Here is a 72,089-nt window from a genome sequence, read left to right on the forward strand (position 1 = left end):
ACTCCACTGTCTATATTTCTTTTCCTGCTCCTCGCTGATCACATTGCCCTCCCCATTTTTCCACTCCCCCTTATGGATTGTCTTCTCCATTAGAGTGTAAGTTCCTTGAGAACAAGGACTATTTTCTTGGCTTGTATTTGTATTTCCATCACTTAGCACAGTACCTGAAACACAGTGAGTACTTCAGAAGTGCTCCATCCATCCATCTATCCATCTATCCATTTCTCTCCCTATCAGTAAAGAGGCAGTTATAGTATTGGTTGCTAAATCGAATCATGTGTAAATAATCACTACTTTTCCCCTCCACCAATGTCTCTCTCTTAAGCTTTCTACTTCTCTGTTCTTAACTATCTTACAAAAGTGTCATAAATATTTCAGTGTTACTGTATGATATCCTGGTCATAATCTCATTCAATGGCACAAAACAAAGATTTTTAGCCATTGACAATGAATGATTCTTGCCCAAGCTGGATATGTGACTGACATAGTCCCATTGCCTACTGCAAAGAGTGCTAAGGAGAGAGAGAGAGTGGTGGAGGGGAATGGTAGAAGAGTAGCTTGCTTCACCTGATGAGTTCAAAGCATTTGACCTGATCAAAGAATTCTAAAAAATAATTGGCATATTCCATTGCCAAGCCACTGCTAGTGATCTTTGAAATATCATAGATAACAGGTAATAGATGTAGTAAGAATGTAAAAGGGCAAATCTTGTCTTGATATTGATAACAGCCAAGAATGGATTCTTCAAATTATAGCCCTATAAGTTTGACTTCAATTTCTGCCAAGACTCTTTTATGATGCTTTAGCATCATTAAAAGTTTGGTTACTATGCATTCAGAAGAGGAAGCAGAGAGCACAACAAGGCAACATAGCTCCCACATGAACAGGCCATGTTAGACCGACCTCATTTCCTTTCTTGAGTACATAGGGTGGGATGCTGTAGAAATAACTTATCCAGATTTTAACAAATTGACAAAGCCTCTCATTCTATTTCTTTTGACAAGATGGAGAAATGCATGCTAGACAATAAGAAGAGGAGTCATTCACGATTCAAAGTTGACTCCAAGAGAGGGCCCAAGTGGCATGACCCAGGTAGAACGTCTGTTCTTGTGTCTGGCTATTTTTAATAATGATTTGAATAAAAGCATAAATGGCTCTGATTATCAGATTTACAAAGGAAAAAATCCTAGGAGATGATAGCTAACATATTGTGTGACAGATTTGAGATTCAGTTGGCCTGTAATTTCTCTTCTAACACTTCAAAAAAGGGCTTGGGCATCTATAGATGGGTAGTTAGTGTTTGATTACTGTGATGTAGAAGCTTAATTTTGAGGTTGGTTGTTGTTCAGTCATTTCAGTCATGTCTGACACTTCATGACCCCATTTGGTGGAGTGGTTTCCTTTTCCAGATCGTTTTATAGACGAGGAAACAACTTTATTTGATCTATACGTATGGATAGGTAAAAACCAGTTTGATTTTTGTTTCTAAGTTAATATATATTAATTACACTTGTTTTCTTCAAAATACTGTGCCTTATATTCAATGTTATTGATAAGGCAGAAATACTATACATTGCATATATCAGATACCTATATTTTCATTTTAAATTAGTTTACAATAATTTACATTTATTTGTATGACTCGACTTTATTGACTGTTATTTGGTGTGTCAACTTCTGTTACTACAAGTGTCGGTGGTACTTTTCCAATATTCATATCATGTAGTCAGGATTTTAAGGTTTGGATCTGTTGATCCAAATTTCTGACTAGGTAAAATCGATGCAAAAAGAAAATGAAAAAAACTACAAATTTTGTTGAGTACCTGAGTACTCTATTATAAATCAATTTTATTAATACTTTATAAGATCATAGAGTCAAAAAATGTCAGCATCGGAAGGGATCCCAATGGATATCTAATGAACCCATACCTGAAAAGGAATCCCAACTACAATATACTCTACAAGTAGTCATCCAGTTTCTACTTGGAGACTTGCAATAATGGGGAGCCTATTATATTCCAAGTAAGTACATTCAATTTATAGCTCTAATGATTAATAAGTGCCTCCTTCTCCAGAATCAAGTATGAATTTGCCTCTTTGCAACTTCCGACAATTGTCCCCTGGTTCTTCTCTTTGGGGCCAAGAAGTCAAATCCCTTTGCCACATAACAGTCCTTCAAATACTTGAATATAATCATCATGTTCTCTTTGCCCTCTCTTTTCCATGTTAAGCACCTCAAGTTCTTTTAACCCTCAACCAAGTGAAATAGTCATTTCAGGTGCTTAGAGTGGATGTAAATAGTTACTATTTCTCTTTTGTCCAGCAACCCTAAGGGTCTTTGACTTTTTTTTTTTATTAAAGGGGCCATCCCTTGACTTGCTTCTTAAAGACGCCTATTCATTGAATGGGTGTTACCTTACTCAAAGTGAGAACCTGAAAAGACCTTAGGTTAAAGGGCCAGAGTCTCCCATTGCATCCTGGACCGTCTCCAGTCATCCTGATGAATATCTGGCCACTGGACCCAGATTGCTCTGGAGGAGAAAGTGAGGCTGGTGACCTGGAACAGCCCTCCCTCGCTCAAATCAAAGTCAATTGAAAGTCATGTCATCATCTCCCTGATGTCATGGTCCTTTTTGAGAACAAAGGATGAACACAACAACCAACAAGTGAAATGGTCTCAAAACACTTTGTCATCCTGGTCGACCTGCTTTGGATGTCATCCACCTCACCAGTGTTCTTAAATTCTTGTTCTCAGAATTGAACACTACTCCAGTTGTGGTCTGACCAGTATAAACTACAGCGAAGCTATAACCTCCTTCTTCCTGGAGGTTACATATCTTAATGCAGTCTGAATTCATTGCATGTTTTTGTTTTTGTTTTTGTTTTTGTTGGGGGGCAGGATGCTATAGTACACAGTTAATTTACATCAGATTTGAAGTCCACTAAAATCCCAAGGTTTTTTTTCCCATATAAATTGCTATTGTACACACATCTCCTTCATATTTTATTGGTGAAATCAAATTCTTGAACCCAAGTGTAAGACTTAACCTTTATCCCAATTAACTGTTATCTTATTAGATTCAACCCAAAGTTATAACTTGTGAGTATTTTTTGGATATTGACTCTCTCTTCTGATGTGATAGCTATGCCATTCAGATTTTTGTTATCTGAAAAATTGATAAGCTTGTCTATGTAGGTCATTTTCTAACTGACAAAAAAAAAAGGTAAAAAGCAAAGATCCAAGCATATATCTCTGGGACATTCCACTGGAAACTTCTTTCCAATCTGATATTGAAGCATTAATAATTATTCTTTGAGTACAGCTATTCAACCAGTTTCAAATTCAATCAATTTTTATCCTTTCATCAACACTTCTTCATCTTTTCCACCAGAATAGAAGGGAACTTCGTGAAATGTTTTGTTAAAATCTAGGTAACCTATATCTATGATATTAATCTAAAATACTTGTTTAGCAACCTTGTCCAAAGTAAAGTTAGACCATTATTAATAACATTTATATATCACCTACTATGTGCCAGGCACTGTGCTAAGTGCTTTACAAATATTATCTCATTTGATCCTCACAACAGTCCTGGGAAGTGAGTGCTATTATTATCCACATTTTACAGTTGAGGAAACTGAGGCAAATAGAGGTTAATTGACTTGCCCATGGTCACACAGCTAGTATGTGTCTGAGAATGGATTTGAACTTGGGTCTTCCTGATTCCCAGCCTAGAACTGTGCTACCTAGTTACCTCACACTTATTTCTGATAATTACTGATTCTTCAGCAATTAATTCCAGAAATTTTCCAGCAAGTCATAAAATTCTGTAATCCAGAGTTTGCAGAGTCTTTTCCCTTTAAAAATAGTACACTTTCCATTTGGGATATCTTGGGATATCTTTTATTTTCTACATTATCTTTCAAATATCCCTGACAAACCTAGTTATCACATCTGCCAGTTCTTTCAGTGGCTGGGAATGTAATTCATCTGCTCCACATAGTTTGAATTCACCAAAGGCAATTGAATGTTCTCTTGATATCTCTTTACTTACTTGGCTATCAGCTCCCAATTAGCCACTTTAATTCTGCCTTTTTTCATTCAAAGATTCATCCACGTGGCAGAAAAAGAAGTAAAAATTAACTGGTTCTGATTTCCATTGTCTGTCATTATTATCCCAATCACCCCAAATAATAGTTCCATTCCTTCTTTGATCTCCCTTTTTCTCTTTTATAGCTTTAAAAATAAAAAAGTAAACAAAAACTTGTTATACTTGACTTTTCTCACTTGCCCAGGACAGGTTTTAAACTTTCACACTCCTGACCCTATAGTTACAGACTGTGCCACATGATTTATTTTCCTTTGACCTTCTTTGTTTCTATCTTCTGTAATTGTTTTTAAATATCTAAGTTGGTTAGTGAGTTCTCTGTGAATCTACATCAGTCCCTTTAGGCAACTGCCGTTGTTTTTATTCTCAAAAGAAAGTATTCATTTGTGCCTTAAGAGTTTTTATTCTTGAAAGTTTACCTTTCCTCCTAGTCTAAAATTTTGGTCTGTGTAAGGGTCTGGTTTCCAGATCACTTAAGAAGTTGATTCAAATGTGTAAGAATGAAATCTATTACTAAATTTATAAATGATCAAAGGATGCCAACAGGGTAAATTTTTAAGGAAGAAATTCAAGCTATTCACAGCCATATGAAACAAATGGTTCAAATCCCTGATAATCAGGTAAATACAAATTAAGTATACTCTAAGGTTCTACTATCTTCTTCATATTCATCAGATTGGAAAAGTTGATTGAAAAGGAAAATAACAAATGATGGTGAGACTGTGGGAAATAGACACATTAATCCAACTTCCGTGGAGTTGTGAATTGGTCCAGCCATTCAGAAAAGAAATTTGAAACTATGTCCCAAAAGGTGCTGAGGACACACTGATACAGTGATATCACTACTAGACCTATAGCCAAAAGAAGAAAAAAAAGGGAACATTTGTACAAACATGTGTGTGTGTGTGTGTGTGTGTGTGTGTGCGCGTGTGTGTGTCAGCTTTTTTTTGTTTGGTGACAAAGAACTGGAAACAAAAGAGGGTGCCCATCAACCAGGGATTGGCTGGACAAAGTACGATATATGAATGAAATGGAATACTACTGAGCTATAAGAAATGATGAAATGGATAGTATCAGAGTAACCTGGGAATATATACGAACTGAAGCAGAGGGAAGTGAGCAGAACCAAAAGAATGATTTACATAATAACAACATTGTGTGATTTGCATTTCCATAAGACTCTCCTCATTAATGGAGATTGATTAGTCACTGTTCTCTGCCTTTATGAGAGGCAGAGGTGTCAAGGGCTTGGAATAAGAGAAATCCTACTCCTCTTGCTTCCAGGCTCAAGAGAGGAGAAATTGGGTTCCAGATTTTTCAGGGAGCTATAGTTGCAAGAAGAAAAAAACTCAGGGAGCATGCTGACATGTGAAAGAAACAGCAATTTGATCATGTTCCTATTCTCTTCTTACTACACTGGAGAGTCTCCTCTTGGATGAGGTCTGGGACTCTCTCTTGGTTGCACTGAGGCATCTCAGGTGAGCTTGTAAATTCTGTGTATTGTCCAGTTCTGTATAACTTCCCTGATTTCTATTTGTTATCAACATTGATATATAAATTTATTTGCTATTTACTATGTATGATCTTTGGGACAGCTATGTGGCACAGTGGATAGAGTGCTGAGCCTTGAGTCAGGCAAATCTGAGTTCAAATCTAGCCTCACACACTTACTAGCTGTGTGAACCTTGGTAAGTCATTTAACCCTGTTTGCTTCAGTTTCTTCATCTGGAAAATGAGCTGGAGAAGGAAATGACAATATCTTTGTCAAGAAAACCCCAAATGAGGTCACAAAGGGTCAGAAATGACTGAAATGATTGAACAATTAAGAAAAAAAGTTATCTTTGTGTAACTAGAGATTAATCTTGGATATATACCTCAAGGCACTTCTTACCCATTAAGGGATATAGATCAGGAGCTCTGCTTTTACCTAAAAATATTTTCTTGAGATTAACAATATTTGTGGAAATGGGTATGTATAATTCTAGCAGAGTAATCTCTAAACAGAACAGAATGGCCAGCCTGGTGTCACAGTACCTTGTATCCTTCCCGCCAGGAACCAAAATTTATCTTGGAATAAGGTGGTCACAGAAATTACTCATGCCTTCCTGTGAGCCATGTCTAGATTGATTCATGTAGACACACATAGACTACATAGACAACACATATACATCCTAAAACTGTAATTAAAAACTAAATCTTTAAAGACTTAAGAATTCTGATCCATGAAATGACTGACCACAGGACCATTGAATGGTGAAGCATAATGCCCATCTCCTGATAGAGGTGACGGATCCAAGTGCTTATACACATATCTATGTGTGTGTGTATACATACATATATATATATATATATATATAATATATATACACATGTATACACACATACATATATATACATATATGTGTGTGTATATATGTATATTTATATATACACATATACGAACAATGTAGGAATTTATTTTTCTTCACTATGCATATTTGTTACAAGGATTTTGTTTTCCTTTTTTGGGGGGGATAGTTTGGAAGGAGAGAAAGATTTTTGTTCATTGAAATTTTTTTTAAAATAATTTAAAATATCAGTCTATGGAGCCTGTCTCTCCCTTCTCTGAACCATTTGAGATCTCTCTCAAAATCTAGGGTATATGGTCCAGGAATGGGGAACCTGAGGCCTTGAGGCCATGTTGTAGCCCTCTAGGTCCTCAAGTGCAGCTCTTTGACTGAGTCCAAACTTCACAGAACAAATTCCCTTAATAAAAGGATTTGTTCTGTTAAACTTGGACTAATCAAAAGACTGCACCCGAGGACCTAGAGGGCCACAGTGGCCTCGAGGCCACGTTCCCCAACCCCGTAAGGTTTCCTCTCCTTCTCTATCTCAAACTCTAAAAGGAGTGTTCTTCCTCCTTACCAGAAGCACCAGTAACCGTTTCTTCCTCTTTAGTTAGAATCAGATCCAGAATATAATTTCTTCTATTGATTCTTCCTTCAAAAGTCTTATTGTGACAAAATACATTGTCTTGGAGTTAGCATAGGATTGAACATAGAATTAAGCATTTAAAATTAACTTAGAACGTGGTGGTAACAATAATAATAAATAACTAGATGATATAGGAAATGAATCATTATTTTCAGAACCCTCTTTATGTCAGTTCAATTTTCACTTTCTTTAGCAGAGACAAAGAATCTAGGAATCTGCTCTGTTTTATTCCCAGTTCCTACAGACTGGAAGTAGTTTCTGGCAATGCTCTTACTCAATGAAATACACACACAAATATATAATATCTAAACATACATAACTGTATACATTCATATTTAATTTATAGTATACACTATATATATATATGTACATCAGTGTGTACACATACATGTACACACAAAGCTCAATGTATATGGCACTGGATTTGCAGGCAGGAAGACCTGAGTTTGAATATGGCCTAAGATACTTACTAGCTGAGTGCCCTGGTCAACTTGAATTCATACAGCCTCAATTTCTTCATCTGTAGAAGGGGAAAATAATATCATGTAGGAAGCCAGGGAAGGGAACAAGCATTTATATAGTGCCAGCAAAGTGCTAGCCTCTTTGTTCAGTACTTTACAGATATTATCTCACTTGATTATCAACTTGATCACAAAGTTGTTGGGAGGGTCAAATGAGATAACACATATAAAACACATTGTAAACTTTAACATTTTTTTTAAAGTACTAGCCATTATCTGTCTTATAGAGTACATAGGATTTGACACAGTGCTTTGCACATGGTAGGTGCTTAATAAATATTTGTTGTATTGTTCTATATTCTAGTGGAAAAGATTATTCTCCTTTTCTCTATTTAAACCACGTCTCCTATGTAACCTTCAACAAGTCGTTTAAATCCTTTGCTCTCAGTTTCTCTCTCCATAAAATAGCCATCCTTACATCTCAGAGACATAGTGAGGATAAATTAGATAATTATATGTGCAGCATTTTGAGAGCTTCAGCAGGACTATTCCATGACCTAATTCTAGGTATTATTATAGAGCTCAATCACATATTTGAAAAATTCAGATAGTGTAAGAATGATAGTTGGAAACAAAAATTTTGTGATTAATTTGTTTAAAAGATAAGAAAGTGATTATAGAAGGTTAAACATCTTGGAAAGGAGAACAATCAAATTCATCTTATTTCTCTAATAAGTTTCTTCATTAGGTGCTAATTATCATTCTATACAATTTATTTAAAAACCCTTTAAACTGTGCTTTAGCTACACTCTTGAATATTTCATTTTGTTTAAAATAGTCTTGTCTGAGTTTCGCCTCCCTAAAGGTCTATATTAAAAATTGATTTTTTGCTTCTCAGAAAATAAAATTGAAATAATGTGACTAGTTAAGGAGAACTATACTACTTTTTTTCATGGTTCTTTCTCATTGAACCTATGACCTTTAGAGCTAGAAAGTGATTTAAAAGTCATTTAATCCAGCTCTTTCATTTTGCACTTGAGAAAACTGAGTCCCAGAGAGGTCTGGTGATTTACCCAAGATCATACAACTGGTGATTGGTGGAGGTGTTGTTTAAGCCCCATTTGGTGGCTTCTAAAACTTTGATCATTTCCTATATTATGCCCCTCCTCCCTTTACTCTTCTCATGCTCTGTTTCTCACATTCATTGTTGCATAATTTGAAACATTTCTTAAAATGACAAAATATTTCCAGGGTGTCAATTTTGGTCGACCATACTGTGGGAGGTGGGAGCAAGGTAAATTGAAAGAACATAGGACTGTTTGTCATTATGAAAAGAAAAAAAAAAACCTCAGTTAAACTGAGGAAGGGCTAGTGCTAGATAATTAGTCAAATCTTTAGTTCCTTGATAGATTCAAGGGAAGAGACATAGGGTCATTAGATTATATACTTATACCTGTAAGGGATCTTTGACATAATCTAGCATGATTCTATTTTAACACATGGGGGAAAATGAGGTCCAGGAAAGTTAAGCAACTAGCTCAAGGTGACAATTCTATCTCCTAGTGTTCCTCCTATCTGTATGATAACTTCTTCCCAGTTTCATTTGTGTGATAGGAGTCCAGGTTGCACTCAATAACCTTAGGTGTCCCTGCAAAAATCAATCCTGGGTCCTGTTGGCTTCTCCTCCTAGCCTGCTTGGTAATCTCACCAGCTCCCATGAATTCAATTATCACATCTATGAAGATGATTCTTGGATCTATTTATCCAGCCCTACACCCTCTCCTGAACTCCAGTCTCACACCTCCAATTGTCTGTTAGACATCTCAAACTGGATGTCCTGTAGACATTTTAAACTCAACATGTCCCAAAGTGAACTCATTATTTTTCTCCCCAAACTCTTGTTTTCCTAACTTCCTAATTACTCTGTGGCTTACTATCCTTTTCTCAGCTCCCAGACTCACAACGTGGGTGCCATTTTTGACTCCTCATTCACTCTTAGTGCCATATTCAATCTATCACCATATCTTATTGATTCTATATTTACAACATCACTCACATACAACCCCTTCTTTTTTTTCTGACACTGGTCTACCCTTATTTAGGCCCTCATCATCTAACAACTAGAATATTACCAAAAGCCTTTTGGTTTGTCTTGATGCCTAATGTCTCTCTCTGCTCCTATCTATCCTCAACTAAGCTACCAACGTGATAACCGAGAAGCACAGGTATGACCTTGTTAAGCCCCCCTCACTCAATAAATACCAGTGCTTCCCTGCTACCTATAGGATCAAATGTACTGTCCTTTGTTTGCCTTTTAGCGTCATTCACAACCTACCCCACTTCTACCTCTCCAGTTTTCTCATACTTTACTCCCCTCTATATACTCTATAATCTAGTGACACTGGCCTTCTTGCTATAGCTTGCACAAGACACTCCATCTCCCAACTTTGAATTTCCCTTCTGTGCCACCCATACCTGAATTGTTCCCTCTCCTCATCTTTGCCTCCTGATTTCTCTGGTTCCCTTCAAGTCTCAGCTAAAATCTTACCTTCTGCAAGAAGGCTTTCTTGGTTTCCCTTTTAGTGCTAATGCTTTCATTCTGAGATTACCTTCCTTCTACCCTGTATATATTTTCTATGTACATAGTTATTTTCCTGTTGTCTCCTTATTAGATTATGAGCTCCTCAAGGGCAGAGACTTTTTTTACTTCTTTTGTCACCTCAGGGCTTAGCACATAGTATGTGTTTAATAAATGTTTGCTTACTTGACTGAATCACCAAGTTAACTGAGAAATCTGGGATTTGAACCCAGGTACTCAGGCACCAAATACAGAATTTTTTCCCCACACAGCACTATGCTGTCTCTATGACTGTCCAGATTGTTTCTTGAATGGGGCAGGGCTTGATCTAAACAAATTGACATGTCTTGTCACATACGGGTAATTACTTATTGGCAATTAGATAAAATACAGGTAAATCTTAGCTACTGGACTTTTTTGTCCTTGTCCTAGATGGTTCAGGATCGTTAAAAGCTCCCAGATTCTTTTGCAGATTATCACACTATATCCATCCTGACCATTCTTTGTCATGAAAAAAGGATCTACATTTACTGCCTTTCTATTAACTTTAATTTTTACTAAAAATAATTGTCACTTTACTGTTTGACTTTTGGTTTCAGAGAAGTACTCTTAAAGCAATCTTATCATGTTTTTCCCTAGCTTTTAAAAACTGCTAAAATACATAGAAGAGTGCACAGAAAAGTAATCTTCTCAAAGGGAGAAGACTTTTTCTCCTTTTATAAATTGAATATTTATACTATGATACCAAATGTCAGTAGAAGACTGGGATCACTCACTGAACTTTCAACTTAGTCAGCTTTCATATAAAACTATGTTTTATAACTTTACATGCATATTTTGTATTATAAATGTCATGAGGACAGGAATTTTTTTTTTGATAAATGTAAGTTTTGCATCTCTTTCAATACCTGGAATGGTGTTCTATACTTTATACTTAATCATTTGTTGAGGAGATAAAGGAAGAAATGGAGGAAAAGGAAAGAAAAGGAAAGGAGAGAGGAAAAGAGAACAGAAGAAAAAGAAAAGAAAGAAAAGGGGAAGAAAATAAGAAAGAAAAACAAAGAAGGAAGGAGAGAAGGAAAAGAGGGAAAGGGAAGGGGAAGAGGGAACAAAAATGCAACAAAATCAATAGCAACAAAATCAACAAGAGCATTGGGATGTGTTATCACTTCTCTTGATTAAGAGCTACCAACCAGGAAACTACATGAAAGATCAACATAGTGCCCAACATGATACTGAAAATGATTCCCCATACTTAAATTTCACAGTATTACAGAAGAAACTTTATTGAATGGAAGAGAAAATAAAATGGATGCTTGAATAAATATCCTTGACAACACTTTCTCAAGTTTTCAGTATTTTCTTAGCCATACCTTATAAGAGGTCAAGGAGCCCTTGCAGTTAGTGGTCCTGGAATCCTTAAAAGTACTACAACTTGTTCTATTTCCAAAGATGCTTAGGGAAAAAGGAAAAGAACCTGTATGTTCTAGAATATTTAAAGAAGCACTTTGTGGTGGCAAAGAACTGGAAATTGCAGGGATCCCCATCTTTTGAGGAATGGCTAACCAAGTTGTGGTATATGATTGTGATGGAATACTACTTACAGTGCTATAAGAAATGATGAGCTCAATGATCTTAGAAAAATATGGATAGACTTGCATGAAATAATGAAGAGTGAAATGAGCAGAACCAAGAAAACACTATATACAGTAACTGCAATATTGTTTTAAGAACAACTTTGAATGACTAAGGAATTTTGACTAAAATAAATACCCAATTGACTACAAATGACATGTGAAAGATGATGCTATTTGCATCCAGAGAAAGAACTGATAAATAGAAGTATGTATAGAATTTTTTTACATATATACATATATTACACACACACACACACACACACACACACATATTTGTATCTAATGGCAGCCATCTCTAGAGTGGGGAGGAGGGAAGAAAAAAAAGAAAAAAATGATAATTTTACTATACATATTTAAAAGGAATAAATAGCAAGTTGTAGACAATAGATTTGCAATTTCATGTGCAATCATCTTTTTTTATCATACTATGTTATGGAAATGCTTGTTTTGTTCCATTAATTAAAAATAAAATAAATTAAAATTTTTAAAAGATACATATGAGTTATTGTAATTAATATTTCCCAAAGATGTATACAAATCCACAAAATCACAATTTTCATCTGAGGTCTTTCCTGGCAAATACCCCTCTACAAGTGCTAGCTTCCTCATGTGCTTCAGGAGTGGGGCTGGAGGAAGGGAACTGACTTTTGAATCTTTATCTCTAGCTTCTTGCTAGATATTGCCCTTGGATATGTATTCCTTGCAGATTCTCAAGCAAGGTGAAGTTAAGTCTGAATGTAATTTTCCGATTCTCTCAGTGTGAGATAAAGATGGAAGATTGCAATGTGCTTAACATTTGCATAGCATACCTCAAAAGCATTTAGTGAAGAAGGTGTGTTCTAAAGCTTAAAATGTTATTATCATGAAGATCGGTCAGCAATGGGACATTTATTAACCTCTTTCTTTATGCCACCATGTTAGTTGTTAGGGTTAGAAAGAAAGGCAAAAACTGCCCTTGTCCTCAGAGAGTGAATGTTCAAACTGAGGATGCAACATGTATATAAATATTCAAGATATACAGAGATTATATGATAGGTAATCTGAGAGGGGAAGGCATTAGCAAGGGAGGGAACAAGAAACACCTCCTGTAAAAGGTGGAACTTGAACTACATTTTCTTGAAGAAAACCATAGAAGCAGAGACTGACATGATGTAACAGAGCCTTCTGGGCATGAGGGGCAGCCATGTCAATGGCATAGAGATGGAGTGTCCTGTTCTAAGAACTTTAGGTAGGCCATTGTAAACAGATCATAGAGTACATAGAGGTGAGAGGCTGGCTTATGGAGAATAGTAAATGACCGATAGAGAAGTTTATATTTGATTCTAGAGGAAGAAAGGAAAGCTTGGTTACTTGTCAAGTGGGGGGAGGTAGGATATGATATGGTCAGATGTATGATTTAGAAGAATCTCTTTGGCAGCTGAGTGGAAGGTAATTTGGAATGGGGAGAAACATGGGGTAGGGAATCCAGTTAGAAGGTTATTGCAAAAGTCCAGGCAAAAGGTGATTAGAACTTCAGCCAGGGTGGTGGCTGAGACAGTGGAGAGAAAAAAATGTATATGAAAAATGTTGTGAAGGTAGAAACAACGGAATTTGACAATGGATTAGATATGTGGGATGAATGAGAGTGAAGAGTTGGTAATGACTTTAAGGTTGTGAGTAGGAGGATGATGGTGAATTTGAGAGTAATAGGAAATTTGGAAGGGGGCTCATTTGTGGAGAGTTAATGAGTTTTGTTTCAGTTATGTTGAATTTGAGATGCTTACTAGACATCCAGTTCAAAATGTCTAAAAGATAGTCGGCGATGCATGACTATAGCTCAAGGAACAGGCTTGGACAGGACACATAGATCTGAGAACATGTGCATAGAGACAATAATTAACCCCACAGGAGCAAATGATGTCACCAAGTGAGATAATTAATGTAGGCTAAAAAGAGAAGAGGGCACGGCATACGGCCCTTGGGTGAGGAAAGGAGAGATCAGAGGGAGATTAATAGTGTAAAATGCTACAAAGACACAAAGAAGGAGGAGTGAGAAAAGGCAGAACCATGGAACTGAGAGAATGAAAAGAGAGAACCTGCAGTCAATAGTTTGGTGGTTGTTACAGGAGTATTCACTTTTAGATAATTCAGTGCCTATGCAGTGTAAATTACTTTTCTCTCCCCTACCATTTTTGTGGGCTGGGATACTCCTCTTCAAGGGTTTGACTTTCTGTATAGCTTCTCTCTTGATGTGTGCTGGTGGCGATGAGGTGCTCGGGTGCTTGTATTGGACACCACTTCCAAGATCATATTTCTCCCTGGTCTCAGAAACACTATCCCTGACAGTTTCCCTCCAGCCCAAAGACCTTATTGCTGGCAGTGCCTCATGAGTGGGCCCAATGAGGCAAACTATCTTTTCCTGTTAGAAGAACAAGCTGACCTCTGTAGAATTTCCCCTGTATGAACAGGACTATCTTGTACCAGCAGAACTATCATCTACTGATGCCCGCAGTTACCATATACAATCCAGAGGTGAAGCTATAGACATCAACTCCCAAAACTATCTTGTTATAGACATAACAGACCAAAAACACACCCCTTAGGAAACCCCCTTCCCCAGTTTCCAATAACGAATGGTATAGTTGTATGTTATCAACTAATTAGCATACTTGCCACATAATTCACTACTTTTCCTAAAAAGCTTTAGCATCATTCTTGTTAGGTTGCAAGTTCCCTAAGGACCTCTGCCCACTGTATAATGTAGTAATTAATCTTTGCCACCTTGACTCAAAGAATGTTTGAGTCTGTGAATTCACTCCAGACGACCTCATCCTATACACTGGTCCTTGAGGGGTATCAATCTCTCAGACAGCAACAGTGGCAGAGCTACAACAGTTACTGGCACAAATTCATTTAAGGAATGAGGATGGGGGGGAGAACACAGTGACACATTAAGAAGGGTAGGCTCATCCTTCAGAGATTCTGGCCCTCATTCCCTTAGATTTGGGAGGGGAAAATAGCAACAGGAAGGTGAAACAAGCAGCAGTTATAAGGGGTATTGCATCACATACCACTGGAAGACTTCCAGGTGAATTGTAAAGACTTTGGTTTCTAAAGGAAAGAAAACCAATATTGGTGTGCAAGTCAAGTCCTGTATGCTCTGTGTTACTAATGGCAAGAGCCAGCTGAGCCCCCTGTTGCAAGATATTGCGTATCTGAATAGTCTGGCAGAGGCAACATGGTATAGAAGAAATAGTATGGATATTGAAAGCATAGAATCATAGTTTCATTTCTCTAAAAGGACCTCAAATAACTTTTAAATGAATGCTTTCATTTTATATAAAAAAGACAATAATTCCTAGAAGATTGAATGACTTGTCCAAGGTCACACAGAGAGATAATAGGTAGCACAGTTTGGATTAAACCTAGGTCCTCTGATATTTAAATCCAGTGCTCTTTCCACTATACCTGGGCTTGCATCTTACAGCCATAACAAAGAGAGGGTGTTCAAAGTTTGGCTGTTCATCTGATAAGCTAAAACCCAGAGCCCTAATCCTATTGGGACACTTCCTGTTAGGGTTCATAGGATCTTAGATCCAGAGTTGAAAGGGCCTTCAGAGATCAGCTAGTCCAGGGCTTCTTAAACTTTTTTCACTTGTGACCCCTTTTTGAGATTTCAGCATTATTTGTTGGTGTTACGTGGCCTGAGGGCATGCACAGAGCAAAGTGCACGTGTTTTGTGTTCAGAACCAAGGCTGCTGTGGAATTGCTTGATGCAGTATGAGCAAGTGCTGCCAGAAATACCTCAAATTCATTACGTGTTTTATTTTTAATTAATTTTTGGTCATTGTGGGTTCAGAAACCTTTTACTGTTGCCAAATTTTTTTTGGGTTTTGACTCACAGTTTAAGAATCACTGATCTAGTCCATCCCCCTCATATTACAGATGAGTCAGTTCAGGCTCCATTAAGTTAGATGATTTGCCCAAGGTCACAAAGGTAGTAAGCATCAGAGGCAGAGTATGAATCCAAGAACTTGAATTCTATTGGACCAAGCTGCATCTTCCCATAACAGAGACAAAATTGGGTAGGTAGGCCTTCCCTTCTAGTGAGGCAACAAGGAGGAAAGGTGGAAAGAAGGATGGATCTGGAGTGAGGGATCTAGAATGTACTTGTGTGACCTTGAGCAAAGTACTCAATTTTTTGGAATTCACTTTCCTCATCTATATAATAATCTGAATTACACAAGGTGTAAGATCCTCTTCAGCTTTAAATCTATGACTTGAAGGATTATTGCCATTCCTTTTCTTTGTGGCTCATAATTTACTTTACAGTTTTAACAACACACTGAAATTGGCCCCAATCAAGCCTCATTTGTATGTTGCTAATAACAACTCATTTTGTTAAACATAAATTAAATTTATTATCTTAAAGTTGCAGCATTGTAAACTAAAAGATTCTATGATTCTAAAAAAAAACCCTGGAAAAAACAATTAAAAGCAATTATAAAATAGCACGAGAAATTCATTTGTATTGCTTTAAAATGAGTAATTAATGTTTAATTATTAAGATATTGTCAAACTAGAGTACTATGTTTCCTTATACTCCTTTGGAAGAGAATACACACATTTGGCAAACAAACAGAAGTTGTGCCAAATGATGCCATGGTGGGTTGTGTCAAAATTATTTTCAGGGTCAGAAGTTACTTCTCATTACCTCAGGTGTGACTTCTTTATTGGTATCTTCAAGCAACCTCACCAAAATATGGAGGCAGAGTGCTTTACATAAAATGTTTGGTATTACCCAGGAAAAGAACCCTAAGCATATGAAGGCAGGGGCTTTCAGAATTCTTGCTTAAAAGCAAATGCTAACAACCCATCAAAGCTCATTGGGGAGGAAAGACTCATGGTTGGTGGCAGGTGCCACCTGGAAATTGAAATCACTTCTTTTGCGCTTTAGCAGTATTTTCTAAAATTTTTCTTTTCCATTCTTCCTAATCCTGTTTTAAATCTCCACTTTGCTGTTGCTTACATGGAGACTATGCTTCATCCTCTATTTCCTTCTTGGATTTTCAGTTAAAATCATCTGTCTTTTGGCTGGTGGAGAAGCGGAATTTCTGGTTCTCCCTTAACTTGCTGTTCAAACTTTTCTAATTGTTTATAGAGCCAATCAAATGTAACTTTCTTTATACCAGATGTGGCTACCATTTTGTATTTTTCTACTTTTTACTTTAGGATTCTGGATGCTCAAACAGTATAGCTGTTGTGAAAAGTTTCTTGGATAAATCTAGTTCTACTTTTTGTATCCAAGGAAGACTGACTTCATACCTTGGTAGTATTTTTGAAGCTTTGTTTACTACCTCTGCATGGTTAAAATATACGGCTAAATCTTTTATCGCAAGATTTGAATTCCAGACCAGCAAATATTTGAAAGGCTTAAGACAGCTTTGGTACATGTTATTCAAACTAGAACGTTTAACTAAATAAGTTCTAATCTAAAGAACACCTCATAATGGTGGCAGTAAGGTCTAGACCAGGCCTGCACTTGTATAGCCTACAGGCTGCTTGCAGCCCACCAGAAGATTTCAAGGGGCCCACAAAAATGTAGGGTTGCCACTGCACACTCTCCTATTTGTCACGCAACCAAACATCATCAGTCTATCTCTAGTCTAACCTATCTGTGGCTATCTGTGGCCCGAAGAAGTTTACAAGTTGTGCAGGTCTGGTCTAGACACATGACTATATTGCTTGTTTTCATTGTACATGCAGATAATCCAGTGAACTTTACTTGAGACCGTCACAGCTACCCTTCAGCTTTTATCGGGACAGCTGGTTCTGTGATCCCTATTCAAGGGGATCTTGGTTCTGTGATCCCCATTCAAGATTCCAAGTGCTCAATGGGCCCATGGCACAGATAATGGGGATCCCCTACACTAAGTAACTACTTCAAAGAGTTATAGATGGTAGGAAATACAGAGGAGCTAAGAGACCATCTCATCCAAATGCCATTTTATAGATGAAGAAACTGGTCTAGAGGTACAAATTGATCAGTCACACAGATGGTAAGTAAAGAATAAACTATTCAAGTCTAGAGCTCCATATTCTTAATCTAGGGCTCTCTCCACTACTCCATGTTACTTTGTCATTCCTAAATTTTCTTTCAATTACTTGTGCATAGACAAGGCCTTAGCTTCTTTAGTAAAGATAGAATGCATGCATATTAATGCCAAGAGGGTAGAAGAGGAGCCCTTAAAATAATCTGACTAGACTATACTATAACTAACTTCAGCTCTTTGTGTTTTAATTGAAAGGTGACAGTAACAGACCTACAAAATACAATACAAGTCCTTCATAAGCTTTGGTGTAGAAGCTAATGTATCCTTGGGCAACTGTTTTACTTTCTCTTGGCCAGATGTATTTTCATAGAGAGTGAATAATAAGCATTTTATTGGCAACATTGTGTCATTGCTTTCCCCTTTCAAGTGCTATGCAATCCTTTCAGTGTCTCTGTTATCAGGGAATCCATTTGAAAAGAAAGAGGGCTTGATCAATGAATATGCTTTAGAGAATGTCAGAGATCTATGGTCTGCGACCATAGAATGTTACTTTTTAGTGAAGACAAGGTCAAATGCCCAGAGAAATAGGACAAGAAATTGTCAGAGCCAGGCTCCTTGATTAAAAAAAAAGTAAAACAAACAAACAAAAAAAACCCCTGCAATGTATTGTTCTCCTATCAAATGCAAGAGAATTAAGTCTCCTTGTTCCTTCTATATCAGTGATCTCCTTGTTCTATTATGTTCAACAATAACCAACAAGCTTAAAATAGAATTGATATAGTTCCTTAAACATTATTGATAAAAAAAAAAAGAAACAATGAAGAATTCCACTCAACATCAACACATGGGTGAGATTTTGCTTTGGGCTTAGATATAAAAAGCTTCAGGAATACATTAGTCTTATTTCTGCTTGTTTGAGTCTAGAAATCCATTTGTATACAATATTGTTTGTAAAGGGAACTCCATCCTTCAGAAATGCATCAGTGTGAACGTGGATTTTCAACTTGCTGCAACTCATTTTTGGAAAATGTATCTAATGCTTTGCCTATGACTTGGAGGAAACGAAACCTTTTTAGTAAATATGTTTTAAAATTATTATTATTATTATTATTATTATTGTTATTTTGCCCCTGATAAGGATACTAGACTGGTAGATCAGGGAAATATAGACAGGCTTGCTTGGATTTCTGTAAAATATTCAACAAAAAGTCAAATGCAGTCTTAATGGGCAATATGGATATGTGCAGACTAGATAACATTGCAAGTAAGTGGGTCCCAAATTGTTTGGCCACTGAAAAGTGAATAATATTGAATAATACATTGATAACAATCTAAATAGAGGCGGGTCTCCAGTAAAGTAATCTAGGTCTCTGTCCTTGGTAATGAGGGCTCTAGGTTCTTTTGTACTGTTGTACCAACTTATATAAATAACTTGGATGAAGGCATAGAAGAAATGCTTATTGAATTTGCAAATGAAATTAATCTGGGAAGAATTTTCAAGATAGAATAAAAATCCAAAAAGATCTTGACAAGATTGAATGCCAGACTGAAACTTTGTTGTTGGTGTCCAGTCATTTCAGTTATGTATGACTCTTTGTGACCCCATTTGGGGTTTTCTTGGCAAAAATACTGGTGAGGTTTGCCCCCATTTCCGTCTTCAGTTCATTTTAGAGATGAGAAAACTGTGACAGATAGGGTTAAGGGATTTGTCCAGAGTCATACAGTTAGACAGTATCTGAGTCCAGATTTGATCTTAGGTCTTCCTAACTCAAGGCCCAAGCATTCTCTTCACTGTGCCACCTAACTGCTCTAGACTGAAAAAAGCAAGAGAAAATTTAATCTCAACAAAGGGTAGAATCACAAAATTTTAGTGCCACAGTGTATCCTGGTGGCCAGCTATTTAACCTCTGTTTGAGGATTTCCAGTAGCCTCCATTCCAAGGCAGACAACTTCACTTTTGGACAGGCCTGATTGTTAGAAACTTTTTCCTCACACCAAACTTTAAATTTTACTCTGGCTTACAGTCATTGTTCCTGCTTCTGCCTTTTGGGGTCAAGCTGAATAAGTATAATCACTATTCCTCATGCCAATCCTTCAAGTAGGTGGAAGCAGCTATTTTTTCCACTCCTTGAATCTTATCTTTTCAAGGAAAAACAGGTTCAATTACTTCCTTGCCTATAACATGCAAGGCCCTTCATCATCCTACCTGCTTTCGTCTGCATGCTCTGCAGCTTAATGGTTTTCTAAATCTATGCCACCCAAAATTTAATGTAACATGTACAAATAAGAGTCCTACCTTGAAGCCTCATAATGACATGGGTTTATTCTTTTTCTTTTAAACAGTAGTGCCAAGAGTAGATAAGCAATGGTTGATTTTACCAACCTGGAAAATCTTCAAGTATGGGCCTGACAATAGACTATTTTTCCTGTATCAACCCAGGTAGCTATAGATAATTGATCACCAGGTTATGAATGTTTGTGCTGATAATGACCCATGAAATGGACAAAAATGTAGAATAAGCCTCTGTCCTATGTGACTTTCCTCAACTTCTACAGTGACAGTGTGGAATGGCAGAAAGGTTGGCTGTTGTTTTTGTACTTTGTTCTTGAAGAAGACCATGACAGCAGGAAGGTGATGTCGTGCCTTGCGAGTGAACTAGATTTATGTGAGGGAGGGCTGTGCAAAGACACCAGCCTCATTTTCTCCTCCAGAGCCATCTGGGTCTGGTGGCAAGATGTAGATCAGGGCAACTGGAGATGGCTCCCCCAAAAGGTTGGCAGAGGTGATAAGTTTCACACAGTTCTTAAAGCACCTACAAACACAAGTGTCACTAGCAGTATTCAAAGTGAAGTCTTTAGCTCATGAGCAATTCATTAGAGGAACTACATTATATGTAAACTGACATTCTGGTGACAAAGGATACCAGAAGATTAAATGACTATTTTTAGTTAAATGGAAGGATAGCTTGCAGGTTCTCCTAGGGAAAATGAATAAAGGAATTGGAAGAAGCTGTTTCATTGTTCACCCAAAGGCAATGATGAAAGTCATTTCATGGGACACTTGGCAATCAGGCATTGCAATACTTATCATGACTATAATAAGAATACAGACTACCAGGAAGATAATTGTAACTTATGCGCCAGTATCTGCTACTGAAATTGCAAAAGAGAAATTTCATTAAAAAATAAGTTAAAAAATTCTCCAAATTAACACTTTGATACTCAATGACTTCAAAATGAAGGTAAATACATGGGAGAGTAGCTAAAACTATATTGGAAATCATGGTTTAGGATCAAGAAATGAATAAGGTGATAATCTTGTAGAGGAAGTTTCCAATGGTTCTAAACTTCTTACCGAGCAGCATCTTTTTAATATTGTTGAAACCAAATTCAGTACTCTGAATTTGGGGTCCAAGCCTGCCAGAGACAAATTTACTAATGAAATTATTCTAATTCTAAGCATCTTGCTTAAAGAAAGAAAAATTTCAAAAGTACAACGTTTCCCAATGTTTTTGAAGTTTTTTTTCTAATTTAAATCATTTTTTGAGTCACAGTATAGGCATATAATACTCCCAACCAAATACAAAATTACACAATAACATAAAACAGTTACAGAGTTCAGGAGAAAATCCATTTAACAGTTTTGATTTATTAAGTAGAACAATAAGTTACTTAAATTGGTACATACTGGATAATCATTCAATGCAGTCAAGGGTAGAGATAGTTAATGACCTTAATTAGATCAAGATGTTCCTGCCTGAAATCTTGTTAACACCTTAATCCATTTTCTGAGAGCATGGAGTTTCTTCTTAAACTTTGACCCAATTACCTCTCTGAAAATTGTTAGGCCTTTGATAAGAATGATGCTGTAATGATTTCAAGAGACTTTCAGAACTGATGATTAAAGAAATTCTGAAAAGGTTTCCTAGTCAAGTGGGCATAAGAACGACAGACTACAGTACTATCCTAATTTTTTATTTTTTAATATGTAACCTAAAGACAGAACAGGAATGGTAGGTTTTAGTATGTTTCCACAATGCCAATATTTTGGTGATACTGTGCTTGTGAATCATTCAACATTAAGGTCATATAAGGATCACAGTTTCAAGAGACTCAAACAATGGACAAATATATACTGGGTGTAAGTAGGGTGAAGCATATTACTAATAATGATTTTTGTATGAGACATGGCATAAAATATACCTCCATGACATGTATAACCGTGATCCTGGGCAAATCATTTGCACAACATTTGTGAACCTCAGTTTCCTTTTCAGTGAAATGATGGAGTTGGACTAGATGAGGGGAGGTGGAAGAGAGAGAGAGAGAGAGAGAGAGAGAGAGAGAGAGAGAGAACACATAAGGGCAAAACATAACTAGCTAGCCTGAGTACTTGGGCTCTTCCAAGACATTAAAAGAATCAGAGGAAGACTTTCAGTGTCTTGCAGATTTTTCAGTATAGATCTCCTATGGAAGATACGTTGTGATCTGCACCAGTGGAGGAAATACTTATGTTGATGAGACCATATGTGATGTCTTGAACTTGGGTTGAAAAATCAACTGCAGAAATTTTTTTAAAAAATTGAGAAATATGGCTAGAAAAAAGTTCACTCAAAGAACAACAGTAACTGAGAGAATTGGTTACAGACTCCAAGATCCAGTAGTGTGATGGCCCAGCCCAAAGAGCTAATTTGATGTTAATTTGTATTAATAGAATTACTTTCTAGATTTAAGTAATTGGTAGTCACATTCATCTCTTACTCTGTCATTGGATATCTAAAGTATTATATACAATTCTGAGTAGCACATTTTAAAAGGAGTACTCCAATACAAGCTGGAAATATGGCAAGGATAATGATGTGCCTTCAAATAATTCCATATGAATAGCAGTTAAAAGAATTGGGATTGTTAAGTTTGGATAAGAGAAGATTCAAAAGTAGTAAGTTGTAATTGGACAGAATCAACTCTAAAACTAACACAAAATCTTTCTAACAACTAGAGGTATACAACTAATCAATCAATAAACATTTGTTAAGCACCCACTCAGTGTCAGGAACTGTTCTGAGCATTGGGGAATACAAAGAAGTAGATGGCAATCCCTGTCCTCAAGAAGTTTACACTCTAATGAAGGACTTTGCAATCTAATAGATAAGATATTGTAATGAGAAATCTCCTTCAGGAGGTAGTGGATTACTTGTCATTGAAGGCTGTCAAGCAGAATCGATCACCACTTAGGAAAATGACAGGCAGGATTCATGATAAGTTCTGGGGGTAGACTCAACGACTTCTGAATTCCCTTCCAAATCATATGATTCTCTACATCAATCAGTTGATTGATCAACTATGATAGAAGTTCTATTAGGTACTAGAACATCAAGACAAAAATGAGAAAACTAAACATGAGCACTAAATATGTATGGGTGAAATAGATTTCCTATACCTTATTGATGGAAATTCTTCCCATTAATGTCCATCTCACGTGCCATCTTCTCCATGAAATATATCCCTTACATATGACTACACTTTTTCTACCCCCCCCCAGTCCCCATCATGGAAGTAATATTTTTCTCTTACAATGAAGTTTCTTTACATTTATTTTGCTTTTTCTTGTTTCAGAATGATCTGTGTAGATCTCAACCATGGCATAATCGAAAGAGTGTGCAATCTGGAGTTTGAGGCCCTGGTTTAGATTCGTGACTCTGCCACTTATGACCTACGTGACTTTAAATATGTCACTTAACCTCCCTGGACCTCAGTTTCCTCCTTTATAAACTGGTGAGTCTGGGTCAAGTGACATTCAAGGTCCATTCTATACCCCTCAGCCTCCACCCCCATCATGATACTGTGATTTCTTTCTCTACCAATAGCTTGTAAGTTCATTGAGAGGGGGCTGTGTCATCTATCTCAGTATTCCAAGCACCTGATACATTGTAGTTGCTTTTTTCTTTTTTTTAATTTTTTTCAATTAGGAAGCATTTATTTCCTCTTCCTTCCATCTCCCCCCATTGGGGAAAAAAAGAAAATACAAACCTTTATTGCAAATATCCATAATGTTTATTTAATTGTATTGAATTCACTGATTATTAAGACTTCCAGTTTCATTTCATAGGTTATTTTATAATATATAGAAATATACCCAAAGAAAGAAACTAATTTGTTTTCAGTAAACTTTATGTAACAGAATCAATGAGAATCAAATGCTTCTCTCTATACAAAAATATGATTAGTTCAGAGAAATACCTTGATGTCCTGTCTCTCTCTTTCTATCTCTGTTTCTGTCTTTCTCTGTCTCTCTCACACAAAGTCTACAATCATCTCTCTGTCTCTCAGCCTCAATCCATCTCTCCTCTTCATTTACTTCCTTATTTTCACCACATTCTATTTCAATCTCAAATACTACAAATATTTTGAAAAGGTACTGAACATGAATACTACTAATACTATACTAGCAAATAATGGTTGCTACTATATCTTCTGAACTCCCATATACCACCCCCTTTTCATATTGCAAGACACCTTTAAATAAAATGTAGAAGTTTCAGTGCCAACATCATTCACTCAAGTATTTCTTAGAATTGAGGGACTGATTCTGGAAACTATAGTAAATTGATAAGATGGAGAGTCCAAGAGAGGGCAAGATGCTAAGGAGTCTTAAGCCCATGCCATATGACTGTCAGTTGAAGAAATTGAGAATATTTAGACAAGAGAAGGTAAGACTAGGTAGGAGTCATGATACTTGTCTCCAGGTATTTAAAGGACTGGCATGGGGCAGAGGGAATAAACTTGCTTAGTTTGGCCCCAAAGAGCAGAATCAGGAGCAATGGTTGTAAGATGCAAATAGACAAATTCAGTTATGATGTCAGGGAAAAATATTCGTAAGTATTGCAGGAATTCATAAGTAAAATGGACTGTTTTGGGTGATAATAGATTCACCCTCATTAGTGATCCTCAATCAGGGGCTGAATGACCACTTTATAGCCACTTAGATGCCTACTAAGGTGCTTTCCAACTGAAATTCTGTGATTCAGTGATTCTATGTGTATCTAAAGGGCAACTTTACAGGAGTAAACAAGAGCTTTAACATCTATAGGCCTACAGAGTCACCCCTCCCACTCCACCAATTTTCTCAATTGTACTAATACAAGCAAAATTAAGAGAGTAGGGCTTTATAAGAATACATATTATCATGAACAAAATGTTATGTGGGTAGAAAACCATGGGATATATAGAGATATGCTCTGTTTGTATTGATCATATAGTGTATGGGTGGGAGTAGTTTGAGATATGACTAGAAAGATAAGGTAGAAGCAGATTGTAGAGAGCTTTGGATAGCTAAGTACTTAATTAGGCATGCAGCATGGAGCTATTGGGGGAAGTTGAGGAAAGAAGTGACATGAATGCATTTACATAGGAGGAAGATCATTTGGATGCACTGTACTGAGGGTTCTGTACTGGGGTGGTGGCAGTGGAAATTAAGATGAGAGGGCAAATATGAGAGATAATGCAGATATAGACAGACATGTCTATATCTCTTATTTATCAGTAGATAATTTGTACTTGTCACTTCAGTATGTTAAGGCAGCATGATGTGATGGAAAGAATACTGCTTTTGGATCCAGAGGACCTGAGTCCAGTTCCTGGCTCTGTCATCTAATTAGTTGAGTGACTTTGGGAAATTCATTTTACCATTTGGAGCCTCTGTTTCCTTATTTGTAAAATACAGATAATATTTTTATACTATCTACTTCACAAAATGGCTGTAAGGAAAACACTATATAAACCTTCAAGAACTATATAGTTATAATTTATACTTATTAGCATTTCTTTTGAAAACAATACTTAAAGGCAGTGTGAAGTAGCGTATAGAGAGTTAGCCTCATAGATAGAAAGACCCGGATTCAGTTTTGACTCTGACACATACTGGCTATGGGAATCTGGACAAGTCCATTCTCAGCTATCCAGCTTTCTAAAACTATAAGTTTCATACAAGGTTAAAGAATTTCCTCTCTGAGATCTCTTTAAATTAATGAAATAAAAAGGTCTATTAAAAATGAAGATTATAGTTACGTAGCACTTTATATTTATTCTTTCATTTACTTACAGTTTCTATGTGCACATGCTTGATATTGGTTAAGGTATCATGTTGTGCTGGGAAATGTATATTCTTTAATATTCTCATTCAAGAGATGTCTCAAGCCTTTCTGTTCCCACTTCTGTAACAGTTTGTTGAGTTCTATAATTTTCTTCTTGTTTATCTTTCAATTAGATTTCTCCAGCTGTGAGAGAGGATCATTGAAATATTCTTCAATTATTGTATTACTAAATGTTCTTTCCCAATTCAGTTAACTTCTCATTTGTGGATGTAGATGCTATTTCATTTGGCACACATGTCTAGTATTGTTTAGCTCATAGTGTATGATTCCTTTAAATATGATTTAGTTTTCCTTATGTCTTTTGATATTCTTGCATTTCCTCTTTTTTCTGATAGCATGATTGCCACTCTTCCCCCCCTCCGAATTTACCTGACACGTGGTATATTTTATTCCAGCTTCTCATCTTGTACCTTTATTTTTGTTTTTTTCTTATATTTAGAAGATTTATGAGTTGTGTTTTCTCATTTATTCTGCTGTTTTATTTCATTTTTATCAGATAGTGTAATCCATTCACATTTAAAGTTGTCATTGTTTGGATTATATTTTCCTATATTTCTTTTCTGTTGATATTTTTCCTCTTCCTTAGTGGTCAGAATATTGTTCCTATAACTAACATTGCTTATATTACTTTGAGGCTCATCAATTCCCACAGGGTTTCCCTCTCCTTCCATTTATCAACTTTATTTGAATTCCTTTAAATCTACTCCTTCTTTCCTTCCATGCATCCATTTTTTCTTACTTTGTCTATTGGTTGATTCATTAATTTATTTGTTTTTCCCTTCTTTTTGATTCTTCTCTTTTTGGTGGCCAGTTAATATGATGGTTCAGTCTTCCTTCCCTTCCAATCTCTTACTTCAAGTAATAATCTTTTGCTGTCATCTTTCCAAGAAGTGTTTCTTTGCATTGTCCTCATCATTATTTCTCTTCCTTTCTTGTCCATTCTGACCTTTACTTCCTATTCCATGGATTTTATCCTTATTTTTTCTTCCTTACTTTCTAGTCCCTCATGAATGTAAAGTCTTTGAAGTATAAATTTGAGCCCCCTCTTTGATCCCATTTTTTATTATTGACTTTGTAGATTTCACCCCACTCCCCCCCTTTTTTCTGTTGTGCCTCACTCTTAGAAATATTGATTCATGCAAAAAGGATTGTCAAATAGAAAACATTGTTTCTTAGATGAGGAGGTCTTGCCCTATCTTTTAGTCCTCACGTGTTTGATCTCCATGTGATCTTATCTCTGTATGTCACCACTGCCACTCTGGGTGATAGCTGATCTTGGTGACCGATGTATCCCTTCTCATATGGTGGAATGATATCCAGGGAGGCATGATACTTTCTCAGACAAGGTATATTACCCTCTCCCATTGATGCTCATTATATAACCTTGGCTCTTATTAAAATAATAAATCCACTCTACCATGGGAATGTTCTTTAGTCTCACCTTTTCCTATTCCCTTCTGCTGTGAGACTCCTCCTTCATGCTCAAACCCAGCACTACATCTTTTTTCCTCCATTGGTACAACTATTCTCCCATAGCTTCTTCTCCCCCCAACCTCAACTCAGATTGAAAGACCAAAGAAATTATTTTCCCGTCACTGTTTATCTAGGCACTTGGTAGCAGTATATCATTCACTTCTTTATGTCACCTCTCCATTGGGAAACTTCGTCTCTGTTATTTCCTCCTACAGAAGAAATTGATTCACTTTATAAGGGGTCAGGGGATTTAGTCCACAGAGTAATAATTCAACTTCTCTTCCTTCCTTTCCTGATTCTTAAGTTTCCCCTAAAGCTTTATCTCCTTAACTACCTTTATGATCTACATTTCTTCTCTTTTTTTACCTCAGAGAGCAATAATTTTTAATAACCTTATTGATTTATTTACTTATTCTTTTCTCACTAATTGAACTTATTTATCTATATGTGTTTCTACACTTGGAGGGTTTTGCAAGTTGAATAATCTGTTGAACTTGGTTTACCTTTTGTTATATTTCAGAGGAATGCCTTAAATACCTTTCTTTTGTTGAAAGTCTACCTTGATGTTTCTTCCTCTGAGTCTCAGGTTGATGAATAACATAGGATTCTCCACTAAGTTTTTTTTTCAAGACTCCAACTTTCTCAATAAAAATATTTGGCACTCATGATATTATTAATAGCAAAAGGATGGAGATACAGACCGGACCTGTGATCTCAGTGGAAGAGAACTTCCTCTACCAATGCAACTAATTTAGAGTCTTAAAGAGTTAGCAACTACCTTGAGAAACACAGGGACTTGCCCAAGGTGATAAAAATAAAAATTGTACTTACATAGTACTTTACAGTTTACAAAGCACTTTCCTCATGATAACCCTATGAGATAGGTTTTAAAAATATTTTAACCTCTTTTTGCAGATGATGAATCTGAAGATCAAAGAAATCAAGGGACTTGTCCATGATTACATGGCTAGTGGATGGGACACAGAAGTGAGATGTGAACTCGAATCTTTCTAAATTCAGATCCAGTGCTCTTTAAACTACAGAATATTTATGTGAATAAATATATACACAAATATATTTTGTTTGTATATGTACATGTACAGACAATGTGCATGTACATGGATATATACATATGTACATACTTTTGCACAGATCCATGTGTATATATCCCCATATTTACGCACAGGTATATGCATGTATGCACATACTTAAGTGTTTATATGTGTGGATGAATGTAAATGTGCTTACATATGTATACTCATTTTGTTGTTCAGTCATTTTAGTCATGTCCAACTCTTAGTGCCGCATTTGGGATTTCTTGGCAAAACTACTAGAGTGGCTTGCCATTTCCTTCTCCATCTCATTTTAGAGAAGAGAAAACTAAGGCAAACAGGGATAAATGACTTTCCCAGGGTCATACAGCTAGTAAGTGTCTGAGGCTGGATTTGAATTCAGGTTTTCCGAACTCTAGGCTGGACACTATATCCACTGTGCCCACCTAACTGCCCTTATGTATACTAATAGACAAATGCCAGAATCTGGGCAATACACATCTTATTGAGTTGTTTATAGACTATCTCTACCTCTTTATGTTCAACAGGTGTTGGTCCATAAGAGGCAACTTTTTTCTTGAAGGGTTTTTTTTGTGAACGTTTACATGAGCATAAAAATATATAATGACCAAAATACTCATGGAATAAGGTTTCCTGTCACCTTTAAGAGTATGATAAAATGAACTCCATCAACTCTTTTTCTTTGCTTTTCCAATAAATCTCTGTGAAATAGTATAGTTGCAACTTCTTTGTTTCATAGAATCATAGATTTACAGTGAGCTAGGAACTTAGATGCCATTGAACCCACCCACTTATTTTTATAGGTCAAGAAACACAGAGCTAGAAGGCAGAATTTGAACCCAGGTCTTCCAGAGAGTACTGTATTCATTATTTCATGCTATCTCTCTTTCTTCTGACTCCATTTATAGAGACAATGTCAAGATCGATATAAATTGGTTCCTCTAATATTGGGACCACTCATTGATCATTAGATAAGGATCATACACTTAAAAAGAGTTTATAGGTAGAATAGAAACTATGGTTTTTCACACTCTCTGCCTCCTTTTGTACCACTTTGCCATGAACCCTGAAGAAGCAAATAGAGGCTAAATAGGAGTTAAGGCCATTTTGTATTTTTCTGGGTTCCATTGATTCCCATGTTTGAAGATTTCATCCCTTTCTGGCAACCTACAGATGGTGAACCTCTCTGTGCTTAACTAGGCTAGTTCTCAGAATGCAGACACTATCTATTGTTGCAACTATACCCAAAGGCTTTCCAGCATGGCAGAACCATCTCGGGATATACTCTATTATTAGAGCTTTCAAGAACTGAGGGTGACTTCAGTGTCACAATGAGGTTCTCAGAGTTGGACTTTCAAAGGTCATGTTTCTTTTCTATAATGGCATTCATTTGTCCAACAACTTTGTAACATTTTTAATAGAACTGCCCACTATAACGTTGTTTCATCCAAAGATTGTTTTGGGGTTTTTTTTGTGTGTGAAACTATTAATATCCTTAGGAACATAATATCTATGCAGAGAATATTAGAGCTGAGAGGAGTACAATCTCCTTATTTTACAAAAGAGAAAAACACAGAATACAATGGTGAAATGAAAGGCTCAGGCTATTAGGACTAGCCAGCCACAAATAAGGTCAATAGTCCACTCTCCAACAATCAGGAAAGAGTCATAGCCATATGGACTGATTTTGTGATTTATAACTCCTGAAATACACATTTTATATTTGTTATAAATTACATTTTACTGTCTGTCTCCCATGCCTGGAATGTTCTCCCTCCTCATCTCCACCTCCTAGCTTCCCTGACTTCCTTCAAGTCCCAGGTAAAACTCTATGTTCTACACGAAGCCTTTCACAATGTACCTTAATTTTAGTGTCTTCCCTTTTGTTAATTTTTTTATTTTTCCCGCATACAGTTTGAACATAGTGATTTGCATATTGTCTACCCCTTTAGACTGTGAGCTCCTTGAGAGCAGGGACTATATTTTGTCCGTCTTTGAATCCCTAGCATTTAGCATAGTGCCTGACAAATAGGGACTAATAAATGTTTATTGACTGACTGACTTTGAATTTAACAGTATTGGGAAACCTGATATCATTCTACTATACCATTTCTCAATAAAAGATTACATTAAGAATTTGTTGTTGATCTTCTTAAAATAATTATATTTGCTTTAGTGAGCAATAAAATGGCCCACTGACTATGTGACTTGAGTCCAGACTTTTAACTTCTCTATGCTTCAGCAAAGAAAAGAATAATATGGTTCCTAACTTACATGGTTATTATTAGTATGACAAATTGAATAATAAGAACATGAAGTTCTTTGAAGAATGGTGCTCTAAGTATACAATGCATTATAATCACTGTGATTTTGTATGTTAATTTTAATTTTATCTTTATGGGAATTAATGGCATTAATTCACAATACTTTTCCTATTTTAGAACAAATCGCATTATTAAAGTAAGTTATCGTGGGATTGACCAACAGCATTTTTTTTTAGCAAGAGTTACTATTAAAATAATGTATCTTTTATTTGGAAATAAAACACATTATTTAAATTATCATCATTCCTTCTCTGATCTGATTCATGGAAGTTAGTGAATATTTTAGGGGAGAAGTTAGTGCAATGATTTTTGTGTGTTCATCTTTCATTAAATAGATCGGCAGTGTGGTATAGTGAATAGAAAAAAGAGTTAGCTTCCAAACCAGTAAAACCTAGGTTCAAGTCCTCTGACACAGGCTGGCTGTGTGTCCCTGGTTAGTAAGTCACTTTACCTCCAAAACTCTAAGAGAAGGTGCCAGCCTACATTAGTACAGGGGGTTTTCTCACCCAAGAGTTCCCAATACCAATGAAATTGCAGGTCCATGCTCAAGAGTCTCTATTGAACTAATTCCCCACTATACTGTGAGCTTCTTAATAGTGGAGAATGTTTTGGCCTTTCTTTTTATATGTCCAACATTTAGTAGTACTTGGCATGTAGCAAGCTCATAATGAATGCTTTTTGAATGGAGGTAACTAGGTTGCACCACAGAGAGAGTGCTGGGCCTGGAGACAAGAAGACCTGAGTTCAAATGTGATATCAGATGTAGATATTTACTACCCGTATGACAATGAGCAACTCATTTAATCTTGGTTTGTTTCAATTTCCTCAACTGTAAAAAGAAGACAGTAACATCACTTACTTCTCAGGTTGTTGCCAGGATCAAATGAGAAAATATTTGTAAAGTGCTTAGCATAGTACAGGGCACAGAGTAGGTTCTATATAATTGCTTAGTCTCTTCTCCTTTCCCATGAAATGGCTTGACTTCACTATAGATCTACAAGAATTGTAACTAACTTGGGTCAGATAGACTGACATATTACTAGGCATGAGTCTTCTCTAGGAAGGTATATTTCATTGTTTCTTTTCCACAATAGTCATCATCCCCATACCCCACCTCATGGTTTTATAGAGAAGAGTGTTATAAGTACTGATTTCTCAGCATCCCTTTCCCTAAAACCCCAATATTGACAGGGGCGCTTTGTGAAATAGACTACATTGGAGGTTGGACTCCTCTCTGCTTTGCTTATTCCCTACCTGCCTCTCCCACCCAGAAGACTCTACAATTCAGTGCAGGCTCCTAACCTCAACATCCATTCAGTTTCTCTCTGGTGTCCATAGAAACGACTCTGACATCTCCTTCGCTCAGTTCTACTCCACCAGATGGAAATGTTCAAGTTCGAGTTTCCTTTGATGACATTTCTATTACATCACTTGTACTGAAGGATTGGAAGCTTATTGTTTTCATTTCCTTTTGCTTCTAAAATGTAGGTGGCTTCTTGTCATCCTTTGTGTTTGAACCTTCTTCAAGGTGTTAAGTGAACCTCAGTGGAATCTCTTTCAAGTTTTTCGGTGTTCAGATTCAGGTAAAGAGGAAAGGAGATGAGTGAAGCAGATTTTTGTGTTATCTTTAATTGCATTTGGCCTCCATGCTTTAAGCACAAACATATGCTATTTAAGATGACTTATTCCACAACCACACTCAAGGCAACTCTTGGGAATACCAATTCCTTAACATCCTTGGTTGAGAATAGGAAAAGGAATATACGAATACATTTTTTTCCTCACTTAAACTGTGTGGAAAAAAGAACAATTTTCTATTTCTGTTCCCAAATCTACCCAGTTCAAACAAAAAAAGCCATAGCTATGTGGATTAAGCATTTAAAAATTTAAAAAATGGGACTGGTTTTTGCATCACCTGATCAGACACAGAAGTAGCAGATTGTTTTTGTTAAAAAAAAAAAAAAAGGAGAATCAATAAGCATCTGCCAAAGCCTCACCCCATTTGGAGAGTGTTTTGAGTTCTCTGAAAGAAAAAAAAAGCCAAGTATTACATATTACTCACAAGAAGTCCCATTCTCACAGGAACCTAACATCTGTTAAGGGCTAGCTTTGCACTGTTAAACTCATATAAGTGTCTGTCTTGTGTGTAAATTTAATGATATGTAGGCACCTCATTTTCTCTCATCCCAAAGAGACCCTCAGCTGTGTAATAAGTCACTGTGGACAATTAACATGTTTCTGCAATGACTAAGCAAAGCACCCTTCAGTCCATGTAACAAGGAAAAAAAAACTTTTTTCCTAGGGAAAAACAATCCTGAAAGCACAAACAAAACAGGACGCTTCGTTCCTTCAAAAAGTCTTGCAAGATGACTATACATGTATAAACTATATCTAATTGCTCACCTTCTTAATGAGGGGGGGCTGAGAGTAAGGAAAGGAGAGAATTTGGAATTCATAATTTTAAAAACAAATGTTAAAATTATTTTTACACATAACTGGGGAAAATAAGATACTAAATAAAAATTTTAAAATAACAAAACAAAAAGAAAAGAAAAAAAGTCCTGAAATATTGATAAAGGAATCAGAGTGAGAAAGAGGAAAAGTGTTTTTACCCCACATTGAAAAGGCTGTATTATGTAAAGCAGCAGTTCTCAAAGTATGGTCTGTATACCTCTGGGGGTCTCCAAGACCCTTTCATAGGGGCCTATAAGATTAAACTATCTTTATAATATTACTAAGTTATTATATGCTTATAAAACATTCTTTTAAAATTTATTTTAATTTTTTCAAATTAATTAATTGATTTTTAGTTTTCAACATTCACTTCCACAAGATTTTGAGTTCCAAACTCTCTCCCCATCTCATCCCTCCCCCCACCCCAAGATGGCATGCATTCTGAGTATCCCTTCTCCAAATCTGCCCTGCCTTCTATTTCTTCCCCCCCTTCTCTTATCTCCTTCCCCTTCAATTTTCCTGTAGGGCAGGATAGATTTCTATACTACATTTCCTGTATATCTTATTTCCCAGTTGCATGTGAAAACAATTTTTTTTAACTTTAGTTTTTAAAATTTTGGGTTCCAAATTCTCTCCCTTCCTCCTTCCCCACCCATCCTCATTGAGAAGGCAAGCAACTAGATACAGGTTATATGTGAGTAGTTGTGCAAAACACCTCCACAGTAATCATGTTGTGAAAAACAAAGTACTGCTTCATCCTATCCCGTCTCCCATTTATTCCATTTTCTCTTTTGACCCCGTCCCTCCTTAGAAATGTTTGCTTCTGATTATCCCCTCCCCCAATCTGACTTCCCTTCTATCATCCTTCTGTTCTCTTGTCTCTTCTCCCCACCCCCCATTTTCCTGTAGGGTAAGATGGATGGATTTCCATACCCAAATGAGTGTGTATGTTATTCTCTCCTTAAGCCAAATTCGATGAGAATAAGATTCGCTCATTCCCTCTCACTTTCTCCTGTTTCCCCTACACAGTAGAAGCCTTTTCTTGTCTGTTTTATGTGAGATAATTTACCCCATTCTACCTCTTCGTTTCTCCTTCTCTCCAAATAATCCTCTCTCACCCCTTAATTTTATTCTCCAGATATCACCCCTTCATCAACTCACCTTGTGCACTCTCTCTCTCTCTCTCTCTCTCTCTATATATATATATATATATATAAATACATGTATACATACATATATATAATTTTTTCCCTCCAACTACTCTAATACTGACAAAGGACTTGTGAGTTACAAGAGTTACAAATATCATCTTTCTATGCAGATGCAGAATGTAAACAGTTCAACCTTAATAAGTCTGTTATGATTTCTCTTTCCTGTTTACCTTTTCATGTTTCTCTTGAGTCTTGTATCTGAAAGTCAAATTTTCTATTCAGCTCTGGTCTTTTCATCAAGAATGATTGAAAGTCCTCTATTTCATTGAATGTCCATTTATCCCCTAAAGGATTATGCTCAGGTTTGCTGGGTAGGTGATTCTTGGTTGTAATCCTATCTCTCTTGTCCTCTAGAATATTATATTCCAAGTCCTCTGGTCCCTCACTGTAGAAGCTGCTAAATTTTGTGTTATCCTGAATGTGTTTCCACAATACTTGAATTGTTTCTTTCTGGCTGTTTGCAATATTTTCTCCTTGACCTGGGAACTCTGGAATTTGGCTACAATATTCCTAGGAGTTTTCTTTTGGGGATCTCTTTCATGAGGTGATTGGAGGATTCTTTCCATTTCTATTTTGCTCTCAGATTCTAAAATATCAGGGCAGTTATCCTTGATAATTTCTTGAAAGATGATGTCTAGGCTCTTTTTTTTGATCATGACTTTCAGATAGACCAATAATTTTTAAATTCTCTCTCCTGGATCTCTTTTCCAGGTCAGCTGTTTTTCCAATGAGATATTTCACATTGTTTTCTATTTTTTCATCCTTTTGAATTTGTTTTACAGTGTCTTGATTTCTCATAAAGTCACTAACTTCCAATTGCTCCATTCTAATTTTTAAGGAACTATTTTCTTCAGTAAGCTTTTGGACTTCCTTTTCCATTTGGCCAATTTTGCTTTTGAAGGCATTCTTCTCCTCATTGCCTTTTTGGACATCTTTTGCCATTTGGGTTAGGCTATTTTTTAAGGTGTTGTTTTCTTCAGTATTTTTTTGGGTCTCCTTTAGCAAGCTATTGTCTTGTTTTTCATGATTTTCTTGCATCACTCTCAGTTTTTCCTCTACTTCTCTTACTTGCTTCTCAAAATTCTTTTTGAGCTCTTCCATGGCCTGGGACCAATTCATGTATTTCTTGGAAGCTTTGGATGTAGGAGCTTTGACTTTGTTGTCTTCTTCTGGTTATATGTTTTGATCTTTTTTGTCACCAAAGTAAGATTCTATGGTCTGACTCTTTTTGTGCTGCTTGCTCATGAACCCAGCCAATTACTTGAGTTATAAACTCTTTACTAAGGTAGGGGTCTGCTTCCAGTGTGGAGAAAGTACTGTTCCGATCTTTGGGGGTTTTGTGCAGTTGTTTTCAGAGCTACTTCTAGAGACCTGTAAATTTTCAGTTCTTCCAAGGTGGCATGGTATGGGGTGAGGTGTTTTCTCCTTTCCAGGCCTGTGCTCTGGTCTGTGAGTGACCACAAGCACTCTTTTCTGCCTTGGAACTGTGAGGAGGATTCTCTCTACACAGCCACTACAAGTTCCACCAGTCAGTGCTCCTCTTCACCCCAGGACTGCCACCCAGAACTGGGACCCAGATCCAACCATGGGCAAAGCAAGAGAATCCTGCACCAGCAAAGAGATCCCTGCAATCCCACTCTGATCAATCACTTGATTCCCCCTCAGTCTGTGGGCCAGAATCTCAGGAGGCAGCCACTGCCCTGGGGCCAAGTTTGGGGACTGGGGCTGGTATACCATGCTTCTCTCTCACCACAGACACAGAATTTTCCTACTGACCTCCTAAGTTGTCTTTGGCTGTCACGAGTTGAAAAGTCTGGAAACTGCCAGCAGTCACCCATGGTTCAGTCCTCTGAGGCCTGCTCCAGGTTCACTGAGGACTGCGTTGCCTGAGTGTCCATGTCAAGCTGCATTCCTCTCCCTGCCTGGTGTGATATACCTTTCCAATCAACCATCCAGGTTGTCTTGGGCTGGAAATTTGTTTCACTGTCTTTTTGTGGGTTCTGCTTCTTTAAAATTTATTTAGAGTCATTTGTTACAGGTATTTGGAGGGGTTTGAGGGAGAACTCAAGCAAGTTACTGCTTTTACTCCATCATCTTGTCTCTGCCCCCCACAGTATCTGCTTATAAAATAGTCTTCCCTTTTCCTACTACATGTCTATATGAGGTTTGCCTTTTTTTCATATCAAAACTAAGCACAACAGATATGATGCAGAAGTAGTCAGGAGAGTCTAGCTGTCTTCTAGCAAGGTAAACATTAAAGAGATTTGCAAAATATGTAAAATAATATCACTCTTCTCACTATTTTTTGTTTTGGAGAAGACAAGTATATTTTATTTGTCTTTATATGTAATGGATTTATTATTGTTATTTTAGTGAATTAATAAGTAAATATTTTAAAAGAAGTATCATTTTTAATTTTTATATTGTAAATACCAATGGATATAACCCACATACACAAAAGCTTTTTGGACTCCTCATTAAGTTTAAAGAATATACAGGTATCCTGAGACAAAAAGTTAAGGAACTCCTCATATAGAGGGCTCAACTTGAAGTCAGGAAGAAAGGGCTTTCAATTTAGCCCTGATGCTAGCATGGTGGCACCAAACAAATCACTTAACCCCTCTAAGCCTGACACAACTCTCTGAGTATAAATTCTAAATCAATTCATATATCTGAAAAAAGAATAGGCCCCTGATATATTGATAAGATATTATCAATATCTTGGGTGTGGATCTATGGGTGTGGAGAAGTAGGGTTTACTGGATCTTTTACTGGTGTTTGGGTAGTATTACAATTCTCAAAAAAAGTCAAGGGGAAGCTGGAGAATATGGCTAGGAAGAGGCACAGGTCAGGGTATATTACTAACTGTACTCATAGGACTATAGTCTCAGAGGTGGAAGTCACCTCTGAGGCCATTTTCTGCAAAATTTTAATTTTACAGGTGGGTAAACTGAGGCCTAGGAAAGCTAAGTGACTTGCCTGATGTTAAATAAATTGTAAGTTGTCAGAGGGAAGATTTGAACCAGATCCTCAAATGTTAGAACCAATTCTTTTTCCACCTTATAGCTATTGCTCCAGGGAATGTATAGAATTTCTGTCGAAAGTAGAAAAACTGATGTGATTTTTTCATTATTATTTTAAATTTACCATGTAGTTGAATGCAAGTCATTGTGCTGCAAGCACACAGAGCAAATAATGTCAAACACAGCCCCTGTTCCCAAGAAACTTAAAGTCTAGTTGAAGAGACAGAGTATATTCAATACACATCATAAATTGAGCACATTCTACGTAACCTGGACTATACTAGATGCTAGAGCTTTAGTGATGGAAAACCATGCTGCCCCTGCCCTTAGGGAGCTTACAGTTTAATAGAGGAATAGGTGCTACACAGATAACTATAATGAATAGATCAAAATCTAGAACAGCAAGGAACCTCAAACATCATCTAGACTCCTAAGTTATCTGGTCTAACCCATTTCATTTTACAGATGAAGTAACTAAGACCCAAGGAGGTTATGTGTGACTTGCTCAAAGTCAACCAGGTAACAAGCATTAGAAGAAGGGTATGGATCCATGGCCTTTATTGGACTCTAGAACCATATTCCTTCCATTGCAGTACACTGCCTTACATAGGAGAGTTCCAAATGAAGGGAGGAGAGATTTGTCAAGGAAGGGACACAGAAATTAAAAGAGAAAAAGTACAACATAGTGGCATATATTAAATGCAGTTAGTGTTGCAAGACTTCAGAGAAAGGAGTGCTTACTGTGTCTGGTACATTCTGGGAAGGATTCACAGAAGTGGGAGTAGATTGCAAGTTCTGAATAAGGCAACATGGAATAAGTGGAAAGACTGTTCAATTTTAAATTGACACCTAAATTCAGTTTCTGGCTTATCACCTACTACCTGTGTAAGCTTGGACCTCTCTTGGACTCAAAATCTTCATAACTAAATAAGGCTTGTTTGTGTACTAAGATTCCTTCAAGCTCTAAATCTATGGTTCCAAAATCTTATGACTTTGATAAGTAGAAAGGATGAGGAAGGAGGGTCCAGGAAGAATACATTCCATACAGGAAAGAACAGAGTGTGCTCACGGAACAATGAATAAGACCAACCTTTTAACACTGCTAACTTCAGGGATTGGTGGGGAGGGGGTGGACATGACAGACCCCCTCCATTTGTAGGAAATAACTCAGGATCTTTGAGCAATGAACGAGAGGATAATAGTACACCACCAGAACCCTACTAAATAAATAAATGAAGACTATTTTGCTTAAAGGGCAGTTAGGTGGCACAGTAGATAGAGAGAGTGCTGGGTCTGGAGTCAGAAAGATTGATCTTCCTGAGTTCAAATTTGGCCTTAAACAGTAGCTGTGTGACCCTGGGCAAGTCACTTCCCTGTTTGTCTCAGGGTTACAGATGTTACCTCATCTGTAAAATGAGCTAGAGAAGGAAATGGTTACATGGTGAACTTGGGAAATTTTAGTACAAACATGCAAATCTATCAAACACTTATACTCTAAAACTTTCATAGAACTGTGAACTCATCATTTTGGTACTCTTAAGACTACCACCACCACCACCACAAGAGCTAACATTAATATAGCACTTTAAGGTTTTCAAAGAGCTTTACAAATATCTCAGTTTATCCTCACAACAACCCTGGGAGTTATAGGCTATTATTATCTTTATTTTACAGCTGAGGAAACTGAGACACAGGATAATTGACTTGCCCATGGTCACATAGCTAATTAGTATCAGAGGCTGAATTTGAACCCAAGTCTTCCTGACTGCAGGCCCCAGGGTAAATCATTTGTAGACATCTCTTCAGCACCCTAGAGATCTTCCTCTAGAATCAGCCCTTCTTAAACTGTGGGTCACAATCCCATATATAGTTGTGACCCACAGTTTAAGAAGTACTAAAGGAGTGATGAGTGGAAAAAGTTTAATAAACCCTGCTCTAGAACATGTAAAAAAAATTAAACACAACCAAAAACTACTTCTTCAAATTAGAATTCAGGAATTTCTTTTGCTCAACTATTACATATTTGTAATACACATTTTGACATTTTTTTAATTGGGACAGGTGGGAGAGAGTAAAAATAAATGCTTGTCAATTTAAAAAAGTTAAAAAGAATACTCTTTTAAAATGATTTTTTAAATCAAGCATTTAGCTTCTCCAGAACCCACTCATCATCGAGTAAGGAAAAAGAAAAGCGTAACCAGTATAAGAAATGTGAATAGTCAAAAAAAATCTCATGTTGTCCATATTCCCAAATATATGTCTCATTCTGCATCTTGAGCCAGTCAACTCTCTATCAGGTCAGTAACATGCTTCATCACCAAACCTCTGGAATCATGGTTGGCATAACACTGATCAAAATAAAGACTATAGAGACAGCTAGGTGGCACAGTGGATAAAGCACTGGCCCTGGAATCAGGAGGACCTGAGTTCAAATCTGGTCTCAGACCAGACACTTGACACTTACTAGCTGTGTGACCCTGGGCAAGTCACTTAACCCCAATTGCCAAAAGAAAGAAAGAATATATTTCTTAATAGGAACCTTAAAACACAAACACACAAGCATTTCTGAAAGTAAGATGGGATTAGATTATCAATTGACAAGGCTAGCTGGGAGGAGGGAGAAGGGAGCCGGCCAAAGTAGCATCCTATAAGTAGTTGCTTCACGTTGTTGTTCTACTTTTCAGAGAAGAGAGAAGCCAAAGAGGAAGAGGACTGGAGATTAAAAACATGAAAACAAAAGAGCTGAACTACTGCTTGTCCTAGCTGCTAGCAAGGTAATGAATATTACCGATTCCAGGTGAAAGATATTGTGGTCTGACAGGTTGAGACACCTCAAAGACTGGAGTACCGGAAGGGGTTGTCTGGAATGAATTCACAGACTCAAGCGTTCTTTAAGTCAAAGTGGCAAAGATTTATTGTTACACTTTTCAGCAGGCAAGGATTCTTAAGGAACCTGCGAGAGACTGAGGATGGAGCTAGGGTTTGTATGGAAAAGGGGTACTGATTAGGTAATCCAAAGGTCCAGGTGTCTTTGGGAGCTATGGATGGGAAAGTGTAGGGAGTATACCAGACAGGGAGGGAGATGACAGAGGTATGGATCTTGGGAGTCTGGCAGGAGGAAGAGTCCTTGGGCCAGCAAAGGACAAAGCTCCTTGGGCTGGGCAAGGCACCCCTTTCTCTCTGTCTTGATGACAGAATGCTCTGCAACAAGGGAAAACTCTCTCACAAGACAGGAACTTACTAAGGAATTGGGAGGCTTCCAGAGACATGATCTGAGGGCTGGGGCCTTAGCAGTCCAGCACTCTCTCACCCAGCTTTATGTAGCTGCACCAGGGAGAGATATAAGGGTCTTGCTGGGGCACGTGCATGAGTAATTGCTAGGCACAGTGTCCTTGGGCTGGGGAGTGGTTGTCAGAGACAGCGTTTCTGAGACTAGGGAGAAATCGGGGTCCAAGTACAAGCACAAGCACCTAAGCACCCCATCAAAAGATGCATCCTTGAATCCTTCCTACTACTAGTAGTATTAATAATATAATTTCTAGAGCACGGATTCTTAACTTTTTTTTTGTCATGGACCCCTTTGGTAGTATGGTGAAACCTTTTGTCCCCTTCTCAGAATAATGTTTTTTTTTCCTTTTTTAAAAATTCATAATTGAAAGAAATGCTAAACTTTAGTTAAAGAGTCATGAAAATAAAGATGTAATTTTTCACATCTCCAAAATCACAGATCCCCAAATTCTATCAACCGACCTCTTCCATCACCCCCAATTTAAGAACCCCTGCTCTAGAGTATACATTATCCCCTGAAGGATAAAAGCAAAAATCTTAATTTTGGGTTTCAAGTTCAATACAACATCTGAAGTTCCATTTTTAGAAGGCTGTCCATTTATAAGTTAATTTTTAATTACGGAGGTCCATCTGTTTTAGCTACTGAAAACTGCCTTCTTAATCTAGTAATTTGATTCATGAATACTTTTTAGATACATATCATTCAGGCTGGAGCACTTTCAGAAGTGTGGGAGTTATGCATCAATTTCAAGTAGCTAGAAGGTAGCAAGATATCTATTGATAATTATTATCTTGACACAGATTTATATATATGCAGAGAGAGAGAAAGAGTGGGGGGGAAGAGGGAGAGGGAGAGGGAGAGGGAGGCAGAGCTCTAACCAATTTGGCTGGAGTTGAAGGTTTTGTAATGGATGACTAATACTTTGGTGTATCATGATCTCTTCTATGTGGGAATTCCCAGTTTTTCTTATGCTATACCTTTTATTCTCCATGGTATCAAGCTTTTCTGATCAATGTGGGCAATTTTCTCTCTCCTCCTCTCTTTTCAGTTCAAATCTCTCTTGATTAGAATTGCAAGAATCTAGGAACATATGTTTTTCCTAGCCTTTGTTAAGGTTTGCTCCTTCCTACATCAGGTGTTAATTATTCCTATTTCAGTTATGCTCCTGAGATCCAAATTTTGCTTTCAGTCCCTATCGTCTTAGTCAGTGGTTTCTTTTTGTTTGCTGTCGAGTCTCCAATGCTTAACACAATCCCCAGTATATAAAGATGCATAATACATGCTACTTGTATGCATTGTATGGCAGCCAGGTGACACAGTAGATGGAACACTAGGCCTAGAATCAGGGAGACCTGAGTTCAAATCCAGAATAAGACACTTGTTAGCTGTGTGACCCTGGGCAAATCACTTAACTTCTATTTGCTTCAATGTCCTCATCTCTAAAATGGGGATAATAATAGGACCTACCTCTCAGGGTTGTCATTAGGATCAAATGAGATACTTATGGTAAAGTGCTTAGTATAGTGCCAGACATATAGTAGGCACTATATAAATATTATCTGTGATTACGATTACTTCTTGACTGATTCCTGTTTCTCTTTTTCTTTTCTAAATGCACTACCTTTAGTTGGGAGTACTGATGAAAGCACCACTATGGCCCAAATCTCAATTTGAAGTTTTTACCCAAGACTTCATAATCCTTATTATTGTTTTCTAGGTCCATTATGGTGGTATTATTTTTTTTTCTACATGGAACACCAGAGATGGGTAGTGGTGATCAGATTTGACAGTTCTTGGAAGACTTTCCATCATATGCTGGCTCTGTGCCCTAGGAAGATGGCAGACCTTCTGTTGTTTATGCCCAGTCAGTAAATAGCTACCTGACCATCTCTCATCAAGAAGTAATTACTATTTGTCTCTTGTTTCTCTGGGTGACAGATCCTCAGTATTTTTTCCAGTTCTTTCAAGGAATTCATCATTCTTTCTCCTAATAGGAGAGTATAGGCATGTTCTGCTATCCCTTTCACTTTCATCTTTAAGATATAGACTGATCTGTGCTTGGTTAATAGTGATACATGATGCTGATAGAATCTTAAATCCCTCTTTATAATCAATTCTCCTTTCCCTACCTACTTGCTTGAAGCAAGATCCATTCTCTCCTTTGGGATATCTCTCTTGGCTAATGCTTTTGGTGATTGCTCTAACAAATAGCCTTATTTGCCAATGTGAGAAAAGGAATATTATGATATTAGGCTATCTCATTTTACCTTGTCATATATTTCTAGAGTCATTTCCAGGTCTAGGAAATCCCACTTCTAAGGATGAAGCAAAAGTTACTTAGCAGATATAGAAGCAGATGAAATGTCAGCAAACAACACATAAAGACACAAGACAAATTTCACCTATCTACTGAGCACAAACTTATTTTCTTTTTTTAAAATATTTTCTTTTTTTAATTACATGTAACAATTTTTGACATTCATTTTCCACAATTTTGAATTTTAAATTCTCTCCCTCCTTTCCCTCCTCCCTCATTGAGAAGCCAAGCAATTTGATATAAGCTGCACATGTGCAGTTTTGCAAAATGTATTTCCATACTAGTCATGTTGTGAAAGAAAACACAAACAAAAAAAAACAAGAAAAATACAGAAAAATTTTAAATAGTATGGTTTGATCGGCATTTAGAGTTCATCAGTCATTTGAAAATGGATAGCATTTTTCATCATAAGTCATTTGAAATTGTCTTGTGTTGCTGAGAAAAGCTAAGTCATTCACAGTTGATCATAGTACCATGTTGCTGTTACTGTACATAATGTTTGCCTGGTTCTGATCATTTCACTTTGTATCAGTTCATGTCAGTTTTTCCAGGTTTTTCAGAGAGATCTTGCTCATCATTTCTTATAGCACAATAGTCTTCCATCACAATCATATACAGCAACTTGTTCAGCTACTCCCCAACTGATGAACATCCCTTTAATTTCCAATTCTTTGCTACCATTAAAAAAGCTGCTATATATTTTTTACATATAGATCCTTTTTATTTTTTAAAATATCTTTGGGATACAGACCTAGTAGTGATATTGCTTAGTCAAAGGGTTATGCACAGTTTTACAGTCCTTTGGACATAGTTCCAAATTGTTCTACAGGATAAGTGAATCAGTATACAACTTCACCAACAGTAGATTAGTATCTCAATTTTTCCACATACACTCAACATTTGTCATTTTCCTTTTATGTCATGGTAACCAATTTGATAGGTATGGGATGGTAGCTGAGAGTTGTTTTAATTTGTATTTCTCTAATCAATAGTGATTTAGAATATTTTTTCATATGAGTATAGATAGCTTTGATTTCTTTATCCAAAAACTGCCAGTTTGTATCCTTTGACCATTTATCAATTGGGAAATGACTTTTTTCTTATAAATTTGACTTAGTCTTCTATATAGTTGAGAAATGAGGCCTTTATCAGAGAAACTTACTGTAAACATTTTCACGGTTATGATTACTATTTATTTCCCTCCTTCCTGTTCCCCAATCCCATTTATTGTTCTTTCTCTCTCCTTTCACCCTGTCCTTCCTTAAAAATGTTTTGCTTCTGACTACCTCTTCCAATTTGCCCTCACATTCCAATTTTGCCTCCTTCCAATTCTCTTGTTCCCTTCCTATCCTACTTCCCTGGAGGGAAAGATAGATTTCTATATCCAATTGAATGTGTATTTTATTCCCTCTTTGAGCTAATTCTGATGAGTGTAAGGTTTAGTCATTGTTTGCCATTCCTCAATCTTCCCCTTCACTGTAAAAGCTCTTTTGTGCCTCTTTTACATAAGATAATTTATCCCATTCTGCCTCTTCCTTCCCCCTTCTTCCCACCCCTTAATTGTATTTTTTAGATATCATCACATCTTATTCAACTTACAGCCATGCCTTCTGTCTACAAACTGCCCTAATAATGATAAAGTTCTTAGTATTTACAAGTATCCTTTCCGATGTAGGAAGGTAAATAGTTTAGCCTTATTAAATTCCTTATGATTTCTCATTCCTGTTTGCCTTTTTATACTTTCCTTGATTCTTGTATTTGAAAGTCATATTTTATATTCAGCTCTGGTTTTTTCATCAAGAATGCTTAAAAGTCTTCTATTTCATTAAATATCCATTTCCCTCCTGAAGGATTATACTCAGGTTTGCTGGATAGGTTAATTCTTGATTATAGTCCTAGATACTTTGCCCTCTGTAATATCATATTCCAAGCTCTCCAATCCTTAATGGAGAAGCTCTTAAATCTTATATTATCCTGACTGTGGCTCCATGATATTTGAATTGTTTCTTTCTGGCTTCTTATAATATTTTCTCCTTGACCTCAGAGCTCTGGAATTTAGCTATAATATTCCCAAGAGTATTCATTTTGGTATCTCTTTTAGGAGCTGATAAATGCTTTCAATTTCTATTTCACCCTCTAGTTCTAGGATATCAGGGCAGTTTTCCATGATAATTTCTTAAAATATGATGTTTAAGTTTTTTTTTTTTGATCATGGATTCTAAGTACTCCAATAACTCTCAAATCATCTCCCTTAGATCTATTTTCCAGGTTAGTTGTTTTTCCAATAAAATATTTCATATTTTCTTCTATTTTTTCATTTTTTAAATTTTGTTTTGTTCCTGACATCTCACGGAGTCATTAGCCTTCAGGTGCTCAATTCCAATCATTAAAGAATTATTTTCTTCAGTAAGATTTTCTATCTTCTTTTCCATTTGTCCAATTCTGCATTTTAAAGCATTCTCTTCAGTGGATTTTTGTGCCTCTTTTACCCTTTGGCCTTAAAGGTGTTATTTGGTTCATTATTCTTTAAGTGTTTTGAAGGTGTTATTTTATTCACTTTTTGTGTCTCTTTTATTGAGCTTTTGACTCTCTTTTCATGATTTTCTTGTATCACTCTCATTTATCTTCCCAATTTTTCTTTTATCTCTCTTACTGATTTTTAAAATCCTTTTTGAGTTCTTCCAGGAATTCTTTTGGGGCCTGAGACCAAGTTACAGTTTTCTTTGAGATTTTGGATATAGCAGTTTTGGCTTTGTTTTCTTCTCCTGATTTTGTGTTTTGATCTTCCCTGTCAGCATAGTAACTTTCTATAGTCAGGTTCTTTTTTTGGTTGTTGTTTGATCATTTTTTCCAGCCTATTTCTTGACCTTTAACTTACTTTAAAGTTAAGCTCTGCTCTTGGGGTGGTAGTGGCACTGTCCCAAGCTTCAGATTTTTTATGCTGCTGTTTTCAGAGCTAGTCGTGGGGGTTCTGTAAGTTTTTGGTTCTTCCAAAGTGGTCGGATCTAAGAAGAGGGCTTTTTTCAGCTCTCCTGGCCTGTGCTCTGGTCTGTGAGTGAACACAAGCACTTTCTTCTACCCAAGAACTGTGATCAGAGTTCCTGTTCTTCTGTTGCTACATATTTTAGTGAGCTAGTGCTCCTCCTCACCCTGGGACTCTGACCTGGAACCAAATAGAGGCAATGCAACAAAGTCCTAAAGCCAGTGCCAAAAAAGTGTCCCATCTAATCTCCTTCTGACCAGTTGTCCAACCCATCAGTGGGCTCAGAGTTTCAGAAGCCACTGCTGCTAATTCAGTCTCCTGCAAGGCCTGCTGCTGGTTTGCTGGGGCATACCCTGTGCTCAGCTGTAGTCTACTTTCACCCCAGTGAGACATAACTTTCCTGCAGACCATCCACGTTGTCTTGGGATGGAAAATTATTTCATCCTATCTTTTTTTTTTTGGTTCTGCCACTCTAGAATTTGTTTTTAGGCATTATTATAAAGTTGTTTGGATGGGAATTTTGGAGAGTACACCCTGCATTTACTCTGCCATCCTGGTTCTACCTAAGTTAACTACTTTTCACCTAGTGGCTATTTTCCCATACTTCCTTATACTTTCGTGGATGCTGAGCTCTCTTACAGAAAACATATAGAGTTTTCCCTCATTTTTCCCTTCAATATTTTCCCTCATTTTTCTCACATTCAATACATCACTAATTTTATTACACACACACACACACACACACACACACACATGGTATTATGTATATTGCATTATAGGAAGCACTGTCTTGGATTCTAAAATCCCTCTCTCCTCTCTCTTCTTCTTTTCTGCTCCTCTCCTCTTTGCTCTTCTCCTCTCTTCCCCTTTCTCTGTCCCTTCCATTCTTCCCTTCTGAGGCCTGTATATTGCCTCTGTGTGTAGACAATACCCAAAGTAAAAATTTCTCCACTAGTGATGATCAACCACTCATTATAACTGCTTATATTAGGAAGTTGCCAGGGAGCATTAAGAGGTTAAGTGGTTTGCTTTTGGTCACACAGCCAGTATGTGTCAGAAGAAGGACTTAAACTCAGTTCCTCTTGTACCAAAGGCCCATGTTCTATACACTAAGAGAAAGTCTTTTCTTCACAAATCACAAGTTTGACATTAATACCTGCCTTTTTGGTCACATAAAAAAGAGGTGAAAGCCAAGAATGTTTTGTATTTCTAAAAATGTAATTCTGTGATTATTTTCACTTTTAATTCCTTGTCAGTTTTTTTTTAAAAGCTAACTTTCTTTAGAACAAAATGATTTGCTGTTTGGTATGGATGTTGAATGAAGTACCATCACCTTATTGAAAGGGTCCTTCTCTAGTGGTGTGCTGATCTATATTGAGACACACAAAGATGCCCAGAAATGATTAATAATAAGCTATTTCTATTGTGTCTGCCAAATGCTTGCTAGAATGCTAGCAAGGTCAGTGAAAGGAATCATCAGGCAATCATTTTAGAATGTTTGAATACATTAAAAGATTTTATTTCTATATTTTTAAAAGAGGTGTTTTCTAAAGCTGGAAGTGATATAGATTTTAAAAAAAAGTAGTAATTGACTTTCCACACTATGGATGGATTGTTTCATCAATATGACATGCATGGTTTGCCACCATTCAATCACTGAACAGCACCCAGCAGCAATGCTATAGCAGAAGTTCTGTTAGAATCTTCTTTTCATTCTGGCAGAAAGGCTTATCATTTAAACAAGTTAATATTCTCCAAGATAATGGTAAGAATCTTCATTGTTTTTGCAGTCTGATATTATGTGAAATTTACTATAGGTTCTTCTTGCTTCTGCATGAGTTCTGGTTTGGAGCAAAAAGTCTAGGTTTGAATCCTGGTACGGCCACCTGGTACCTGTTTGTCCTTGGCAATTCACTTAACCTTTCTCAGGCCTCAATTTCCTCATCTTCAAAATCAGAGGTTTTCGCAACAGAACCTCCATGTTTCTAAACAACTGTTAATTTATGATCCTAATCAGAACTTTTCAAATATTTCCTCCCCCTACCCAAGATTGAATCTCTCTATTCCACGTAGGCTGTCAGTGCATTGACCACTCATTAGCCCAGTCCCAAACATTGACCTGCTCTATTTTTGACCTGGACTTGTTCACCCCTTTTTAAGCACCCTGGGGCTTTGCTTACCAAATTGCTGCTGGACTGAGTGTGGACATTCAGTTGACTCCCACCCACTGATGCTTTAGAACTCAAACTTCAAGCCCTCCACCAATCTTGGAACAGGAATCACCTGTGTGTGCCACCACCCTGGGCTCAAATGTTTTCTTTTTGAGGAAAATTTAATCTGAAAGAATTCTGGTTTCAAAACAAATTATGTTCCATTCATTGGAGAAACTTTTCATAACTTTTCATAACATGCATTAACTTTAGCCACCTGGCTTATGATAGCAACATGATATTCAAGGTATAATTAAAAGGTTCCTTTGTCAGTATTGTTTGTTTTGTTTTGTTTTTCATTTTAAAAAGCTTGGGTTTTGCCTAGCAGCTGAATATCTACTTGATCTATTTATTTAGCTGTGCTTGTATTTCGTTCAAATTTGTGAGGCTAGGGACTATGCCTTAGGTAAACCCTTAATTTTTTTTTCTCCTCTAACCCAGCACAGCTTAATATTTTTTGATTGAATGAATTAATGAATTCTCTTGGCTATCTCCTCAACTCCAGCCTTCCCACTCTGAAGATGCTACATCGGAAGGCCCCACTCTAAAGATTGGTGAGTTCCTAGTGTGGACCACCATTTCCTGAGGGGTTCTGAGACATGCTCACTTCATTTCCTGCTTGACTCATTCTCTGGATTTCTCCCCTGTCCCTTCCCTTTCAAATGTGATTCATGTGCTGTATTTCTTTGTTAGAATATAAGCTCCCCTAGTTAAGCTTTCCAACATCATGTGAGTCCACACTCCTTACCCTTGTAACTTCACCCTTCACCTACATTAAGGGATAAACTTGCCTATAGAACAAACTATTATTTTGTAATTACTTCTATTATTTGCTTAAGTAGCCTCCAGTCATTTGAGTCTCAATTTTATTATTTTAAATTGTATCTCCACCCTGGTGCTGTCCACCATTGTTACCTCACTTACCACCCATTTAATTCAAATCCAAGTTGATTCAATCAAAGCCATGACAGACTACACCTGTGTTCTATTACCTGAGGATTACTCCCATGTCCCAAGGAGAAAGTAATGGGGAGGAGCTGAGGTGACTCTTAACCCTACAATAGATATTAAAATGTCTATTAATCAGTTTTTAATTTTGAAAGGGCTGGTACAAAATATGTACTGTTAGGCCAATCATAAGGAAGACATACCTAGGTTTGAAAGACCCTGTTAGCCCTCACTCTGGATCTTTGGTCATTGAGAAAGGCCATTGTCCCAATTTGTTGGTTATTGCCAGTCTAACTAATAAATTGATTATTCTCAGACCAACCAATGTCTCTCAGTTTACCTTAATTTTAAATGTAAAAGGGAGATTGACCCTATCCAGTCCTAAATCAGCAGTCCTATGATTCCTACTTTGTAAAAGTCCAAAAATTTTGCTGCTTCTGAAGCCCTTTCCCCAAGTTTGCTGGGCTCTCCAGTGGAGAGAGGAAGAAACAAGAACTATCAATCTTCCTCACCTAAGGGTGAGGGACCCCTGGTGTATAGTCCTGACCTCACTTGGAGGATTTGTACCTGAAGATAACTGGAAAACCAATGTTTTTGTTTTTACTTGTGTTTGAATGCTGGTAAACCAGTGAGAGTTCATCTCCCAAGAGAGATGCCAGAATCGCAGTGCAGATCTCAAGATATGATCTAGTTCATCTCCTAGCTTCAGGCTGTTCTGTAAATAAAACCTGTAAAACAAAAGATGGTCTATTTTAAGTCTCAAAAAATAACCATCAGTAGCTAGCCACATTGGGGTCAAACATGAATACACATACTTCCTCAGGCATGATCCAGTTTCTGTTTCCTTCAGTTTCCTTCCCTGAGGGGATCATCAATCCAACTCTCTTCTCTCTCCCCTTTCTCTTCTTCTACTGGAAGCTGAAGGAAGAAATATATAAGTACCAATATCCAGGTGTCAGGGCAAGCCAAACCATATCACATTTTTCAGCTTGGAAAAGAGAAGACTTAGTAGGGACATGCTAGGTGTCTTAAAGTATTTGTAGGTCTGCCACAGGGATGTGAGATTATATTTATTACACTTGGCCCCAGAGGGTAGAACTAGCACCACTGGGTGGAAGTTCCAAGGAGGCAGATTTTAGCTTGATATTATGAAAAATGAACAATTCAAGATGTACAAAAGCAGAATGAGTTCCTTCTGCTAGAAATCTCCAAGCAGATGCTGGATGACCATTTGTTATGGATGTTGTAGAGATCTGATGTCTTTTTAGACTATGAAAATGTAAGCTCTTTGAGGACAGTGACAGTTTCATCACATCCCCAGCTCATAGAGGCGTGTTTGGCCAATAGTAGGCTCTTAACAAATGAGTTTATTTTCATTCATTCATTCATTCACTCATTCATTCATTATTGATTGGTTAAATGATTATTTCTATGACTACAACCTTTCCTCTCGGGATAACAGGATCTTACAAAATTCTTGTAATTCTAATAGGATAAAACAATCTAAATTGATGTATTCTTGACCTTAGTTCAATCATATTTCAAAATATCAAGGGTCATCATATTGTGTATTCTTCCTGTGACAGGAGAACCTGACATACAGTGCCATTTATCTCATCCCTTTAAATCAGAATTGTTACTTTAAGGACGTGTGCTTGCACTTGCAATTCAGAGAACTGACACTAGGTGGGATGATGCAGTCAAATTATGTAACCAGCTTGTCTAGTTTTCTTTGCAGATCTCTGTAATAGGGCTTATGATCATACATGATTCAGTCTCTTTCTATGAAAACAAACTCTCTAAATAAGGTTCACAAGGGTTTATTTTTCATCTACCACATGCAAGGTACCATGCTAGGTTCTAAGGGAATATAGATGTGTCCCCTACCCTCAAAAGACATATAATTTAGTGAAATAGACCAGACATAAATACACAGGAAATTAAATAACAGCAAAAGAGTTAAATGAGGTGTCAAAATAGCAGTAGAAGATATATCTTAATGATATAATAAATGATATTATACAATGATATAATATATTACATATAATATAATGTGTGACATTATGTATAATTATTTATTATAATTAATGATATTTAATAATCTATATGATCAGGGTTTCTTAAACTTTGTGTGTGTGTGTGTGTGTGGGTGTGTGGATGTGTGGGTGTGTGGGTGTGTCATGGACCCCTTTGAAAATCTCATAATGCCCATGGGCTATTTTTCAAAATAAATGTTTTTAAATATATAAAATAAAATAAATAACATTAAAAGGGAAGCTAATTATATTGAAATACACTGATCAAAATTTTAAAAATAAAGGTCATTGACACTAGACTAAGAACTTCTCTTCTAGAGCTAAAAAAATAGTTTCATAGGGGTGGGGAACCTGTAGCCTTAAGGCCACATGCGGCCCTCTAGGTCCTCAAGTGCGACCCTTTGACTGAATCCAAACTTCACAGAACAAATCTTCTTAATAAAAAGATTTGTTCCATAAAACTTGTACTCAGTCAAAAGGCTGCACCCAAGGACCTAGAACACTGCCTGTGACCTCGAGGCTGCAGGTTCCCCACACCTGGAGTGGCTACATAATTCAACCCCTCATTTTACAGGTAAAGAAATAGGGGGGCCCCCCAGAAAAGGGAAGTGATTTGTCCAATATCAAACAGATAGTAAGTAGCAGAGTAAGGGGAAGTGATGAATATAGTCACTCTTACTCCATCTCCAGTTCTCTTATTCTGTAGGAGCTTGGCTTCCGAGCTAGTTGATCTCTCAGACCTCTTTCAGAGGTCAGGGCTATGAATGCTATCTATGCTTTTAGGCTTATGACGTGTTTGAGTTGAGGACGGAAGACTGAGTAAAATTTGGCATAGATAAATGGCTAAAAGGGCAAGAGCAAAAACAAATAACTTAAAATTTTACAGAGTTTCTTGTGGGCATCAAGAGACCAAGAGCCTCCCTTGTGGACACACAGTCTTTTTCAGAGGCCGTACTGTAACCAATGTCTTCCTGACAAAAGTCTGCTCTGGGACTTCTGGTGCCAAGAAGGCGGAGGAAAGAAGGAACCCTCGGAAGCCCTCCCAAATTCCCCTCCAAGCAACTAGGAAACTGCCTCAGAATTGATCTAAGAGCAGAGAAGCAGCTCACCAGTCCACAGGAAAGGTCTGTCTTACTGGGGTGGGAAAAGAAAGTGGTCCAAGAACAGCAGAAGCAGTCAGCTTCACAGCAGGGGTCTGTAGGCAATCCACCAGGGAGACCCCCACCCTCCTGCTGCAATCCCCTAGGGGAGTGGGCAGTCTGTGCAGCTCAGCAAGGTCCTACCCCAGAGACTCCACCCCCAGCACAAGCCACTATCTAGGCCTTGACCCCATTGCTGACCAGTAATGAAGGCCCACCCTGGGGCCAGCCAACAGTAAAAGCCTGTCCCTTGGGGCCTACTAGCAGAGAGACCCTGTTTCCATAGCAACCCAGCAGCAAGGCTCCACCCCTGGAGCAGACCATCTACAAGATCTCTCCTTTAGGAAAGACTCTATTATCTTAGTCACCCAGCAGCAAGGCTCCACCCCTGAAGCTGGCCAGCAGCTAAACACCACATCCAAAGGAAGCCAGCAGGGAGGCCCCACCCCCCCAGTACAAGTCAGAAGGAAAGCCTACCCTATAGAGAAAGCAAGCACAAGCCCTGAAAGCCAGCAGTAAGACCCAGAGCCCCAGCACTTGGAAAAAAAGCTTGGAACAGTACAGAGCCAGAGTCTAACCCTCACATAAAAAACATTGTCACAAAAAAGCAGAAAAATGAGCAAAAACACAACAAAACAAAAGAGCTTGACTAGAGAAAATTACAGTGATGATAGGGAGGATCAAGGAATAAACTTAGAAGAGGACCATAGTGTCAAAATTGCTACATGTGAAGCCTCAATGAAAAATGTAATTTACTCCCAGGCCCAAAAAGAATTCCTGAAGAGCTTAAAAAAGATTTTTAAAAAGCAAATTAGAGAAGTAGAGGGGGAAAAAAAAGAGTAATGCAAGAGAATCATGAAAAAAAGAGTCAATAGCATGGGAAAGATGCACAAAAATTTGCCAAAAAAAATAACTCCCTAAAACATGATTGACCAAATGGAAAAGGAAGTACAAAAGCTCACTGAAGAAAATAATTCCTTAAAAATCAAAACTGAAAAAGTAGAAATGAATGACTCTATGAGACATCAAGATACAATAGGAAAAATTCAAAAAAGTGAAAAAAAAATAGAAGAAATTATGAAATTTCTCATTGGTAAAAACAACCGATGTGGAAAATAGATCCAGGGGAGATAACAGAATTATTGGGCTACCTGAAAGACATGCTTAAGACAAAAGCCTGGACAACATCTTTCAAGAAATTATCAAATGAAACTGACATGGTATATTGAGACCAGAGGTCAAAATGAAAATTGAAAGATACCATCTCAAAATGAAAAGTCCTAGGAACATCATAGCCAAATTCCAGAGCTCACAGATCAAGGGGAAAGTATTACAAGTAGCCAAAAAGAAACAATTCAATATCATGGAGCTACAGTGAGGATTACACAGGATTTGGCAGCTTCCACGTTAAAGAACTGGAGGGCTTGGAATATGGCGTACCAGGAGGCAAAAGAGTTAGGATTACAACCAAGAATCACCCAGAAAAATTGAATATAATCTTTCTGGGAGGAAATGGATATTTAACAAAATAGATGACTTTCAAACATTTCTAATTAAAAATCAGAGCTGAATAAAAAATTTTACTTCCAAATACAAGACTCAAGGGAAACATAAAAAGGTTAAAAAAAGAAACAAGAATGAGAAAACATAAATTCAATAAGGTTAAACTGCTTATATTTCTATATGGCAAGGTAATATTTGCAACTCTTAACAATTTTATCAGTATAAGAGTAATTGGAAGGAGTATATATAGACAAAGGGGGTGGTTATATGGTCACTTTGATGGGATGATACCCCCAAAAAACAAAATAAAGGGGTGAGAAATAAAATTGTGCTGGAAGAAGATGGAGGGGGGGGATTGGATGTGGTGAATGATCTGACATAAAAGAAGCATAAAAAAGCAATTAAAATAGAGGGGGAAATAGGGGTTGGGGATGGTGGGCAAAACTTAAACCTTACTCTCATCAAAATTGGCTCAAAGAGGGAATAACGTACACACTCAGTTATAGAAATCTTACCCCATAAGGAAGTAAAAAGGGATGGGGATAACCAAAGGGGGAGGAGAGACTGATAAAAGGGAGGGTATATTGGGAAAGGTGGTGATCAGAAATAAAACACTGGTGAGGAGGGAAAGGGGTGGGAGGTAAAAAGACGGGGATAAACAAGTGAAAATAGCATTGAGGGAAATACACAGTTAGTTATCAAAACTATAAATGTGAATGGGATGAACTTACCTATAAAATGGAAGCAGATAGAATGGATTAAAAACCAGAATCCTACAATATATTGTTCCTGAGAAACACATTTGAAGAAGAGAGATAAACACAGGGTAAAAGTAAGGGACTGAAGCAGAGTCTATTATGCTTCAGCTGAAGCAAAGAAAGCAGGAGTAACAGTCATAATCTTGGATGAAGCAAAAGCAAAAATAGAACTAATTAAAAGAGATAAAGAAAAAATATATATCTTGCTGAAAGGTATCACAGAAAGTGAAGTCATATCACTACTAAACATACATGTACCAAACAGTATAGCATCTAAATTTTGAAGAAGTTGAATGAGTTACAGAAGGAAATAGATAATAAAATTATACTAGTGGGGGACCTCAATTGTCCCCTCTCCAAACTCAATAAATTCAACCCAAAAATAAAGAAAGAAGTTAATGAAGTGAATAAAATTCTAGAAAAGTTAGATATGGTAGATCTCTGGAGAAAATTGAATGGGAATAGAAAGGAATTTATATTTTTCTCAGCAGTACATGGCACCTGTACAAAATGTGACCATGTATTAGGACTTAAAAAACACACTACCAAATGCAGAAAAGCAGAAATAGCAAAAGCACCCTTTTCGGATCATAATGCAGTAAAAATTACATTCAATAGTGAACAGTGGGAAGAGAGATTAAAATTAGTTGGAAATTAAACAATCTAATCCTAAAAAACAAATAAGTCAAAGAACAAATCATAGAAACAATCAATAATTTCATTAAAGAAAATGACAACAATGAGACAACATACCAAAATTTTATGAGATGCAGTCAAAGCAGTACTTAGGGGGAAATTTATATCTCTAATTACTTCAATAAAATAGAGGAAAAGCAGATAAATGAATCAGGTTGAAAAATAGAAAAAGAACAAATTAAACATTCTCAATTAAACACCAATTTGGAAATCCTGAAAATCAAAGGAGAAATTAATGAAACTGAAAGTAAGAAAACCATTGAACTAATAAAACTCAAAACTGGTTTTATAAAAAAAATAGATTAACCACTGATTAATTTGATTAAAAAAAAGGAAAGAAGAAAACAAAATTACTAGTATCAAAAATGAAAGGAGTGAATTTATCACGGATGAAGAGGAAATTAAGACAATTCTTAGGAGCTATTTTGCCCAATTATATGCTCCCAAATTTGATGGTCTAAATGAAGTTGAATATGTACAAAAATATAAATTACCTAAATTACCATAATAAATAAAATAAATAACCCAGACTTAGAAAAAGAAGTTGAACAAGCCATCAATGAACTTCCTAAGAAAAATCCCCAGAACCAGATGGATTCACAAATGAATTCTACCAAGCATTTAAAGAACAATTAATCCCGATATTATAAAAACTATTTGGAAAAATACATGGAGTCCTACAAAAGTTCTTTTATAACATATATGTCATACTGATACCCTAACCAGGAGGAACCAAAACAGATAAAGTTATAGACCAATTTCCCTAATGAATATTGGTGCAAATATTTTAAATAAAATACTAGCGAACAGATTATAGCAATGTATCACAAGAATTATACACTATGACTAGGTGTGATTTATACCAGGAATGCAGGGCTGGTTCAGTATTAGGAAAACTATTAGCATAATTGACCAAATCAGTAACAAATCCAACAGAAATAAAATTATTATCTCAATAGATTCATGAAAAGCCTTTGACAAAATACAGCACTCATTTCTATTAAAAACACTACAGAGCATAGGAATAAATGGAGCTTACCTTAAAATGATAAGTAATATTTATCTAGAACTATCATCAAGCATTTTCTGTAATGGGGTTATAAGCTAGAAACCTTCCCAGTACAATCAGAGGTGAAGCAAGGATGCCCATTATCACCACTATTATTCAATATTGCACTAGAAATGTTAGCTATACCAATTAGAGAAGAAAAAGGAATTGAAAGAATTAAAATAGAATGAGGACACAAAACTATCACTCTTTGCAGATGATTTGATGTTATAACTAGAAAATTAACTGAGAAAAAACTACTTGAAATTATTAACAACTTTAGCGAAGCTGCAGGATACAAAATAAATCCACATAAATCATTAGCATTTCTATTTTTTACCAACAGAATAATAAACAAAGCAAACCAACTAAACCAAGCAGCAAGAGATAGAGAAATTCCATTTAAAATAACTAGACAATATAAAATACTTGGGAGTGTACCTGCTCAGACAAACCCAGGAACTATATGAACACAACTATAAAACACTTTTCACGTATATAAAGTCAGATCTAAACAATTGGAAAAATATTAATTGCTCAGCAGACTGAGTCAATATAATAAGAATGAACATTCTAAATTGATATATTTATTCAGTGCCATACCAATCAAACTATCAGAAAGTTATTTTATAGTGCTTGAAAAATAATAATAAAATTCATCTGGAAGAAGAAAAGCTCAAAGATATCAAGGGAATCAGTGAAAAAAAAATTAAAGAAAGTGGTCTAGCTATACAACATCTCACACTGTATTATAAATTGGTAATTATCAAAATAATCTAATACTGGCTAAATAATAGAGTGGTGGATCAGTGGCATAGATTAGGTACAAACTACATTATGATAGATGACCATAGTAATCTGGTATATAATAAACCCAAAGATCCAAACTTTTGAAACAAAAACTTATTATTTGACAAAAAACTGCTAGGGAAACAAAAACAGTATGGAAGAAACTAGGTATATATAACATCTCACACCATATACCAAGATAAGGTCAAAATGGGTACATGATTTAGAACCATTAGCAGATTAAAAGAGTATAGAACAGTATATCTGTCAGATTTATGGATAAGGGAAGAATTTACAACCAAAGAAGATGTAGGCAGTATTACAAAATGTAAAACAGGTAATTTTAATTATATAAAATTAATAAGTTTTTGCACAAACAAAAGAATGTAAACAAAATTATAAGGAAAGCAGAAAATTGGGGGGAAATTTATAACAAGTCTCTTTGACAAAGGTCTCATTTCTCAAATATATAGAGAACTGAGTCAAATTTATAAAAATACAAGTCATTCCCCAATTGATAAATGGTCAAAGGATATGAACAGATATTTCAGACAAAGAAATCAAAGGTATTTATGGTCATATGAAAAATGCTCTAAATCACTATTGATTAGAGAAATGCAAATTAAAACAACTCTGAGGTACCACCTCACGCCTATCACAGTGGCTAATATGACCAAAATGAAAATGTTGGATGTTGGAGGGGATGTGTGAAAACTGGGGCACTAATTCACTGTTGGTGGAGTGCTGAACTGATCCAACTATTCTGGAGAACAATTTGGAACTATGCCCAAAGGGTTATAAAACTGTACATAACCTTTGATCCAGCAATATCACTGTGAGGTCTATATCCCGAAGTAATCCCCCAAAAGGGAAAAGGACCTTTTTATACAAAAATATTTATATTTTTGTGGTGGCTAAGAATTGGAAATCAAAGGGGTGCCTTTCAGTTGGAGAATGGCTAAACAAGCTATGGTGTATGATTATAATGGAGTATTATTATGGTGTAAGGAATGACAAGCAGGATAATTTCAGAAAAATCTGGAAAGACTTACATGAACTGAAGCATAGTGAAGTGAACACAACCAGGAGAACATTGTACACTGTAAAAGAAAATTTTTCGATGAATAACTGTGCATGACTTAGCTATTTACAACAATATCATGATCTAAGAAAACCCCAAAGGACTAATGATGAAGCGTACTATCCACCTCTGCAAAAAGAACTGATATTCATTGAGTACAGACTGAAGCATTCTATTTTTAACTTATTTTCTTTCATTTTTTTCTTTTATTTGAATCTTCTACAAAATGACTAATGTGGAAGTGTTTTACCTAACTACACATTTATAATGTATATCTGATTGCTTACTGTCCCAGGGAGGGGGAGGGCAGGTTGGGAGAAGAAATAGAATTTGAAACCCAAAAGTTTAAATAACATTGTTAAAAAATTAAGAAAAAGAAAGTTTGCCCTGTCTTCCTTATGCTATACAATGCTGCCTCTGTCTTCACTACCTCTGTTTGTAGAGAGTATATATTTAATAAATTTTTCTTATATTCATTTTCATTCAGGATTTCAGTGTGGCTGGGATGGAGTATTCATGGTAGGAAATTTAGAATTTTATTTTTAGAGCTAGAAGGGGCTTCAGAGGAAATCTAGTCCAATTTCCTCATTTAACACATCCTGAAACTGAGGTCCAATGAAGTTAAGTTACTTGCTCAAGGTCTCATAGACAGTAATAGTAGCAGAGCTGAGATTCCAATCCAGGCCCCCAGACTTTGAATTCTGGGTTATTTCCACTGTACTTTTTTTTTTAGGCAGTTGAGGTTAAGTGACTTGCCCAGGGTCACACAGCTAGTAAGTGTCAAGTGTTTGGTCTGAGGCCGGATTTGAACTCAGGTCCTCCTGACTTCAGGGCCAGTGCTCTATCCACTGCACCACCTAGCTGCCCCTCTACTGTACTTTCTTGTTGCTCAGTGAGGAATAAAAGTAGAAAAGTAGACTGAGACTAGATTGGGAATATTAAAGTTGTATCCTTCAACTCTGTACTAATTTATATGAAAGTTACAGCAAGCTTGAGGACTTTTTAGGATTGATTTTCCTGGAGAGCTAGGGGTCCAAAGGAGGTTTACTTCTCTCTACTTTTCTGTTGAAGTTTTTCATATGTAAACAACACCAAATCCTGCTAGGCCCTATAAGGCAAGCTTGAAAAGTAGTATGCTAATGAGAAGATTAGCATGCTTGTGTTGGGTCTATTTGCACTGAATGTTTCAATGCTCATTTCTGTTCTGATTTTGTTGTGCTCACTCCTGTCACAGTGATTGATGACCTGTTTTCTTGATCTTGAACTGTTCAAGTAGAATTAATGAATTTTGATTTTTAGGCAAAAATACATGTGCTTCTTGATCCATAGCAACTGTAGACAAATTCCTTGGTTGCCTCCTTTTCCCCTCATTTGGTGTACATACAGAGTTTGGCCAGGTGCCATATTGACTCTATGGTGCATCTCAACTTTGATGTTTTCACTCTAAAACAGTTATAGGAGTAGGGGTGGTTTGGAGCTTTAGGTAAACTATTTGAATATCCAAGGCTTGGCTGATTCCAGCATTACCTATATCCTTTAATCTCTCTAAAATTCTTACTTCTGTTTACTGAGCCATGGTCATTTTAAAGTCACTCATATATCAGTTGCAAAATGAGATATTCCATAGCTCTTACTGTCCATCCTTTCCTTGAGCTTAGAGCGAAAGGTTATTTTAAGCTGGGGCATATAAAGGTTTATGAAAAAAATAAAGGTAAGAGAGAGAAAATATTGCAACTACCAAAAATAATAATGTTATTATTTTTTTCCTTTTAAATGACTTTGGGAAAGACACTTAATCCCTCTGAGTTGTAATGTCATCATCTTCCTCATTTCTCTTAACATTTGTGTGGTTATGGTGTTTAAAAGTCAGTCTGTAAAAACAAACAATTCTTTGTATAGAACCCTTCACATATTCTTAAATCTACTACCATGCACTCAACTAGTGAGACATTTTTGCAATGGGATGTCCACAATACAACCATAAGACAGCAATCACCGCAGAAGTTAATTCCACTATAATTGCCAAATATATGCCCAGAGAGTACCATTCAGAAAGAAATGAAGTTAAATATGTACTTTAGATTGTAAGCTTAGGTAGTCAAAGCTTAGTGCTGGAAAGGGCCATAGAGATCATCTATTCATTTCCATACTGCTCTTTAAAACGCTATTGCACACTTACATCACAATGGGACAGAAGGATAAAGATGTTAAAGCCCAATTGAGACTGCCTGCTCAGCTACCATCTGGTTGACCTTTCTCCGATTTAACAGGTGGAAGGAACCCAAGTATAGAGAAAAACTTAATGTAGAGCTTAAATAACAATGAATTTACCCAAGAAATTACTTGGAGTTTTTGAAAATGAGACTTACTGATTGTATTTCATAAACTTAGTTTTTAAGACAATTTGAAATAACTTCATTTTCAAATTTTTCCTACAGTTAGCTCATTTCTGCCAAATAAAAAAGAATGGATAGATTAGATTTGAGCAGATAAACTTGTTTCTTTCACCTATACAAACACATACTCAACATATAAGATGTCGATTCTAATTTTTTAATTGCATCAAGGAAAACTTTCTTCAAGATTAACTACTCAGTGTGGAGTAGGATGTTTCCTTAGCAATTTAGGTAACTGAATACACTTTTTGAATTTTTCAATGTAATATTCATATGCAATTTGCTTTGGGAGTTCCAAGATTAATGGGCTCAGTGTAGGGGAAATACACATCTTGAGCTCCCCCTTTGGCACCTACTGTAATAACAGACAAGTCAGGAAAGAGAAATTTAATAACAGTATTTGATTGACATAAAATATCGACTTAATTATCAGGGAAGAAGCATGTAGCCTAGAATTGTTGTTGGCACACCAATCCCAAACGAATGAAATCTCTTTGGCAGCTAGGTGGCACAGTGGATGGAGCACTAGACCTTGATTCAGGAGTACCTGAGGTCCAACCTGGCCTCAAACACCTAGTAGTTGTGTGACTCTGGCCAAGTCACTGAACATCTGTTTGCCTCAGTTTCCTCATCTTTAAAATGGGGATACTAATAGCACCTATCTCCCAGGGCTTCTGTGAGGATCAAATAAGATGATAATTGCAAAGTGCTTAGCACAGTGCCTGGCACATAGTAAAAGTTATTTAAATTATTATTATTACTATTTTATTACTATTATTATTATTATTATCTCCATAGACTCATGAGTCAGCCCAGAGCCTATTTCCTGAAAAAATCTGCAGGAAACCCAAACTCTAAAGTGAGGGAAGGTCTAAACCAGTGGTGGGGAACCTGTGGACTTGAGGCCACATGTGGCCTTCTATATTCTTGTGTGGCCTTTTGACTGAATCAAAATTTTACAGAGCAAAAGAGGATATCTTCTGTAAAATTTGGATTCAGTAAAAAAGCCACACTTTTTTTTTTACAATTCTAATAACAAAAATCTAGTTTATTACATCTCCAAATCATGGAAAAACATTCCATTCATTTATCTTCCAATTTTCTTTTTTTTATTTTTTAAAATTAACTTATTTTGAATTATCAACAATCACTTCCATAAACTTTTGAATTTTAATTTTTCTCCCCCTCCCTCTGCACCTTCCTTCCCAAGATGGCACATAATCTGATATAGGCTATACATATACATTCCTATTAAATATATTTTCACATTAGAGATGTTGTAAGTAAGAATTAGAACCAATAGGAGGAACCACCAGAAAGAGGAAACAAAACAGAACAGAAGACAAAAAAAAAGAGCAAATAGTATGCTTCGATCCGCATTCAAACTCCATAGTTCTTTCTTCTTTGTAGATAGCATTTTCCATCATGAGGCCTTTGGAGATTTCTTAGATTCTTGTATTGCTGAGAAGAGTTAAGTCTATCAATATTAGTCATCACACAATCGATGGGGCCTCAATTTCCTGATCTACAAAATGAGTTTTGGGTCATATCATCTCTAAATTCTCCTTTAGTCTCTAAACCTTCCATCCTAAGAGTAGAACGTTAGTAGGCTGGACATGGAGTCAGCGTTGGGCTGACTCATCCTCAGCCCCAGCCTAAGCCTCATTTTGGGTTCAAATAATGTCTCTGATACTTGCTAGCTGAGTGACCCTCATTTCACCCACATTTTGAGCCTCAGTTTCTTCATCTGTAAAATGAGGATGATTATAAGTAGGTACCTCTCAGGGTAGTTGCTGTAAGGATCAAATGAGATAATGTAAGGAAAGCACATTGCTTATTGTTGACTGGTACAGAAATGCCAATTGTTACTATTGTTGCCACTGTTGTGGTTACTTATTATTCTTATTGATGTCTTTATTATTGTTTAATTCTTGGTTGTTTGTTTTTACTATTCTTGACATTTTTTGTTGAAGGTTTTTATTGTTTTTGTTGTTCTCGCCATTTTGTTGATTTTGTTGTCATTCTTATTGTTAGGACTTATTTATGCTTCTTTTTGTCGAAGTGCTTTGACTATTGTAGTTTTTCATCGTTTGCTGTTATTATGATTGTTGTCATTGCCTTTGTGTGTTGTTTGCTATTATTGTGATTGTTGGTTCTTGTTGCCATTGTCATGGCAGTTATTGTCATTGTTGATTCTTGTCATTATTGTACTTATGTGCCACAATAATGTCATTATTTTTTATTTGTTACGATTATCATTGTTGTCAAAGTCTTTGTTATTGCTGTGGTTGTTGTCATTGTGCCAACACTGACTTGAGAAGATGTTAAGGGTCCATTTGGGTTTAAATAATTTCCATACTGAAAATTTCCCTTCTCATCCACAAAGGCCCTAGATATATAGTGGAAAGGAGAAAATTGTGTTATACTGGGAAATAGATACTAGGAAGATGAGGAGACCAGTGAGTAAGGAGCTAGAATTGGGAAAAGAAGCCACATATATAAAGTAGGCAGGTGTGGGGCAGAGATATTAGATAGAAAAGCAAGGTATTCTAAGGTCTAAAAAGGCAGAAATGAGGAGGACTACAAGAGTCAAAGACAAAGAACGAGATAGATCCACGAAGGACCAAGAATCTATCCAGGAATCAGGAGATTCCCAGCAAAGGCCAGGCAGCAGGAAAAAGGAACATTTGTTGCCCCTGAAGCAGTTGTTGACCTAACCTTTAATGCACTTATTCACTTCTTATCCCAATGAGAGACAGTCTTGAGTAAGCTTGGAATGGAAACTTTCAGGCAATGATAGGATGATATTCCTAATATTAATAACCATATCATATTTAATGTTTTTTGATGGAAATAATACATCTGTATTATTCTCCCATGTAAGGAGCTCCCTGTGAGGAAACTCTACTAAGCAATTTCAGTGGAGACTTATTTGGCATCTTACAATCTTGGAGAGTGGATAGACACAAAGAGAGGTTGAGTAAGTTACCCAGAGTCAGATAGCCACTACGTGTTACAGGCAGGACCTGAGATGAACAGAAGCCATAGAATCACAGGATAAAAGGATAACAAATTTAGATCTAGAAGAGGCCTTAAAGACCATCAAACTCAAATGGCTCATTTTATAGATGAGAAAACAGTAAAACAAAAAAAATGCCGTGTAGTTTGTTCAGACTCACTTAGCCAGGGTAGAGCCATTATTAGAATACAGGTCGTCAAACTTCTTGTCCAGTACCCTTTTCTTTATACTTTTCTGAAAACAGCAGACTGAGTGGTGAGTTGTGAGCTGGAGAGCAGTCACAGTATCCTGGCAGAGCCAATTACCTGATACAGTGCTTAAAAGCATATTCATTTGCAATGTCCTTGAACCTGTCACACCCAATGCATGACACTTTTTCATAGAGTATTGGGTGTTAAAGTTTAGGAAGCAAAGGAAGAGATGAGAAGTGCAAAGGAGGAAACTACAAGAGCATGAAGATGATGCCCTATAGGTGAGCATCACAGAGACAGAGAGAGATACAGAGACAGAGACTGAGACATTTGGGCAATAATTGTGGTAGCATGGACCCCACTTGAGGCTGTCAGATCCACTCACACTGCTCTATGCTGGTCTAGCTTATATAACAAATGGACAGAGTTCCTGTTCAGTAAATAGATCGTCAAGACTGGGGATATACATTTTATTTTACTCTTGATCACAAGATTCCATGCCTGAGTCCAGATCATGACTCTCAAATTTCATCTCCAACTGATGACAAGTCCTCTTGGTTACATGAGTCATACCTCTTGTGGAAACCATGTTGCATATTTTCCGTTGCCCTCTTAAGGGAGTACTCAGACTATACCTTCTTTCTCTTTCAGAGAACCCCTGCCTTAGAACTTAGCCTATGTCTGGTGGAACTTTCAGGGTATGGATAAGCAGTAGGTAGAACCATTTTTATTTTTACATAATGTTCATTGTTCTTGTTATTCTTTTACTACATAATATATTTAAGTCTATTCTGCTTCTGAGAGTCCTATTTATTATATAGGCGTACCTCATTTTATTGAATTTTGCTTTATTGTGTTTCTGAGCTATTGTGTTTTATACAGGTTGAAGGTTTGTGCCAACGTTGCATCAAGCAAGTTGATTGGCTCTATTTTTTTCAGTAGCATTTGTTTACATTGTGTCTCTGTGTTGTATTTTGGTCATTTTCACAATATTACAAAAATTTTCATTGTTATTGTATCTGTTATGTTGACCTGTGACCAGTGACCTTTGATGTTACCACTGTAATTGTTTTGGGGCTCCACAAATCCTACCCATATAAATTATTTGTTGATGTTTTATCATTTTTATCATTTCAGCCATGTCCAACTCTTCATGACCTCATTTGGGGTTTTCTTGGCAAAGATACTAAAGTGCTTTGTTATTTCCTTCTCCAGCTCATTTTACAGAGGAGAAAACAGAGGCAAATAGGGTAAAATGATTTACCCGGGGTCACAGAGCTAATAAGTGTCTGAGGCTGGATTTGAACTCGTCTTTCTGACTCCAAGGCTAGAACTCTATTCATCGAGCCACCTAGCTGCCTTCCACCCATATAAGACAATGAACTTAATTCATAAATGTTGCGTGCATTCTGGTTGCTCTACAAACCAGCCTGTCTCTCTCCCTCTCCTCGGGCCTCCCTATTCCCTGAGACACGACAATATTAAAATTAGGCCAATTAATAAGCCTATAATGGCCTCTAAGTGTTCACATGAAGTGAATCAATGGGCGAACTTCTTTATTATATTATTTTAAGAAATTTCCTTGGGGCAGCTATATGACTCAGTGATTAGAGCACTGGGCCTGGATTCAGGAGGACCTGAGTTCAAATCCGTCCTCAGACACATAACACTTACTAGTTGTGTGACCCTGGGCAAGTCACTTAACCCCATTGCCTAGCCAAAAAAAAAAAAAAAAAGAAAAAAAAATTTCCATACCTACCTCAACTTTCAGCAACCACCAGCCCAATCAGTCAGCAGTCACCAATATCAAGGCAAGACCCTCCACCAGCAAAAAAGATCATGACGTACTGAAAGCTCAGATGATAGCATTCTTTTTTTAAGCAATAGAATATTTTTAATTAAGATATATACATTGTTTCTTTAGACATAATACTATTTCCCACTTAATACAATACAATATAATGTAAACATAACTTTTAGATGCACTGGGAAACCAAAAAAAAATTGTGTGACTCACTTTATCGCAGTATTTGCTTTATTGCAGTTGTCTAGAACCAAACCCTCAATATCTCCAAGGTATGCCTGTACTAAATTTATATAACTATAGCTCTGTGAAATACAGAAAGTTCACCAGAGTTCTGAGGTAGAGTTTGGCCAAAGGGTAGGAAGGAATTCAGAGTGCTCATAGCTGGATCGATCTACATATCTACAAACTCTCTAAGGATGAGTCATCCCTGCCCTATAGAAGGAGACAGAGAGAATGGATAGAAGTTCATTCACTGTCTGAGAACCCTAGATAGCTTGGGATCTCCTCACTCAGCAAAGTACATTCATAAACTGCTAGGATGAGCGTGGGATTTCCCAAAACACAGATCCTTTTATTGAACAGAGACAAATGAGCAACTATCAGTTACACTTAGTGGTTAAACATTCATTGATTTATGACCCATTTATTAAACACCTACTATGGGTCAGGCACTTTGTGAAGCACTGGGGATACAACTATAAAATCATCCCTGCTTTCAAGAATCATAAATTTAAAGCAAGAAGGGAAGCTGGGAGGCCATATAGTACAAACGCTCATTTTTCAATTCAGGTGACTGAGGCCCAGGGAGGTTAGGTGACTGCCCAAGGTTACACAGATACTAAGTGACAGAAGAAGGATGTAATCCCAGGTCCTCAGACCTCAGACCAGTGCTTTCTACTTCCTTACATTCTCTTGGATAGAAAAGATACATGTAAATTAGAACTTAAGATTTTAAGTTCTTTGAGAACAGGGTCCCTATCTTTTTCCATCTCTGCATCCCAACCACAGGCTCATACATAGTAGAATTTAATATTAATTAATAATGATAGTAATGGAAAAATACCTTTGTACAGCACTTTGAGATTCATTAACTTCACACTTATTATCTCAATTGATACTGTTGAATCTTGTTTAAGGTTGAATTCGGTTGAAGACAGATGATAGGCATCAAGGAAAGGGTATGATGGAAGACCTGTTCAGAGCACAGAAAGATGTCAAGCTTCACTCTTCCAGAAAAAAAAAGAAAAAAAAAAACCTCTACCTACAATAACAACATCATTTTAAGACTGTTTTCTGTGCTCTAAAAGAATTTTTAGCAACTAAATCAAATTTACCTTTACATCTTTGTACAGTTAGCAAAACATTACTCATGAAGAATATCTCCTGTGATCATGAGATTTATGTAAATGTGGGTGCTTCATAAGGGAGAAAGTGAAATCCTGCTCATATTGGAGTCTCTGTTTTGATGAAGAACTTCCCATAAACACTTCCATTCTTTGAGGTTTCACTTCCATGGCACTAGGGGCACTATAGGGTTCCCTACAGACTGAAGAACAGCTATCATCCCAATCTCTCAGCACAACCTTATTAGGGATGCACCTGGGATCTCAGGCAGTTGTCAAAGAGACCATCTGGGGCTTAGGTGCTTTCCCCTATACTAATGTACAGGGAATCCCTAAAAGAAAATGACCACCCTAGTTTCCTCAATTAACAAAGCAAAAATGATATAGAGAGGAGTTACAGTTCTGTGTTTAGCTAGTTGACAATTCTGCCCCAAAGACACATTCACATGTATTGATAATGCAGGAAAACAAGCAAAATTAGGCTCGAGTGCATGGAAACTTATCTTTCATTTAGCCCCATTTGATTTTCTGGTCGTGGATGGATCTAGGTAGAAAAGAGTTACTTTGTCCCAGCAGCCTTGAGATCCAGGGACTGCTCAGGTAATGAGTGATTATTTTTAGAATCTTCCCTCTGTGATTTATGTTCTGTTTGTATGCCTTGTGAGTTGAGCTGTGTGGGAGCTGGGCTATGATACAGAGAGGGAATCAAGTTGACTTAATGTAGACTGAATGTATTTCTGCTTCTAGAGCCATTCCATGAATACACTTGGCTATTCATAAAATGAATAGTAATTAGAAATGTTAAACTTTCACCTTAAAAAAAAGTCATTGATTTTTTCCCCCCACTAGTCCTTAAATGAAGTTATTTAGACTAGGAGATATGAGGTGGATTTGACAAAATGTTTTAGGGTAGAGCTACTCTGATAATGCTGTTATTGGATACTGGTTCCACCTTCACCAGGAACTAGGTTGTCCTACAGGGTTTTATAATGTAAAATTGTCATAATTTGCAGCATGTGGTTTTCCCTGACATGCAGCTGCATCCAGGTGAACATGATCCATGTAACAGTAGCTGTCTACTTGACTAGTACTTATATACATGACAAACAGGTAAAACTGGTATGAGGTCAATGGCATGTTTATTAGCACTGGGTATTGGGAGGATAGACGAAACTTTCTTTTGACAAAGTGTGCTTCTTCCCTCAATGACTATTATCCCTGCCCAATCATAATAGACCATGACATTATGCATGGAGCTCAACTTCCCAGGCCACCACTCCTAGGTCACTACCACGTTGATGCCATGGCAACCCAATCCTAGAGTCTACCTCCCACTCCACCCCTCCCAACTCTTACTGGTATAAGGTTGATGTGCTATTCAGCGTCCTCTTGATCTTGTACTCATAGGACTATTATCTTGTGTATTCTTGGGGAAATTACTTAACCTCTCTGTTTAACTGTATAATGAGGAGGTTGGGCTAGATGGTAACTAAAATCCCATTCAACTATGAATTTCTTTTCCTATTACCCCTCTGGCCACTCCTACCCCTGCACCCCTACCCCTACCACACACACACACACACACACACACACACACACACACATATACACACACACTCATACACACTCACTGTACCCTTATTCAAACTTTGTCACTCCTCTTCCCAAATGAATTCCTCCTAAATATAATAATTTCTATTTATGTTGACAGAGACCTCTAAAATTTAAAGCATAATGAATATAAGTTAATTTCTCTAGGGTGGTATTTTTATAAGTAATGTAGAGTCAAAACCAATGTCTGAGTTACTGAGGCAAAAAATAGCAACCTTGTTTTTCACTTGAACTAGTTGGACCATTCATCTATCTTGGACCAAACAAAAATATTTTTGAATTAATCTAAATCCTATTTCATAAAAGTCCTACTACAAATACATATAATGCCATGGAACTTAGAGGAAGGCCCTACCACCACTTGGGTGGAAGGTATATGAGTGACCATAGACAAGAGTCAAAAAGATTGAGAAGACAAGAATGGGCTGATCCATATTGTTGGTGAAGGTACTCACATTGACAACATTATAGATCCACTCAAAAACTGAAGTAAATATTCACATGTCTTTACTCGTGTGCGTATATTTCACTCATTCTTCCAATAAGCATTTATGAAGTTCTATGTGCCTGGCACATATATTTTTATTGTTATTTATAAAGCCTTGAAAATAAGCACTGTATTAAATGGTGAAGATTTGATAACAACCATGTATGGACCTAGAAAAGAATTCTTTATATGCTACCTTTTTTTATGCCACTTAATGAATGATGTCTTAGGAATTCAGCCATTCAATTAGCATTTATTAGGCTCCAACTATGTACCAGATGCTGTGTTAAATGCTAGAGATATATATTCCAATATATTAAGTAATTATATATTCCAATTCTCTGCTTGTGACTTTTATTTATGTTGCAATATTATGACTTATTAAAGGCAAGGCACATTCATTGACATTTAAATATAAAAACATATTGTAATTTAACAAACATTTGTTGAGAATCTACTCTTTGGAAGGCACTATAATGACAAGTATCTTTTTATGTAATCTGTTATTTAGCATTAGGTTTATTACTGTTCCCTTTCATTTGAGTGTATAATTGAAAACTGATGGTCTTTGACTTTTTTTTTAATTTTCACCTCACTATTGCTCCTTATCCATCAAAATAAATTTCTTTTTCATTTACACTGAATTTTCTTTCTGCTATGACTTACATCTTTCAAACATCCTCATTCTTCCTTTTTGGTTCTAGGGAAGAAGAGGCAGGAGCATCCCATCTTTCCACTCCTGCTTACAAAGCCAGGGAGCTTGACTTTGATTCTTTGCCAAATTCTATACTTATTATTATTATTATCATCATCATCATCATCATCACTATTATTATTATTATCATTTTAGACAATTGGGGTTAAGTGACTTGCCCAGGGTCACACAGCTAGTAAGTGTTATGTGTCTGAGGTTGGATTTGAACTCAGGTCCTCCTGACTTCAGGACCAGTGCTCTATCCACTGAATCACTTAGCTGCCTCCATATACGCATTATTAAAGAGATGGTTTGTTAACACTTGGTAAGAGAAGCAGAGAGCACCACAAGCCAGAGATTTTTCATTAGCCTGGTGTGTAGTAAGAGGGCAGCAGGGTATTGTGGAACAAACCCTGGACTAGGAACAGAGATTTGGGGTTTCAATCTCTTTTCTCTTTCCTATGACCTTGTGCAAGTGAATTCCTCTGAGCTAGTTTCAATATATGTAAAAAGAAAGATGTTGAATCAGATATAAGGTCCCTTTACCCTTTAAGTCCTATGATTTTATAATGTCATGCCATACTAAATCAATTTCCCTTTCTTTTGATAGGGTTAATGGATTGCTAGATCAGGGCAACATTGTAAGTAATAAAGTATATATGTATTTGCATTAATACAAGACATTTGATGAAGTCCAAAAAATTATTATGAATGAAATCAAAAGATACAGTGATGCTTAACATCTCCCAATATAACAATTATTAATTGACATATCAGTAAATTCAAATTTTCAGGAAGAAGGAGCCTAATAATGTAATTTTTTTGCCTTCTCAGCTCTAGACAGATTTTTTGAAAAAAAAAAGAGTAATGAAAGGCTAGAAAGTAGTGTGTTAGGTAGGTTCTAGGTTTCAAAAAATAGATCTTAGAGGTAACCAGTGGTATGTCTCTAGCAGGTTGACCAAGGAATCTGTGTATAGCCATGTCCTATTCAATATTTTTATCAATAACTTCGATGAAGGATTGATTAGATGGCACTTTTACCATGTTGTGAATGATATGAAACTGGAGGAGATAGCTCCTCCACATTGGATAGCTACCACATTGGAAGACAGATTTTGAAAACAAAAAAAAATCTTCCATACTAGAAACATAGGATAAATTTAATAAGATATATTTCAATAGAGGTCAAGGTAAATTCTTATTCTTGAATTAAAATATCAGCCATACAAATATAGCTTGGGGAAGATTTTGGTAGAAGATAATTCATGTGATAAAAACTTGGGGAGTTTTAGTGGACTGTAAGTTTAATGTGTGTCAGTGTTGAAATGAATGGGGCAGTCAAACCATTTGTGATATTAGATGATATTATTTTTAAGGAGTTTATAAGCCCAGTGAACTCTCCCCTACTTTTACCGCATCTCGAATTTTGTATTCAGTTCTGTAAGTTACATCTTAGGAAGGAAATGTGAAAATGAAGGGGATTCAGAAAAAAGTAAATGAGGTGGTGAAGTGATGTTTAGCACTTCCTACTCTACTAATTATAAGTTGATATATCTCTAATTTTTAGGTTTTAGGAAGACAGAGTCTAATAATACAATTCTTCCAACTCCTTGACTGGAGAGAGACCAATAATTTTTTTAGGAAAAGTGGGTAGTGATGGGTAATATGACTACTGGGGAGGCAACTTTCTATTGTTAATAGGTAGGGATCTCTTTGGTTATTCAACAGTTCCTTAAAAAGGAACAATGGCTAAAACAGCAAGAATAGGTAACACATAGCACTTTAAGTTTTACAAAGGATTTCACATACGTTATTTCACTTGATATTCACAAAAAATCTGTAATGTAGATGTTATCTCAAGTTATAGAGGAGGAAATTCAAGCTCAGAGAGGTCAAATGACTTGTCCAGGGTCAGATAACTAGAAGGTGTCTTAAGTGGTATTGAAAATCAGGTCTTTCTGACTAAGTTTCAAATTCTATCTACTTATCAATAATATCTCTCTCTCTCTCTCTTCTCCTCCTCCTCTTCCCTCCCTCCCTCACTTTTCTGCTCCCTCTCCCTTCTCCTCTCTTCCTCCCCTTTATTGTGGTCAGGCAAGAGGCTTTCAGTGCTCTTTGGACTTGGATCATCTTCCATTTTATGGGCCTCTATATGATATCCAGATTAGACTACCATTTCCCAACTCTAACCATTCTCAACTCTTTCTCTTTGTTCATATTGCTCCCTCTACCTAGAATACTCT

The 72,089-nt window shown here is 36.7% G+C and overlaps 1 pseudogene; it reads right to left on the reverse strand.

Annotated features, from left to right (window-relative positions):
* Window positions 1-16,674: 16,674 nt before the first annotated feature.
* On the reverse strand, window positions 16,675-46,501 carry LOC114028261 (annotated as a pseudogene).
* Between the last annotated feature and the right edge of the window lie 25,588 nt (window positions 46,502-72,089).

Source organism: Vombatus ursinus, unplaced genomic scaffold, assembly GCF_900497805.2.
Source record: "Vombatus ursinus unplaced genomic scaffold, bare-nosed wombat genome assembly UNPS02014874.1, whole genome shotgun sequence".
In the NCBI taxonomy this organism is placed as follows: Eukaryota; Metazoa; Chordata; class Mammalia; order Diprotodontia; family Vombatidae; genus Vombatus; species Vombatus ursinus.